Source organism: Miscanthus floridulus, chromosome 12 (genome assembly GCF_019320115.1).
Source record: "Miscanthus floridulus cultivar M001 chromosome 12, ASM1932011v1, whole genome shotgun sequence".
NCBI lineage: Eukaryota > Viridiplantae > Streptophyta > Magnoliopsida > Poales > Poaceae > Miscanthus > Miscanthus floridulus.
The window spans coordinates 42,596,147-42,667,451 of record NC_089591.1 but is presented as its reverse complement, the minus strand read 5'-3'; the positions used below and the strand labels follow the sequence as shown (position 1 = coordinate 42,667,451).

Below are 71,305 nucleotides of genomic sequence, written 5' to 3'. Positions count from 1 at the left end.
CTCAGGCAGAACAAGTACCTACAGGACAAGTGTGAGAGGACTTGGCAGGCCTGGCAGAAGTCTAATAGGAAGCGCCTCTAGGAGATGAAGAGTATGTGGGATCAGCTACCCAAGGAGATTCATAGCAAGACGAAGCCTAGGATAGAGGAGTTTGAGTTAACCCCGACTCGCCTCAACCTAGATGCCTACCCTACCCTACCTAGAGCCAAGCCTACCGAGGAGCTCGCTGAGGCCTTGAAGTACATGTCCCGACTTCACAAGTCTGACGAGGAGATCGAGATCAAGAATAGTCGTATCCCAGCTGCGGTGTACGAGTTAGAGTAGATGACCCTGTGTGGTCATGAGTCATGTCAGTGGCTTCCATAAGTTGTACCCAATGATGTACCCCTTATGAGATGTAATATGAGACACTATGCATAGTACGATTCTCGCGAGTCTTCAAGTGTAGCTACTGGAGATGATGCTATGTAATAAAACCCGTGTAATGAATGTTTTGGATATTATTGCATCTTATGGATCTTATTGCTTCTTTGTAATGAGTGTTGGGTAGTATAAATGTTTTTCTTTAAATCGTCAAAATCATGTAATCATACTAAATTATAAGCGCTTATGGCACAAACGCTAAAATTCCTATGATCCATGTTGTAGATGCCGAACCGCCGATCTAATCGCCTAATGAACCATGGACGTGCGCCCACCCCTAAACTAGTTGAACCAAATGGGGGGCAGGGTGGCAACAACCGTGCTCGTGGCCATGGTCGTGGACGTGGAGGGATACCCTTCAACCTAGAGAATACCCCGCCGCCTGAAGAGAACCTTCCGCCACCACCGAACCTGGCAGAAGTGATGGCACAACAGACTCAACTTCTTGCAGCTCTTGTTAACGAAGCAAACTATCGCCAAGGAGGTCAGCAGAATGACTTCCAAAGAAAGCTGGAAGGATTTCTGAAGCTAAGGCCACCTACCTATGATGGCACCGACCCTGACCTGCTTGTAGCCGATGACTAGCTTAAGGAGATGGAGAAGAAGCTTGACCTCACTACTTTCACCGACGATGAGTGTGTTGGAGCTACCACACACCAGCTCACAGGTGCAGCACGTGCCTGGTGGGATAGTTTTAGTGATTCCCATGAGGACCCTGCCAACATCTCGTGGGATGAGTTCGCCGAAGCATTCACTGAGTATCACATTCCCAAGGGTATCATGGAGGCCAAAGCTGAGGATTTCTGCAACATCAAGATGGGAAAGGACAGGGTGACTGAGTACACTACTCGTTTCACCAATCTTCTTTGCTATGCACCTTCCTATGTTGTGAACTCTGAGAAGGAAAAGTTGTACTATTACTGCAAGGGACTTAACCCGCACATCAAGCTGAAGTTTGGCGGTATTGAGAGTAACATGTTGCATGCTCTGGTGGATCGCTGCATCCAGATTGAGAAGAACCGTGCTAAAGCTAGAGAAGAGTACAGGGAGAGGAAGCGTAAGCTTGAGGAGTCCCTCTATGGTTGTGATCGCAAGAGGTTCTGCAGAGATGCTCCATCTAGGGAACGCTCTCGCCACAACAGGGATGACAACCCTGGATCGAGTAGGGGTAGTGGGGGCTATACCGCCAAATACTCCCGCCCTACTCAGGATCGTTACACCCGGGACCGTTATGCTCAATACCACAACACTCAGGACCGTTTCAACCATTCCCGCTCTATGAATGAACGCCCAGTATAGAACCGCCCTGCACCAAGCACTGGAAACTGGAAGGCACCCGCGCCAACCCCTACAGGTGGTACGCCTTTCACCTACTTCGCTTGTGGCCAACCGGGTCACAAAGCCACTGAGTGCCCTCAGAACTCAACTGCTCAGAAGTCTTAGTTCAAGGGATCTGCTACTCATGGACGTCTCAACCATCTGGACGCTGAGGAAGCACAGGCTATCCCGGACGTTGTGTACGGTATGTTTTTAGTTAATGGCAATACTGCATCAGTTCTATTTGACTCTGGAGCAACTTGTTCTTACATATCATCCAAATTTGCACGAGAGCATGACCTGCCTATAACCCCACGTGTAAAGCCTATCATCACCAGTTCACCTTTAGGAGACCTAAAGTGCACACACATCTGTAAGGGAGTGAGTCTTGCCATTGAGGGTCTTACCTTTAAAGCCGACCTAACCATGTTACCTTCCACAAACCTAGATGTCATCTTAGGCATGGATTGGCTAAACAACAGGCCAAGTTATTAGATGTGAACCCTAGTCCAGAAAGTCCACCTCTATCATATGTGCCCTTAAAGCGAGTTTAGAATCACAAAAGGAGGAGAAGACAGTTCATGATGTGCCTGTGGTCAGAGACTACCTCGATGTATTCCCTGAAGAATTACCGGGTATGCCACTAGACCGTGATGTAGAGTTCATCATTGATCTTTTGCTGGGAACAGGACCCATTGCTAAGAGACCCTATCGCATGTCAGTTGATGAACTGGCTGAGCTCAAGAAATAGCTTAATGAGCTCATCTCGAAGGGATATATCAGACCCAGTGCTTCACCCTGGGGATCCCCTGTTCTGTTTGTTAAGAAGAAGGATGGCTCAATGAGAATGTGCATTGATTACCAGAATTTGAACACAGTCACCATCAAGAATAAGTACCCTCTGCCAAGAATCAATGATCTGCATGATCAGCTTTGAGGTGCTAAGTATTTCTCTAAGATTAATCTCAGATCTGGCTATCATCAGATGAAGATTCGAGAGAGTGACATCCCGAAGATAGCTTTTGTGACTAGGTATGGGCAGTTTGAGTTCACTGTGGTGTCCTTTGGACTCACGAATGCTCCCGCATACTTCATGAACATGATGAATAAGGTTTTCATGAATGAACTGGATAAGTTCATGGTAGTATTCATTGATGACATCCTTGTCTATTCACCCACCACTGAAGAACACGAACATCATGTGAGAACTGTGCTTGAGAAACTAGCCCAACATCAGCTCTACGCAAAGTTTAGTAAATGCGAATTCAGGCTACAGAAAGTTGCCTTCCTAGGACATGTACTATTAGCTAAAGGTGTCGTAGTTGACCCAGCCAAGATTGAAGTGGTGAAAGAGTGGGATCAACCCCATAATGTGACAGAAATTAGAAGTTTCTTGGGATTGGCCGGATATTATCGCTGATTCATTGAGAACTTCTCTAAGATAGCCTGTCCAATGACCAACCTTCTGAAGAAGACTAAGGAGTTTGAATGGATGCCCGAGTGCGAGCAAAGCTTCTAGGAATTGAAACAGAAGCTTACCACCACTCCTGTGCTAGCATTGCCTGATATCAGTAAAGATTTCGTGGTCTATTGTGATGCATCCTGCCAAGGACTTGGTTGTGTATTGATGCAAGAGGGAAGAATGATAGCATATGTGTCTCGACAGTTGAAAGAACACGAGAACCGTTACCCAACCCATGATCTTGAGTTAGTAGCAGTTGTGCATGCCTTAAAGATCTGGAGACACTACTTGATAGGCAACAAGTGTGATATCTACACCGATCACAAGAGCTTGAAGTACTTTTTCACTCAAGAAGATTTGAATATGAGGCAATGTCGATGGCTAGAGTTGATCAAGGACTATGACCTAGAAATTCACTATCATCCGGGAAAGACTAATGTAGTCGTAGATGCTCTCAGTTGCAAGAGTTACTATCACACTTTAATCACTGAATCCGTACCACCTGAGCTCAAGGAAGAGATTGATGATTTCCAACTTGAGATACTACCGCATGACTTGTTGAAAGAGCTCCGCATATAGTATGATCTCACAGATCACATCCGTCAAGCTCAGAAAAGTTGTGAAGAGATCGAATATCTCTGTGGTCTGATGAAACTAGGCTACAAGACCAACCACCGAGAAGATGAACAAGGAACCATCTAGTTCAAGGATAGAATCTATGTCCCTTCCGATCCAGCACTACGAAAGGAGATTCTGTCTGAAGCCCATGATTCTAAGTACTGTATTCACCCTAGAAATTCAAAGATGTATCAAGACTTGAAGAAACACTTTTGGTGGAAAGGCATGAAGATAGACATTGTGGGACATGTGGCACGATGTGACACCTGTAATCGAGTCAAGGCTGAACTTCAAAGGCATGTAGGTTTGCTAAAGCCTCTGGATGTTCCCAAGTGGAAATGGGAGAGCATATCCATGGATTTCATAGTTGGATTGCCCCGATCACAGAAAGGCAATGATTCCATCTGGGTGATTGTTGATCGCTTGACCAAGATTGCTCACTTTGTACCAGTTAAGACCAAAACCGATGCTGAAAATTGGTAGATCTATATGTTGAGCATATTCTCAGACTGCATGGAGCTCCCTCTAGAATTGTGTCTGATCTTGGTCCTCAGTTTGTGTCCTGATTCTAGGAAGCCCTACACAAGTCCATTGGAACCAAACTTGATTTCAGTACCGCTTACCACCCACAGACAGATGGACAAACTGAATGAGTAAATCAGATTTTAGAAGACATGCTTCGCGCTAGTGTACTAAATTATGGCTCTGATTGGAAGAAATGCCTACCCTATGCAGAGTTCTCTTACAACAACAACTACCAAGCCAGTATCAAGATGTCGCCATTTGAAGCTCTGTATGGTAGACCTTGTAAGACACCTTTGATGTGGTCCCAACCGGGAGAAAGATCATTCTTTGACTCCGCTAAGATTCAAGATGTCGAAGGAGTTGCTCAAGTGAAGGAGAACTTGAGGATTGCTCAAAGTCGATACAAGAGCTATGCTGACAAAAGAAGAAGAGAACTTGAGTTCAATGTGGGAGACTTCGTCTATCTCAAAGTATCCCCACTACGTGGAACTATCAGATTCCATATGAAAGGAAAGCTTGCCCCTAGATTTGTTGGCCCATACAAGATATGCAAGAGGATTGGAAAGCTCGCCTACAAACTTGAGCTACCTGAGGAATTGGCGGGTGTACATCCCGTATTCCATGTCTCTCAGCTACGCAAGTGTTTGAGAGTGCCCGATGAAGTAGTTCCAACTGATACACTTGACATTCAAGACACTCTCGAGTATAAAGAACATCCTATTAGAATTCTGGAAAGAGAAACCAAAGAGACCCGAAGCAAAACCATTCCTATGTGCAAGATCCAATGGAGCAATCACACTGAGAGAGAAGCAACATGGGAGAAAGAGTCTGACCTCCGGCTACGATATCCTTACCTCTTTGAAGAGTACGTTACGCTTTAATCTCGGGGACGAGATTCTGTTAAGGGGGTAGGACTGTAACAACCCAAAAATCCACACACCAAAAATCACAACTACAAAATTTTTGTTGTAACCCCATGTAATGTTGAGTGACATCTGTAGGAGTCAACCCTAGGTGTTGCATTAGAAGTAACCCAACTAGACAATTTCATGAGCATGGCATGTCATTTGTTATCATGTTTATTTAAATACTGACAAATGAAACATACCATACATTGTTAACTCAAATGGTGATTTGGATTTCCATTTGTTTTATATAATGCCTAACAACTCCTTTAAAGAAATAAACCATAAAGTAATTATTACTCAAACCAAGAATAAATGTATAAAGAGAAAACTATTTCCATTTTTGTATAACAAAACTACACTTATTTTTGTTATACAAAATAGCTAAATAAATTCCTAATATATATATATAAAAGAATGTTGTGGGCCTCATATCTAAAACTCCAATAAATAAGGTACACTAATTTTGAATTCAAATTTCAAACCAAATTTGAATTCAAACAAAGGAGAAGAAAAATAAAACAGAAAAAGGAAAAGAAGGGAAGAAGGCCCGCAGCTAGCTCGGCTTGCTCGGCCAGCTAGCGCGCTGCTCACGCCCACGCGCCTCCCCGCTTCCCATGCTGCCGCTGCCACTTGACCCCACGTGTCAACCACACCCCCGCCACAGTGTCGTCTTCCTCCCCACGCTGGCACCGCCTCCAATCGTGACTCGACCAAAATGATAGGCGTGGGCCCAGGGTCACGCGAATCACCTGGCCCTATCCCCTTGGCACCGCGCCCACGCAACCTCCGCACCAACCACCCACACCCACGATGCCGTTCGATGCCAACGGCGCATCACCAGCCGTCCGCCTCGTCCGCCATAGATGGAGCTCGGGCACTGAGGGCTATAAAGCCACGCCCAGAGCCCTAGGGATCCCTCAGCCACCGCCGCCGCTTGGTGGCCCAGTAGCCCACACCGCACCAAGAGTAGAGGGCCGAGAAGGAGTTCGGGAGACGAGGATCGGAGCCACCCGCGTGCTGCCGAAGTCGTCGGAGCCAAAGACGACGCCGTCGTCCTCATCACTGCCGCATGTGGCCACTGCACTGCTTCCGTCTACACGGCCATGGCCCGCCACTGCACCACCATCCTTTCGCCTTCGACACCAACGGTGAGTCCCTCGCTGCTGAGACTCCTCCTAGCCCCTAGACACCATAGCAGAGCACGTGCACGCAGCGCTCCCGACGCCGTCGTCATGGCGTGGCCACCACTTGCGCACCCGGTCGCCTCACCGGACTAGGACGCAGCTGTAGCACCACCAGGACGCCCGGAGAGTAGCCGCGTAGACCGAGACCCCGTTAGCCGGCCACAGCGCCCTGGCCACGAGCACCGGACCTTGACTGGAGCTCCGCCGTGCACCATCACCGCGCGCGGACTCAGCCACGTCTTTTGGTCGCCATCGTCACTTGTTCCGGTCGCCCACTAGTAGTCTGAACGGGAACGGGGCACTAGGACCCATGGAACAGCCCCTAGCTGCCTCGCCGGCGAGCACCACCACGACCAAGCCGTTGACCGCTGTGGCCAATGTCCTAGAAAGCCCCGGCCACCACCTAGACCCCACCGTCGTGTTCGCCATGGCCTGGGGAAGCTTTTCCCCACCTTAATTGGACGCTAGCGCCGCCGTAGGATCGCGTCGGTGAGCACACCATCGGTGGGAGCACGCCGAGGATGGAAGCAAAGGGCTCCCCTCATCGGCCGAACGCGCTTGCACTCGGTGCACGTAGGCTAAGCCAAAAGGGAAGGAGGGTGGACTCGGTTCACCGAAGACCAGCCAGCGGTCCATGGACCGTGAACATGAGTCCACTATGGACCACGCAGTGTGGGCTGAGCTGTGAATGAAGCCCAGTAGGGGCCCATGGCTACGACGTGGCAGCGTCACAGCATGCCACGTGTCCGAGCCGGCCCGGCCCAAATCCAGCCCTGTCCAGGCCCACCAAAGCCCAGTCGAGGCCCAACCTGGTTGACCATTGACCGATCAACATTGATGGTTGACCTGGCCCCACATGTTAGTGACACAGGGACTCTAGACCCACTCGTTAGTGAGTGATGTCATGACAACGTCACGCGGGTCCCACCTGTCAGTAACAACACAGCCGAGGTGACGTCATGCTGACGTCACGATGACATCAGCTGCTGACATCAGCAGCCCTGGCCCCACACGTCAGTGACCCTGACCTGTTGACTCGCCTGTTGACTTGACGTTGACTTTGACCGGACCCATAGGTCAGTGACCTAATAGCCTCTGGCCCCACCTGTCGGAACCGATGACGTTGATGACGTCATGCTGACGTCAAGATGACGTTAGTAGGACCCCACTTATCAGCTCAGAGCCGAGCTGATGACATCATGCTGACATCAGCATGCCACGTGGACCAATCATAGTGTGACACGTGTCAGCCCAGGATTAATTCGGCCTTTTCCATTTTCAGAGATGAATTAAACTTTGGAAATTCATAACTAATTCATACGACCTCAGAAAAATACGAAACCAGGACCAAAATTCATCTAAAATTGAGCTTTATGCAATGAACCCCTGTTTGAGTATATTTGGCTCTTTTGAATTTTCATTGCTTCTTTGTGCTATTCTATAAACGTCGCTAATACGACTATAATGCGATCGTTGCAGACTCGAAGGAGAACTAGACGAACGAGGATCGTGAGTACCGTGAGGAGAACGGAGACGAATACACTGAAGGTGCCACATCCCACCCAACCTCATAGCACCTATTACGCATGGCTAATATAGAACTGTTATGGCTTTACTTACTGTTATAATCATACAACGATAGAACTTGCATGGTAGTATGCTTACTTGATGGCCTTTATCTTGACGCAACCTTACCCCTGCATACCCTGCTATTAGGCTAGACACACGCTTACTGCTATATTTCATTGCTTACACTTCTATTACGCTTATACTACATTAATGTGTGGTGAAAACTGGTGTTATCTGGACTATGGGGAGAGTGCTGCGTGTGTGACTTGGGTGTGTGGAGGGTGAGGGTTGTGTCGACCAAGTTGGAGTATACGACGAGCCTAGGGCAAGTCTTGCCATGGGGTGCTACCTAGGCACCCCTGGAATGGATACCTATGGTGGGTAAATGGTATATGAGGTGGTCCTGGGTGTGAACCTGTGATGGGAGGAGCCTAGGATGGAGGTGCTGTGGTGGCACGGTAAATGGGAACCCTGATGAAGATATTCTGGCTTGGTCATCCCTAAGGACTTACTAGTACTCAGATTCACTGGGAAGCCTTACGTACCACTCGCCCTATATGGTGCGGGACGGTCGGACTACTTGGTAGGATATTGCCACTACTGCTAGGCTGATAGCGGACAGTGTAAGGAGGTACGGGGCGCGGAGGATTTTCCCCACACCCTTTCGAGACTTCATGGAGACCTTGTGGACCCGGCTCATGACTCACAGTTTCAGCCACCCCAGACTAGACTTGGGGTGTACCATGGCTGAATGGTAGATTGGTAGTATCCTAGGCTAGCAAGCGGCCGGAATCAGCCCAGTTGACGATGGTCGGCGAAGAAGGCAGATCTTGTGGTTATGTAAAACCTCTGCAGAGTGTATGGTTGATCGATCGATACATGAGCCGATTTGTCGGCTATGGACCTTTCCTGGGTTTCGCTTAAACTAGATAATGAGACGAGTCCTTCTCTTCTTCCCCCGTGAGAGAGTGTCGGTAGTAGCCAGGGGCTACGGGCCTTGAGACAGTGCCGAGAGGGAGTTGGCCTGTCGACTGAGCAATGGTATGGTGATGGTGTAGAGATGGTGGTATATCGATCCTAGGATCGAAACCTGGCTCTGAAAAGGGAATAGGGTGGAATGTGTGTGGGAATGGTGTTATAACTTGACCAACTATTATTATATACTTGATATGCTAAAACATAGGAAACCCCAGCCTTATAGGTTCCTTTTGATTATATCCAACTTGCATCCAATTTCCACAAAGCGGTGCTCATAGGGTGGGAGTGGCCAGTACAAATCGTACTGATAAATTTTGGCACACAGGTTCTGCTGAGGAGTATAGCTCCGAGGAGTTTGACGGTTGAGGGGTTCGTGCCTACGCTCGAGTTTGGCGATCTTATCTTCAAGCTGTTCTGAATGAATGCTACTTTTGATTTCGCCAATGCGGCGATGTAATAGTTTATGTAATTCCGCACTTTATGTACTCTGGTATTATCGTTGTATGGATGTGGTATTCGACTGGAATTTGGATAATATGATCTACAACGGTCATAATATACTTCGACTCTGTGGATTTTTCTTCGCGGAAATCAGGTAGCTTCAACACTTTGGAGAAGTCTTGAACGAGATGGAAAAGTGAAGAATTGAATGGTGAACACGCAATGTGGTTATAATGATCTTGCCTTTAGATCGACATATATAGGGACATAGCCCAGTAGTTAGTGAGATTTCTAGGACCATCGATCAATTTGATTTGCATACTTCTTTTTTCCAGAAAAGCTATATGGCACGCGAGTATTTCAGAGTTTGTCCGTGCGCGATTTTGTGGCCGCCCGATCTACTTTGGTTGAATCCTTGTACCGTGGGATCTGTTTGCGGCCCTTCTTACTTTATTATTTCCATGACAGACGGGCCTCACCAGCTAGTCCACTGGTTTGACTTTTTAAAATTTAGATCTACGCTCGCTGCCCGTTTCCACGCCTGTCCGTTTCTGCTCCTCCTTCATTTGTCTCCTCACTGCTAGTGGTGGTGTGTCGAGCCGCAGCACCTAGCTAGGGTTTCGTCAGTCCATTGCCTCTTTGACTTCTTGGTATTTTAGTCCCTCAGTTCCTCTATCCTTCATTCCTTGTTTAGTAGTTCTATATGACATCGTATCCTTCATTCCTTGCTTAGTAGTTCTATATGACATCGTATTATAGCATATTTTACTATTCATGTTTGTGTGTTAGTTATGACATCGAATCCTGGCGCGCGTATACTACTGTGGTTTGGGATTTCTGAATTCTGATCTGCGGCCACCGGATGTTATGTAAAATATATATGCAACCCTGAGAGCATTTATTTTAGCAGCAGCACATATTCCAGGATTCTGCTGCCATGTTAATGTTATGCCGTGTGCTGGATAATGGAACACACGGTTACTCTCTGATCGATATATGCTTCCCGTCTCTTGTTCTCGGATCGATGCTGCTACGATCGATCGAGCTCCAACGTCTCCCAAGATGATATTCCGTGGATATATGTGAGAGTGAGACCGATCGAAACGACAGTTTTATCCACGTATCCACCAGGGTAAGGAGAATATTACTGAGGCGACAGGAGAGGCGAGAAGTAGACGACAGGTTGAAGCAAATGGTGGTGGAGCTCATGCATGTACCTTTTTTGTTTTTGTTTTTTGGGAACATGTACCTTTGCTGTTCCCTGAACCGCTCGGCGGCAGGCAGGCTCCAGACGGCTCTCGCTCTGTGCGCTTGTCTGAGGTCTTGTTTAGTTTTACCCTAAATTCTTAAAAAGTATTATAGTACATGTCACATTGAATGTTTACGGCTCATGCATGGAGCATTAAATGTAGACGAAAAAAAACTAATTGCACAATTTGATGGGAAATTACGAGACGAACGTTTTAAGTCTAATTAGTCCATAATTGAATACTAATTACCAAATAAAAACAAAAATACTACAGTACCCTTAAATTCCAACTTCCTACGCCTAAACGAGGCCTGAGTCAGCTGCTCCCCATGAGTGCACATGTGGACTCGGAAATTCTGCCCTCAGGGGCACATGCCCCTACGCATGCGTCAGTTAAATCTCGTTTTGGCATCTGTGTCTGTCTTTACACGGTACATTTGGTATACAACACGTATTTTTTTAAAAAGATTTTCTAGCGCACCGTATTTCAATCTAACACCGATCTGAAGCTCACCTTTCCTATCCCATTGCCGCAGCGGTCGCTCCTCTCTCTCCTCCTCCGTCTCTCTCCCCACCGCCTCCTCTCTCTCGTCTCTCTCCCTGACGCTGCTCATCTCTCTCTCCATGTTTTTTTACCTGGGATTTCATATCTACATCTTCGGATCCGGTATTTGTTCTTCACAGATTTAATTTTTATGTTGGATTGTTTTGCTCTTACTCTCAGAAAAAAGTTAGTTCCTTTATGTTTCTTGATTGAAATCCTAGGATCTGCTTCTTTGGCTTAGGTTAATATTGATTTTTTTTCTACAAGATGAACTTTACAATTTTTTTTAAAAAAATAATATTTTGATTGCCTAGTATTTTACTGCATCATTACAATTTGTAAATGTTTGATTTGCTTTTTTGAACACATGTTTTAGGTATTACATTTGGCCGAATGTTATGCTCGATGACTTAATTACATGTCTACAGTGCAAATGTTAATGAGGCCTCTGTTTTCAATCGCTGCTAGGAGCTTTTGTTCTTATCTGCTGTTAGGTTTGTTTTTTTTATCATATTATCCTGTATATCTTTATTTTTATTTTTCTATACAGATTAACCTGCCTCATTACAATTTGTAAAAGTTTGATTTCACAGATTAGTGTTAAGGATGATTTTTTTAGATGGTGAGCAGGCCTTCTCCTAATTGGGTTGAACGCAGGCAAAAAATTAGTCATCAATAATAGCACCATTGTCATTCAATTTTCTGGGCGGATCTGAGCGAGAGCAGTAGGGAAAAGGATTCAGGCCAGGAGATTCAGCCCGTGTTTAGTTGGGGAACGAAATTTCGAAATTGGGCCAGATTTTGGATTTTGGAACTAAACGGGGGGTGAAAAGCGGCCCGCGTACGTTTTCCGGCCTGAGGCCCAACAGCAGCCGCAAAACCGCGTCCCACACTGCGTCGGCAGGTAGCACCCCCCCATTCGCGCATTCGTCAACCCTAGCCCCGCTCTCCCCCGCACGCCTCTCCCCTCGGTGGCCCCGCCGCTCGCCGCCTCAGCTAGCGCACGCGCCCGCCTAGATCCACCAGCCCGGCCAGTAGATCTACGCGTGGCGTGCCCGGATCTAGTCGCTGCACGGCCACGGCTTCGTAGATGGACGGCTTCGATGATGACGGCTTCAACGGAGGCGGCAACGTGAACTTCGACGGCGGCTCCGGCAGCAACGACGGCACGCGGGACTTCCTGGCGGGGGCGAACCCGCTTTTGGGATCGTCGTTGTACGAGGGCTTCACCGACCTGCCGCCACCGTACACGGGGTCCAGCGGCGTCAACCCTCCCCGCTGGGGCCTGGATTCCCTAGACCTCAACGACGGCGCGGGATGGGCTGGCATGGACGGCTACGACGCCGACCTTCGGTCCGACCCTGGTGGTAGCCAGATGGGACCGCCTCCCGTCTGTGTTCCTCGGCGGCGGAACCTCACCTACGAGCAGCCTCGCAGCGCCCGCTTTGGAGAAGGCGGTGACGGCACGGGAGGGCGCGCCACATCAGAAGCTGTAGGAGGCGACCACGTGTCGTGCGTCCATCGTGGCCACGCCTCTGCCTTAGCCGTCGAGGGTGGAGGAAGGGGCCACCGTCACCGGCGTCGCGGGGCTTTCCCACACGTGGACGACGACATCGTGAACCCAATGCATGCTACCCCCATGGGTCACATCCCGATAGTTTTCCTCACCCATCTTCTATCTTGCATTGCTCATGTATACTGTTGTGTTAGAATCATTTTCTGTTCGCCCCATCATTGCCTGTTCGTCGGTGTGAAATCATGTCTTATCAAATCGTTTAGGCTAGGAACGATAGGGGAAACTGGTCTGAGCCCAATATAAGCAAGTTTTGCCAAATCTGGTGCCACCAAATTGATAGTGGCAACTGTGTCTGCGGCTGCATGAACAAGTCAGGGTGGAGAGATCTGATTGCAAGGTATTATGCAGCGACAACCTTGGTTCATGACAAGGACCAGTTCAAAAGTAAGTTACGCCAGCTCAGGCATTTATGGCATTTTATAAATGACCTCCGGAAAGGCACTGGCTTAGGCAGGAGAGACGATGGCTCCATCCTTGCTACTGATGCTTGGTGGAAATCTCGTACGGTGGTATGTAAGCAATCTTATGTTGAATCATTTACTGTTAAAATGTTAATATTCCATGATTCACCTATACCAGTTTTTCAGGGACACCCTGAGTGGAAGAAGCTTAAGGACGGGTGGCCTCCGTACTTGGACGATTTGGACCGGATGTTCGCCGGCAACGCTGTTGATGGCTCAACTTCGTTCTGTCCTACACAAAGCAATACAGTTGACGTGGAAAGTTCGGATGACAACTCCAATGATGAGCACGACGACCAACTTACGCCACTTAGTGTCGGCACTAAGAGGGCAAGCAGCACCAGCACAACTGCCTCCAGCCCGAGCAAGAGGTCCAAGAGCCCCGCTGTCAGGACCATGGATGGTCACATGAAGGAACATAATGATATTTCAAGGCAGAGGCTTGAGAGGATGACAGCCATGTGGCAAGAGAGGAACCAAAAAATTGAGGACCACAGCAAGACGCTAGAGAGGAAGGTTGAACTAGTGCTACAATTGGCAAGACAGTGTGGTGCAACTGAAGAGACCCCAGCTGAGTGGATGGCCGTGCTCAAGATCGTGCAGAGTGAGCCTGTGATGAACTTCTTCATAAGCTCCTCGCCCCAAGGAAGGATGCTGGTGATTAAGCAATATATCAGGGTCCTCCCCTAGACTTTATTTTCTTAAGCTGTCTACGTAGTTAATAAGTTATGTCATTTGAACTATGTGAGGTGTGGTGGGTGTCATTTGTCATTGACCTAAGTATGTCATGTCGAACACTTGAACTGCTTAATTGTAGTATGACTGGATATGGCTATTATCTGTTGATGTTTGTAGTGCATGAGTTTGAGTAACTGGCATCAGTCAGTTCGAATAGGGATGCATGCTAATGTTGCCTAGTTGATGTTGAAAACTGATTGAAACTGTTTTTCATTTTGACAGGAGGATGTCCAATCAATAGTGATGGGACTAATGTCATCGAGGCAAGCTTGTTATGAGAATGATTTCGACGAGTTCATCAGTGACTGGATGGAGGCGGAGGATGATGACGATGCTTTCCTGTACGGTATGTACCAGTATGCCTACCACATTGACAAGCACTTGTCAAGGTCAGAGTATAGACAGCCAGTCATTACTGGTTTGGAATGGGTACATAGTAAACTAGGAAATAGGAAAGCCTGTTATAACATGTTCAGAATAAGTCCTGATATGTTCCACAGTCTGCATGATCTTTTGGTAGAATCATATGGGCTGAAATCTAATAGCAAATCAGCATCTATTGAGGCTCTTGGGATGTTTCTGTGGATGGTGGGGACTCCACAATCTGTTAGGCAAGCGGAGGACGGGTTTGAGAGGTCACTAGGGACTGTGCATAGCATGTTTCACAGGGTGTTGAAGTCTGTTGTCAAGCTTGCTGCTGACATCATTAGGCCTAATGACCCAAATTTCAGCACTATACATGATAGGCTAAGAAATCCTAGGTTCTATCCCTACTTCAAGGACTGTATAGGGGCGATAGACGGGACTCATGTCCCTTGTGTGGTGCCTAGTGATAAGTTTGTGCAGCACATGTGCCGCAAGAGGACGATAACACAGAATGTCTTGGCTGTGTGACTTCGATATGCGATTTACATTCGTCCTAGCTGGTTGGCCGGGTTCAGTGCATGACATGAGGGTCTTCAATGATGCGACAACAACATACACCAACGTGTTTCCACATCCACCAACAGGTATACAATTAGTTGGTTCTACTTTTGTGCATACTAGTTCAAGTTCATGATACTAACTATTGTTTGGATGGTATAGACAAATATTACCTTGTGGACTCGGGGTACTCTAACCAACCAGGTTATCTTGCACCGTACAAGGGAACAAAGTACCACCTGCAGGAGTACCGAGAGGCACCAGAACCCCAAGGTAAAACTGAGATCTTCAATTATGCACATTCGTCACTTAGGAATGTCATAGAAAGGTCATTTGGAGTGTTGAAAATGAAGTGGTGGATGATGAAAGAAGTCCCTAGTTATGCCCCCCATATACAAAGTCAAATCATTATTGCATGTTGTGCCCTGCATAACTTCATAAGGGTGAGTGGCATAGGGGATCGACATTTTGCTCGGTGTGACCGGGATGACAACTATGTGCCGGTAGAAGCCTATGCCGATCAGCCGGAAACTATTCCTTCAAGCAGTAGTTCTGATTCCGAGCTTATGAATGCATTTCGGGAATCCGTCGCAATCGGTTTGGCTAATCGAACATGATTTGGTCATCTTTTTGAGGCGACTGTGTAACTGTAAATTTTTTTGACTGTGTAATTGTATTTTTTTTTGTCCGAGAAACATTGCTGCAAGAACATTGGCCATTTGATTTGTTTAACAACAATTGTTGGTTTACTGAACATACGTGTTGATTGTTGTGCTGTTGTGGAGGCATCAGGACATATGCAATGACTCCTGGCTTGTTGAGAATGCCTGGTTGGATGTAAAAGCATACTTTACTTGCATGCAATGTCATGCATGCATGCTATTAATAAGCTGCATGCAGTTCATTAAATGCAGTTCATTAAATGTTGTACAATACTTTTTTAGATTTTGGGAACTAAACGTCCCATGAAAAATTACAGTGTACACTTTTTAAGCAACTTCATGGCTACCGTCATTTTTGGGAAATCTTGGGAACTAAACACGCGGGCTCAATCAAAACCAGGAGATTCAGGCCAGGCGCCGGTGCGTTCGGAGCGAATGTCGGCGATGCGGCGCCTTGTTGGCTCCATGGCGCTTGCCAGTCCAGGCGCCGTGCGACGGAGCGACTCCTCTAGGTCACCGTGGGAGACGCCGCCGTGTGCTGATGCTGCGGCGCAGAGTGATGAATGCGGCTTGGCTGCGAGCTGGAGGTGGCTGCTGCGGCGTGCCGACAAGCTGGAGGCGGCGTTGTCAGAACCGGCGACGGAGCCCCTGTTGGCTGCCGCCCCGTTGGGGACCGAAGGCAGAGGAAACAAAAAGCAAATGGGAGCCAGGCAGGGCATATCACGTTTGTGTGGACCCACAGTATATACGTCTACCACCTTCATTGCAGCTGGAGGTAAAATTAGCACATATCTCGAGGTAGCTGATCCAACGGATGCATGCTTGGGAGCACATGCCCTGCGGGGCCGAATTAACTTTCTAAACAAGATCTAACGGACGCATGTGCCCCTGAGGGCAGAATTTCCACGTCCCCCACGCGCAAAGGTTTTTACTTCACTGCAACAGGGTGCCGCATCGGCTCACCTGGAGCGATTCTTGCTGCACCAGGAAGCTATAGCGACAGCTGAATGGGCTTGCACCTGAGACTGTGACAGGTTGCCCATGTTGTGCAATGCAGGGGCGATTACGTGCACGAAGAGAGGGACTGTAGTGGTAGACAGTGGACGACTGGACGTGGACTGCACAGACTGATGGAGAGGTTTTGGCCGGGAGCAGAAGCACAACCCGGAGAAAGAGTTTGACGGATTGAAGTACAATGACCAGCAGACGATGGATTCGTTTGTCAAAATTAGAGATGTCAACAGGTATATACACGAAACCCATTTTACCCTATTAGAGCAAGGATATGGACTAATGTCTCTACCCATAGGTTTTTAATAGACAAAAAGCCAAACCAAGTCGATTTGTGGGTGTGGATCTGAGGGTATAGTACGCAAACCTGTAAACCTATAGTTTTTTTAAACCTGGTCTATCATAGAAGAGTAGCTCATTTTGGTCCACGATACTCTAATTTTTTCAACTAGATTGATCCATTTAGAGATGTATATAAGACGGTCTTTCCATTCCAAACCTTAGCTTAGCTCACTTCTTCCCTCCTCATGCATCCAGCCATACTACGGTGGCAGTGGCACGTATTTAGATCACGCGTTGACTAAGGTCCTGACTATATATATATATATATATATATATATATATATATATATATATATATATATATATATATATATATATATATATATATATATATATATATATATATATATGAACTATGGTGGTCGGATGTTGTATGATTGGTGAAATGTGATTTCTCATTTATGTTTTTTTTTCATTGTACTATGTAATATGTATATATGGTTATGATAATTATGAATATGTATTATACAAGTATCTGCTTATTGGTGGTGACGTGACGTGCTTGCGTTGTGGACACGGACGATTCATTGGGTACCCATGACCCGAGTGGGCATGGATCGATGCACAAAACTAAACCCGGAGCGTGTCATAGGTTTTTTAACAGACACATTTTTTGTGTTCTTGGGCATGCATGGGTTTGGGTTGGCAAAACCCATCGAGTCGGTGTCCACTACCATGTCTAGTCTAAATGCATTTAGCAGTGTTCATAAATTTTGGCGTGTCAGGAGAATAGAAGTGCGTGCTTGGACTAAAGTTTTAATGCGACAGCTATAAAAGAAAAGGAATTTTAATAAATTCAATGCGATAAGCTATAGTTGAGGTCTACCTAAAATCCAGAAAGAGAGGTTGATTGATAAGTCAGGCGACGTCTCGATAGCTAGTAGCAGTATAGAGGCATGCGTACAACAAAGCCATTACCTCACCCTTTTTCTTTCGGCGTGTTTTTTTAATTAAAAAATGTCGCACCGAAATGCTTCTACATGTCACAAGTGCTAAAAGAGATGTTTTTTTAATCAAAGAAAAACTTTGGGCGCCGCTCATCACCTTTAGTCTGTCGGTTCATGAGAAGTCAGAGGGTGGACGATGTCGCATGCATCATCTATACAGAGACGTACCACTACTCCGTACAGATCATACAATTGAGTCATCGTATCGTATATAGGTGCAGTCATGCGTGTGCGTGCGGCGCCGCTGAAAGGCAAGACCAAGATGCATTCTACCTCGTCCGACCAGTATCCCGAGTGCAGACATGTGTACACAGGTCAAAAGGCAGAGATCGATTGTGTTGCTAAACTATTTCTTCACCTGCACAATCTCGCCGTGTTTCAGGCCTGCCACTGCACAAGGACAATCGGTGAATCATGCGTCTTCGTCGACAGGGAGAGACACGCACCACAGACCTGAACCAGAGACAGGCCGCCTTCGAGTTTGCATTTGCACTTACAGGGTAAGAGCAACCACGCACGCTCAAGGCCGGTGTTGGCGAGAAACAAGCAAGGCAACAGCGAGAGGGGATTGAGACACGAAAGAGAACGCGCGAGGACGCAAGTCAAGATTCCCCAGAGAAAAGGCGGCCACGGCAGGCACGCTTTTGGCTGCCGTATTGCGGTTGCGGTGCCCCGTTATCCCCAAGCTAGCCGCTGCCGGCTGGCGCGTTGATCTCCTCCGATCCTCCCTTCCGCTTATATAAGCCCTCCCGGCGCCTCGAGACATAGCACCGCATGCTCGGACATACCACGCGGGGCACCACAGCTAGTAGCCTACCCACTGTGTGCTCTCTGCAGATTCACCAAGCTAGCTATACCGCCGCCGTTCCGCGAGAGAGTAGAGTCGTCTTAGCTTGGTCGATCGAGAGCCGGCCGATCGAGCGTCATGGAGATTGATCAGATGGAGAGCGGTGCCAATGGAGCTGGCGGCGGCGGTTTCCGGCTGGCGCGGTGCTGGGAGCTGCTCTGCTCGGCGGCGGGCATGCTCCGGGGCAAGGTCGTTGGGTTCGCCCGCAAGCTGGGCAGGATCGCGAGGGACGACCCCCGGCGGGTGGCGCACTCGTTCAAGGTCGGCCTGGCCCTCACGCTGGTGTCCGTGCTCTACTACGTCAGGCCGCTGTTCAACAACTGGGGGGTCTCCACCATGTGGGCCGTGCTCACCACCGTCGTCGTCATGGAGTACACCGTCGGTACGTATATACACGCACGCCTTGGTACGTACGGTGTTTCATAGCAGCAGCTAGCTAATAAACCGCGTAAGCCGTTTCCCGTACAAGCGAGCTATCAACAATTAATTCACACCACAAACATATATATATGCATGCTATGTGATGAGTTGGTGCGGGTGGTGTTTATGTGACAGGTGGCACGCTGTGCAAAGGCCTGAACAGAGCGTTCGGGACGCTGGTCGCCGGCTTCATCGCCGTCGGGGCTCACAAGGTGGCCTACCTGTGTGGCGACAAGGCAGAGCCCGTGCTGCTCGCCATCTTCGTCTTCTTACTATGTACGTACGTTACGTTTTGTGTCCATGCACGTTTGTTACCCTGCCGTGTCTGTATATGACCATTTTTACCACACCGCGTGCATGCACGTTTGCCGTGCGAAGCAAAAACGCCTGGCGTGCACTTCCTTAATTTCTTGACAAGACAATAATCACGACAGCATCAAACAAGGGCTTTATTATTTGCTTACCTGCCAGCCGGCCATGGTGTTGCATGCATGCACTTGCAGCGTCGGCGGCGACCTTCTCGCGGTTCATCCCGGAGGTGAAGGCGAGGTACGACTACGGCGTGACCATCTTCATCCTCACCTTCAGCCTGGTGGCCGTGTCGAGCTACCGCGTGGACGAGCTCATCCGGCTCGCGCACCAGCGCTTCTCCACCATCGTCGTCGGCGTCGCCACCTGCCTCTGCACCACCATCTTCGTCTTCCCGGTCTGGGCCGGGGAGGACCTCCACAAGCTCGCCATCGGAAACCTCAACAAGCTGGCCGAGTTCTTTGAAGGTACATAGCTACCGCTCCATGTCTCCATCCAAAAGGTTACAGCCTCACGCACGTGTATATAACCATCTACTACGCCACATGTATAGTAAAGTAAAACGAATCGAATTCTCATGCGTTCCATGACAAACAGTAGCATAGACCTAGGATTTCAAAGATGGGTATGTCTTAGTCAGAGAAAAGCACTTATATTATATATGAAATCTACTGTCAACGAAGCAAGGAAAAGATTCGGAACATACCAGAGTTTGGGACTAAAAGCTGTACACGTACGTATGCAGGAATCGAATCTGAATGCTTCAGAGAGAACGCTACATTCGAGAATTTGGAAGCTAAACCCTTTCTCCAAGTGTACAAGACCGTCCTCAATTCCAAGGCCACCGAGGACTCTTTGGTAAGCTCACCTCACTTTGTAAACCATGCGTGCACTTTATGCAGAGCACCAAATTAAGCTCCTGAATTAATCCAAAAATTATAGAAGTAACAATCCGATCCAATGGCATGTGTTCCCAAAACTGCAGTGCAATTTTGCCAAGTGGGAGCCTTGCCATGGCAAATTCAAATTCCGGCACCCATGGAGCCACTACCAGAAGCTCGGTGCTCTTTCTCGCCAGTGCGCTTCTTCAATGGAGGCTCTTGCTTCCTACGTCATCACCCTCACAAGAACTGAGGTAACTGCAGATACATCTATTTCGTGATCAATGGGTTACAGGACCATGTTACTCACCTACAGCCTTTTCCCTGCTCACAGTATCCTGAAGCACATCCGGAGTTATGCTTAGAGGTTCGAACAGCATGCCGTCAGATGAGCTTGCACTCGGCCAAGGCGCTCCGAGAACTCTCAGCAGCGATGCGGATGGTGACTCTACCATCCCAAGCCAACGTTCACATGTCTGCAGCAATCAAAGCAGCAAAAGGCCTCAGAGACGAATTGGCAGAGGATGCAGATCTGGTGCAAGCGATGCATGTTGCTGTTATTGCATCTCTTCTCTCAGACTTGGTTACGAAGACGAAGCAAATCACAGAATCTGTTGATATCCTTGCGCGACTTGCCCGCTTCAAAAACCCTGAAAACACTCAGAAGGATGTGGGTATCAATGTAGTGAGTTGAGAAGCAGACAATCTTCGGTGGGACTTGACTATTGATGTCCTATATTTGACATGGAGAATATCTGTATCAGAAGCCTTTGCTAAATGGGATAAAAGTAAGCTAGTATGAAGTACAATACTAAATGTGCATACAGCAAGTGACTAATTCTTCGTTTTATAGAAGTAATTATGATGCTGAATTGTGATGATAAATGTCACTGTCTTCCACAGTTGGACACCAATTAGCTTTTCTCAGCAGATGAAAAAAAAAAATCTTCTTCTAAATATAACGGAAGAACAATAAATTACCTCTCAATGTGTAGCAGTACTAAAGTAACAGTAAGCCAAGAATCATTATTCCAAGGTGTGATGTTAAAGTAACAGATATACGTGAAATTCTCAAAGTATAATATTAATCTCATGCATGGCAGTACGTATCTAGTCAAAAACAGATATCATAACAACTCACGTAGAGTTCGCCAACATCAACCCTTTCCTTATGCTAACTTTCCAACTATAAATTCTTCGTAAGATTAGATAATTCTTCAAGGAGCTGGAAATAATAAGAAGACGGCCTGCTGATAAGCAATAAGCGGATGTGCCGTTACAACTTACAAGTGCCAGTGCATTTCACTATCAATGGTCAGGTCAGTTATGGATACAACAGTGATAAGCATGGAAAATTTGCACAAAAGAAGAAATTAGTTAGTGGAACTTTGCACTGTCAACCACTAAATACCAAGTTATACAGGAAACATACAAACTTGCCTTTTGAGGATAGAACTTTTCAAAAGGATACAATAGGTCATAACTCATAACCATATCAACCATCAGTTATGGGGTACAGTGCATAGCGTGCAAAATTGGCTATAATAAAGCGATTACTTAATTCAACTATGCACTGTCAACCACTAACACCAAGTTGCTCAGGAAACAAATAGACTGACTTTTCGAGGATAGACTTTTGAAAAGGATACAGTAGATCAAAGCAATAGAAATTTTCTTCAGCAGTGTATTAGTCAATTTGAAGGGCGGGCCTGGTGCAAGCGGTAGAGTCTTACCGCCTGTGACTAGAAGGTCCCGGGTTCGAGTCGCAGTCTCCTCGCATTGTAGAGACGAGGGTAAGGCTTGCCACTGACACCCTTCCCCAGACCCCGCACAGAGTGGGAGCTCTCTGCACTGGGTACGCGCCCTTTAGTGTATTAGTCAATTTCTATGAACTAATATGTCTCAAATTATGTGCTGGGGTTTTGGCTTTCTAACTCAAAGATCAAAGAGGTAAATCATGGGCAAAGTTTGTTCTCTATGCACCATTTACTGCCATGATTTGAAATGTTCGCTACTAGGCTTTATTCAAAGATCAAAGAGGTGAGCATCATACTTTAAAGAGTCCTAAAAACTGCGGTCAGGAGCAGCCTAAACATTTTTGCCTTTCATGTACAATTCCCTAGATTATCGTAAATTAATTGTTAACACTTTAAAACAACAAAGAATCAAGATAAAAATCATCACTGCTAGGGAGGAACCTATTTTGGTAGTGTTTGATGGCATATTGTTTATCCTATATCAGTTCCACTTTTAAGTTGCCAATATACAGTTATACACCCGTCTTGGGCCACATCAGCAACTCAGCATAATGCTTTTGCTTCCTTTAGTACTTTCATACCCTTGGCTCCAGTGTACAAGCTGACATAGATAATGGGTCTTATGTATACTGGACTGTTTTCATCTATAGCACCAGAAAAGAATTGCAGAACAAAAAAAGAAGAAACAAAAACTAAATGTAGCAAAGATAAATATGCCAGGGTCCATTCAACCACACAGACAATTTTGTAACATGAGGCACAGGAAATTTGAAGATTAAGGACTGTCGTTAGGTTACATACCAAGTAATGGAAAGAATACCCAACTTCCTTGATCGAGAGAATTCCAATTTTTCATTGCATCATAGGTTAGTAAGGAAATGGAAGTATTTTTCGAATCAACGTCTTAATTTCTCTCATTACTGAATCTTCAGTTTGAGTATTGTTGCTTCAGCTAGTCACACCTACAGACAGCCTTTTGAACAAACTATGGCAGAGGAAACTGAAACAAGTGACAATCCTTACTGCCCTAAAAGACTCCATCAGAGTACAGGCACTCGTAATCATGTGAACTACATAGTGGTTGTATACGCATACCTCTGATGAAAGATCATTCAACTACATAACTAACCTATTTGGAGAGTGAAAAGGAATATAATTACAGTCAAAGAGTGCAACAAGACATGTTCCTCATGGACCCTAGGAATTACCAAGACTCTACAAAAGTTCATGCTCCTGTCAGTACACGGGAACTGGATCACTTAATATGTACATACCTATGGAGAAACATCCTTCAACTATACATAGTTCAATGTGAACTGGTTCAAATCACCAGCCATATACAGGGTGTTGAACTTGAGGAGGCAGGAGGTTCAGATCCATGCACTGCTGTTTATCATAGTCGCGTGTACCAGGAATTGCTCCTGTCGCTAATCTGAGGATTTCGTTACCAGTCAGGCAGTGATGAGCAAATGCCAGTCCCCCATCCACCACATCTGACAATTTAGGAAGTAACGGTATCTTTCTTGCTTTGTTAATCTTCCCATTGCGTCCAGGGTGGCCATTTCTGTTCAGAACTTTGTCAAGCTCTGAGTACTCCATAAACCTCTCAGTCGCTGCTTCCCATGACAAACTGTATCGTTGCTCTGGGGTCAGAGGTTGAGGTTCAGTAGTCATGGCTTCTTTGACACGAGCAACAAATTCCTCTGAAGTTCTATATGTTAAGCAGTTAGGGAATGACTTAAAAAAATCGTTTGATGGATGATCTGCACAGACTACAAATTTCCCCATTGCAAGGGCCTCAGCTGTTGCTGTGCATAGCACATCACTAACACTTGGATTGACGAAAACCTTATACCTGAAAATTCAACAGAAGAAAACAGATACCTGTATCAACAATCTGCATAGGACAAGACAAAGATGAAAGTGAACTCCTTTTAGTAGCTTCAATGCTTCATAGAACCTCACCCATGGAGTGAATCATCTGCATGGTCCTTTCCCTTGAAAAAGTTGATGCTCAAATCAAATTTCCTAGCAGCATTCTGGACAGCTTCAGAGTCCTCACCATTTCCATATACATCTATCATGAATCCTTCCAGGTCGTTCTTGTGTTTGGATAATAAATCGATCAGCTCTCTATAACCTTTAGCCCACACCATCTTACCAAGGAAATATGCTCCCTTAGAAAAGACCTTCTGTCCACACTCCCTATCAGCTGCTATTTTCTCACCAACATTAAGAAACTTTGGATTTACACCATGTACGTTACAAACAACAGACCTCGGTAGATCTTGAGTTGCAGCAGAAAGACGTAAAACCTGCATGCACCCATTATTAGCTGAGTTCTCACAAACAGGACTTTAACACAAAAACTGACCTAAACAAATACCTTATGGCAGTATGCTCTAGTCACCCAGTTATTGATATGTTTAACAAGAAAAGATTGAATAGCACCATTTTTCTCTCTCTTGATATATTCCAGGTAATTTGTATGAACTACACCAATGACGTGATTGAACTTGTCAGTCCAACGCTTTCCATGATGATACCAGTTGAGATGCTCCGGTTCTTCTAAAATCGCTATATCAGCTTCTTTTGAGGAGATAAACTGTGAAGTATCCCCAGCAGAAATAATGCTGCGGCGCTCTTTTGAGAACTGCAGAAATAACATCTCATGAGTAATGAAATCCCAGGGGAAGAAAACAAAATACTATACTAGGAATCAGAACATAAACAGTGGGATCACAAAGATTGCGTGTTTACCTTGCCAGGATAAAAGGATATCTTAAAATTTGCTTCAAAACCAATTCTTTCCTGCAGCCAGTTCCTTATATAAGTTTCTTGCTCTTCTGGCGAATTGAAGGTGATGTTATTTGGGTAAACCAATTCTTGATCTGACTTAGAGAGCCATGGAACCACCAATGTCACCTTTTGCTTTGCACTTCTTGCCAGATATGCAGCACGAAACAATGGATTGATTGCTGTTCCTGTCATCCATGGAAGGCTTGCTGTGGTGACAATAGCAACATGCCGTCTGTTGTCTGAGATCTTGTACTTTGCAGGGTCATTCCAAAAACCTTCATCTGTGTGATAACCAGTACTTTCTAATACCCTAGCTATTCTTAGATCAAGCTCATCAGTTATGTTCTCAGCTAAGGGTCTATCCTGTGAAAGAGAACGATACATGAGCCGACCATTTCGTTTACTGTATAACATCTCCACTAGTTTGTCACAAACGTCTGCACCATAACATTAGTAAGAATAAGATGGTCAGCAACAAGTACCAAGACTGGAGAGTCCAAACAAACAATGATGATCCATACCTCTCCGTATGCCAAGTTGATCTAAAAATGGCCCAGACTGCCGAACCAGATATGCCAGAATTTCAGTTAGATGCAGTGGTGGAACTTCCTGCATAATATTCCAGCACCAGTTTAGAACAGCACACTCTAAACAATAAGCAATCAGATCAACTAGCACAAGAAACTGCATTATCAGTTAATAATCAAAACCCTGAGAAAAGGTCTGCTTATGTAAAGGCTTGAAAGCTACTTGTACTAAAAATAAAGAACTCACTGTCTATATATTTGAAGGCATCTTATCTCTAAAAATATTTTGGCTCCATTGACATCTTATGCAAACAATATTTGAAAGTTAATTATGTCAACCCTGCTTAGTAAGAATCAATATTTTCTATGGCATCATTATTCTCTGGAACAGGTTACATTACAAAACGAAATTATGTTCTCAAAGTACTGCAGGTATATCTAGTATAAGCTTGCAGTTTGCAAAAATGATATACAACTATGCATATGGAATCTAGCTACATCAGAATATGTAATAACAGGGAAAATGTATCCAAATTCAATCATTAGCTGTTCTATATCTGCAGCACACAGAATGTTTCAAGCAGTTATACATTGTTTCTTATGGAATTACCTTGGATTCCTGATAGTCCTTGTTCAGTGATTTCTGCAAAAGAGGAAAAGAATTCATATTAATCTGTAATACTTTTATCAACACCAGACATCAACTCTAGCATAGTGTACTCAATAACTCGATAGCATCCTTTTTTGTTAAAGACCCAATTGCTGACAAAATTCACCAAATACTTGTCTGCTAACAAAATAGTTGGCCTATAAGATTTTTGAACTCTGCTAATAAAGTGATCACTAAGCTAAGTGTACTCCAGGATGATTTTTCAATAATATTTTTTAAATATACTATCTGGATGGATGCTTATAGAAACACCTTACAATATCGAAATAAATGCCCACATAAACAGTGTGCTAGCCTGCTAATGCTAATATATTATGAATAAATTGACGTCAAAAGATTAGCGAAGAAATCCCTAAGATTTTGTTGCTGTGGATGCCAAAGTTTTGCTGCTGAAGTGCTGAAGCAGTGTTTGTCGGTCACACCTCAGTTTTGAGTTAGGACAACAACTAGCTAAAACTACTTTCATTTAAGTTTTCAATGTAAGTGGTAGAACAAGCACGAGTGCACCATCCTATTAAATAAATGCTATTGTTCAAACTTACCATGCTCAACTTAAATTTTTCCACAAACTCGCCACGGCCTCGGAATCCAGCAAACATGTCGCTGGACAGGCTCCGGCGCTCGAACTCCTTGAGCCCGCGCTGTATCATCCGGACCACCTCCCACGCCTTCCTCCCCTCCGCCTCCTCGTCCTGGTCCCCCTTCCGCCGCGCGATCCTCCTCCACCTATCTCCGCCTTCCCCTTCTGCCACAATAGCGTTGCGAACGGCCGTAATCCCCGAGAGGTCGATGCGGAGGCTGCTGGCGCTGGCGCCGGCGCCGGCGGCCGGCCACCGGGCGTCGAGCGCCCGCGACGAGTAGTGCCTCCGGAGCTCCTGAATCTTGGGCTGGACCCGCTTGCGCACGAACTCGACCTCCCGCGATGGGCGCTCCCGTGGCCACGGACGGCAGCAGCGGGGGCGCGGGCCCCGCCGCGAGCGCCGACGCGGACGCGAGGAGGTGCTCGAGCTCGCGGTCGGCGCGGGCGCGCACGGAGTCCGCTCGCGCGCGCATGAGGCGCAGGTCGGCGGACGCCGAGTCCCGCACCTCGCGCCACCCCTTGGAGATGAAGGCGAAGGCGCCGCCGCCGCCTCCATCGGCCGGCGGCGTCTCTTCCTTATTACTACCCATTATTCTCCGGCGGCGGCGGGCTTGACGGACGCGCGAGCGCGAGGGCTGAGCTGGGTTAAGGGCCTTTGTTGGTTCTAGAAGCGCGTAGAAGGAGCGAGTCGCGCGTGAGTTGGGGCGCGAAATGGTTCGGCGGGGAAGAAAGACGAGGAAGGCGACGGCGGTGGCCGGTGGGGGCCCGGACGGGGAGGCGCGCAGGTAGCGGCTCGTGCTGATTCCGGTGGGCGGGGCCCGGTGTCAGGGAGGGAGGGTGGTGACACTAGGCATGGTGGGTCCGGGGGAGATCTTGATGTGTGGTGGAGCCGTGACTTGCACGGTGTTTGGTCGACATGCACCCCCGGATTCGGAGCGAATATGCGCGTGGGTGCCGAATTTTTTAGTTTTTCATAAGTGTTGGCCGAAAGATTTCAGAATTTGGACCCTTAGCTCGGTGTCATCGATGCTGGCGCTGAGCTAATATATCTCGGCACCAGCGTCTCTGACGCTGAGCTCTTAGACTCGACGCTGACGTGGCGTTGATTTGGCAGGCATCTCGACGTCGTCTACTCAGGCGCCGAGCTTGGCGCCAGGACGTATGGCGGCGAGCGTGGGGTGAGCGCTGGCAGTGACAGGACGTTAAGAGTGCTCGGGGCAGGCACGACGACGATCGCTCAGAGAGCTAGCAGTAGCAGTGATAGAGACATGGCAGCGAGTCCCGACAGCCTCTTAGTTTGATAGCGCTAGCTTCTTGCTCTGCCACCGTCCCGTCCCATCATCTATCCATCATCCGGTCGTCGTCCACTCGTCCTAGTCCCACACAGCATATAGGCGCGCACACACACAAGGCCGCACGTTGCACGCTCATCCAAGCAGCAGCAGCTCAGCTCATCACTTCATCAGCACATCACGGCCGCATGCAGCAGAAGAGATGAAGAGTATATATACACGCATGCCTACAAATTAAAAGGCCGCATGCAAGAATAGGAATAAAGCAGCCGGGGCGTTCACTACGCACCAAGTAAAAACCCTAGACAGCGCCCCAGCTGCCATAGTGCATGTCACATGTCAGGGTGGTGGCTACACCTAACCCTGCTGCCTACCTACACGCCAGCCGGTCGGCCAGCTTTATTTCTGTCCCTGGCAACTGGGATTTTTTTTATTTTAACACTTTTTTAAACTAATTTTAAATCTAACACTGTTTGTTTTTTATTTTCAAATCTAATACTTTTTGACGCGCCTATTTTCATAGCGTGGCGAAATGCCTATGTCGCGCTATGCATGGTGGCGCGGCGAGAGGGATGACGTGGCGACGACCGGAGCACTGATCGGTGACGTGGCAGGGTCTGTCGCGTCACCGATCTTGGCGCGGCAGTCGCTGTCGGGTTGATTCACCACCGATGACTATGCCTCGGTACATAGGAATAGTAGGAGGGTTAGGATTTTCAATGGCACAATCATGGCCTGCCTCTCCTTGCTGCTACGTGTGCGACGTGATTGACCTATGACTTGTGATCGACTATACAGTGTCAGCGATCTAAGATTTGAACAAGAATACGAAGGCTTGATGGATCAGATGAGACTGATTAAAAGCGTTTCATTTTTTTTGGAAGCATGTGGCTTGTGCGCTCTTTGTTTTGCCCGACGCGCTTCCCTGCCCGCGAAAGGGTGTAAGGGCAAGGAAAAGCTCAAAGCTCCCCCTGCCGCAGCCAGTGTCAGACGCCCAGACCCGGCCTCGCGAGTCGAGACCAGCGGGCAGAAGGCAGAAGCTGCCTACGCAGCACAGTACTGGCACCGAAATTGTTAAAATTTTAAAAGCAAGACGTGGACGACTACTTGCATTCACATGTCTAGTAGACTATATAGTAGAGTATTATTTTTATATTAGCCGCTATAATACATGAAAATAGTACTATGCTCCTCTGTTTCAAATTATTTGTCGCTTTTTGGTTTCTGTGCTGCGAGTTGAACTCGATTTATACAAAATACGTGCAACATTTGTATCTCTAAATATATTTATTAAAAAACTAGATTCAAGGATCTTTTCAAATGATAATAATTATGTATCATAGATATTAATATTTTTTAATATATATTTTTGTCAAAGTTGTTTCTCGAGAAAGCGAAAACGACAAGATATTTTAGAATGGAGTACCTCTTCCTCTCTACTCCAACTCTGGTGAGCCAGCCATAGCGCCACCACGACAGTTTTTTCCGATCGGCAGGCGTCATCTTTCCCCGCCTGATCGGTTTTGGCTCGTTAGATCGGGATCCAACGGCCGGTATTCAATGATACCGATTCGGCTGGCCATTTTGCAAAAAGGTCCCTCGGGTTTTTAATTATAGAACCCGCGGTCCCTAGCGTCTTTTCAGATTTTGTTTTCTTCTTTTGAAAGCGTACTTTGGTTCGGTTGGATCTAAAATAAGTTTTCAGTTATTTATAGTTTTGCCACTAGATTTGTTTTAGCCATAAAATCTATGTTTTAACTCTGATTTGCTCCGTTCAACTTGCGTTAGGTTCGTAATTTCATAATATACATGTTCATACTACTGTTAAGTAGGTTTTCAACTTTTAAAATTTGAGGTTTGATTTAATCTATTATTTTATCATAGGAAATATTGTTTAATTCATAACTTCTTTGTTTTAGCTCCGATTTTTGTGATCTTCGCGTCTGTGTGTTCGTAGTGAGACGTAGATTCGTTTTATAAACTTTTCATCTTGATTTTATGCTGTTGGTATATTGTTCTAATCTATAGCTTTTGTTTGCTATGCATGATTGCCTCTAGATGCTTGATGCTGTGATTATCGAGTATAGACGGTGAGTAATTCATGAGAGCTCAAGGGTACTACTTTGATGTGCAGGATCAACATGAGTACTTTGCTCAAGGCAAGTATAGCATGGGATCATCCTTGTTTTTTATTTACTTTAATACATTAAATTCATGTTGCATGTGTCGTCTTGATAGAAATTCCCTAGAATTGAACTTATACCTTGTCACCTACGGGATGTGCAATGGGTAGCTTTGCTAGTGCTCAATTAAATCATGATCTTATAACTTGACTAATGGTATATGCAATAAACATTAAAATATGACTTTTTAGCAACATGAAAATAGGGGGCTGGAGTGTTTAGCTACTTTCTAAATGCTTCAGATTCTTCTCCCTAAAGACTTATCTGTAAGTGATCATCCAGGATGAAAGGATCAAGATGCCCAAGAGGGGGGGGTGAATTAGGCTAATTCTAAATTTTCTTGCAATAATCAAATCCTACGGATAGCCCAATTAACCCCTTGTGCCTAGAAAAGTGTTTCTATCAAACTAACGCACAAAGGACTTGCAACCTATATTCCAAACTTACTCTAGCATAGCAATTCTAAGAATGTAAAGACAAGTATTGAATTGCTCAAAGTAAATACTCAAAGTAAATGCTCAAAGTAAAGAGAGAGAGGAACGCGGCGATGTTTTGCCGAGGTATCGGAGAGTCGCCACTCCCCACTAGTCCTCGTTGGAGCACCCACATAAGGGTGTAGCTCCCCCTTGATCCGCGCAAGGATCAAGTGCTCTCTACGGGTTGATTCTTCGACACTCCGTCACGGCGAATCACCCAAAGCCGCTCACAACTTGAGTTGGGTCACCCACAAGCTCCGCCGGGTGATCACCAAGCTCTCAACCACCACCAAGCCATCTAGGTGATGGTGATCACCAAGAGTAACAAGCACGAACTCTCACTTGACCACGCGAAGCCTAATGAAAAGATGGATGCACACTTTGCTACTCTTGATTCACTAATGAGGCTACTCACTTGGATTCTCAAATCTCAATCACCTCACTAGGACCTTGCTCTTCTTGGCACTCACAAACGTGTTTCTCAGCTGTTGGAATGAGCAAAAGTAGCTCCACACACGAGTGGAGCTTCTATTTATAAGGCAGCCTGAAAAACGAACCGTTATGAGCTTCTGCGGGGTGACCGGACGCTCCGGTCATGTTGACCGGATGCTCCAGTCGGTTCAACCCATGAACCAGTGGAAATGTGTTAACCGGACGCTGGCAGGGTCCGGTCACCACGGACCAGACGTGTCCGGTCGCATGAAACCCTCACTGGATGCTTACTGGACTCGATCGGACGCTGAACCCTCAGGGTCCGGTCAGTACTGACCGGACACGTCCGGTCATAGATTCCCTTCTCTGGAACCTTACTGGAGTCGACCGAACGCTGCCTCTCAGCGTCCGGTCACTTGACCTCTCCAGTGTCTGGTCGCACTGAACACAGTCTGCTGATCAAATGTACTGATCGGACCCTGCGACCAGCGTCCGGTCACACCGGAGCCAGCGTCCAGTCAGCATTTGACCCTCCATTCACTTCCAACTCTCGAACATATGTGAATGAAGTTTGCTCCAAAAGATTTTAGGCATTCATAGGAGCTACCTAGAGCTAGTTTTAACAAGTGTGCAACACACCTAACTCACTAGACTCAACTAGGTCAAGCTACCCATTCATACCCTTCTTAATAGTACGGCCAAAGGAAAAACAAAGTCCTAAACTACTCTAAGTGTCACTCCAACTCCAATCAACACTTAGAACTAGTCATCCTTAACCTTGTCGTCTATCCTTTGAAAACCGAAATGATTTCCATTGTAGGGGCATGACCAACTCGATTGCCCAATCGATCTCCATTACCATGACCTAACTTAATTGCCTCTGCAAAATACACGTTAGTCATAGTAATATTGCATTGACATTAATCACCGAAATTCAACTAGGGGCCTAGATGCTTTCAATCTCCCTCTTTTTGGTGATTGATGACAATACCACCTCGAGTATGTGAAAGAGTGAGGTTTTTGATAGGCTTGGTTCATATAAGTTTTTGTTAATAAGAACAAAAGAGTTAGGCAAGCTTATATGACCCAAGCCAACACAATGTACTCAAAGGATATGAATTAAGCAAGAGTACAAGTAACAAAGCTCATTTGCTTCGAAGTATAAACATGGAAGCAAGGGCAAATGAGCATAACACAAGTGATATGACATTTAAATAATACAAAGTAGAAAGCACACATGTCATATATCACAATCACGTAGATAACACTATCACATATATATAATAGTATGCATGAAAGTAAACACACAAATGCATAAGTAATAGTGTATCACACAAATAAAACTCCAAATGTATATAATAAACTAATACTAGATAACTAGCTCCCCCTAAAACTCGCTCCCCCTGAGTCTACATACTCGAACCCTCTCCCCCTTTGATGTCAAACACCAAAACCAAAGGGTCGATCGGCGGGGCTGCAGCGGACGAGCCGGGCGCTGAAGTACGTGGAGCAAGATGAAACTAAGCGCCATCATCATCTGACCCTGAGCTCTGAACTGACTGACCCTCTGAAGTAGGAAGTGTCGCTGAAGCGATCTGGGTCTGAGCTAGGGCAGGTGTTGCCTGTGATGCTGCAAGGACGTCTGTTGTAGGATCTGATGAGGCGACAGACGAGGGGAGCCTCTGAGTAGTCATAATAGCTAGAGCTGCTGTAGAGGGACCGTCGATGTGCATGTGTGGCAGAGTAGGCATGCCGGTCAACTCGCTGAAGGATGCTCCAAGACTCCTGGAGACTGACATGTCAGGCACGAATAGCGAGGATGACTGCTCTGGTGTGAAGCCCGTCTGAAAAGGCATGAACTGTGGGGCTACCACTGGTGAGGACAACCACTAGGACACCTGAACTATGGGTGAAGCAAATGGAGCTGGAGGCTGTCCCTAACTCTAAAGCTCACTGGGCTGTATAGCTGGAGTCGTCGAAGTGGTGACAGACTGAGCAAGCTAGGGCGAAGGTTGTGGTTGTGGGGCCCCAAGTGCTGTCACTACATGCTACATAAATCCCATAAGCTGCTACTGCATGAGTAACTACTGCTGATGCATCTGCTGCTGCTGTTGCTGAAGGAGATTCTGCTGTCTCTAAAACTCGTCCTGACGAGCCTAGAACTGTGCGAAGTTGGCCGCAGTCTCCTGTGCCTATCGAGCCTGATCCTGCTGCATCCGCTCAAGTATGGCAATCAATGCGGGGTCCGTCTGTGGTGCTGGTGGAGCTGAGCTAGAACTGCTGGCCTCTGCATCATGTCTGCGTGGAGGCATCTGAGGAATCGGCAGATAGTCATCATCCGAGCTATCACTGGACTCGGTCATCCCCTATTGGGCCTCGAGCTGCTCCTCCTCTATAGCGGCTATGCCTCTAATGATCTCGTCCTGCTGAGCTGCTGACTCTGGAATATCTGGACGACGACTGGGCTGAGTGGGTGCCTGTAAAGTATTGTGCCTGATCCTCTATGCCATGTTATATGCGGGAAACTCTATGGTGGTAACCTTGTACTCTGCAACCATCTCAAGGGTCCTGACCTACACAGACTTGAGCATCAAGAATGTGACCCAATGTGCATAAGGAAGCTGTCTGTGACCCTTGAAGCCCTCAGCAATAGTATCCTCCATCTCTGATAGAAAGAGGTCCCAAATGTCAAACACGGTCTGCTGCATCAGGGCATTCAGGAGCCAGAGCTATAGGCAAGTCAAACCCTCTCTGTATCCCAACCTGGGAAGTAGTGTCCTCCTGATAATGGCCTCTAGCACACGAGTTGTAGGTGTTAGGTCACTGGGGTTCCTGCTCGACCCCTCACCAAAGGGCTCCTTGAAGCAATGTCGCACCAGATCTATAGGAGGCACCAACCCTCCATGAGGACACCTGGGAGGCTCCTGCTGTCCATAGCATACCTCATGCAGCTTGATAGGTTGATCCTGTAGCCTCAGTATCTCCTGGGCCCTGAAGCTCATCACCCTATAATCTCTGCCGTTGAATGCAAAGTGAATGAAGTTATGATGCGGATCAACGTAGAGTGAAGCATAAAACTGCTGGACCCAAGATGGTACATATACTCCTGTCTGGCCAATCAGATCTGCGAGCCCCAGCAAATATGACAAGTAAGGGCGGATGTGCTCTCTGGCTGCTGCCACAATAGACTCTAAACTGTAGACTCTCTGAGATCTAAACACTGCCCCACTGTTCAGATATGCGTTGTAGAAGTCCTCCTGGAGCGGTGTGTAGAACCCCTTTGCTGCTCTCTCATCCCTCCTCAGAGGGAACCACACGTCGAACTCAACAAACCTCAGCTGGTGAACCTGTCTGGCTATGGCGGCCCTCAAGTCGAGGTGTACCACTGGAGGCGGACCCTGTGGTCTGGGTGAGGGATGTGAACCCCTGCGCTGTGTAGCTGGCCTCGCTGGACTGTAGCACTGGTATGACCAGAGCAGCGAAGTTGGGGTGCCAGCTCAGTCTCCTTGGCCTGCTGGCTCTCCTGAGTGTCCTGAGCTAGCTGAGGCTCTGCTGGTGGGGGCTGCTGCTGTGCCTCCTGCTGGGACTCCCCCTGATGCTGAGGCTCCTCAAAAGCTAGACGACGACCTGCCATCATGATAGTCCTAGGTGGTCTACCATGAAGTCGCTCAATCTCCCTCAGTCTGCCCTGCGCATCTGGTGCCAGCTGATCTGCTATGACGACTCCACTGTGGGCACCGCCTCTCTCGGCACGCTCTACGGCCTCAGCTACTGCAGCTGCTCTCGCTGTCTCTACGTTGGGGTACTTGCGCTTCTTGGATGTCACTTGCTTTGTTGCCTTCCTTTTAGTCCTGCAGGCTGGCGAGGCGGGGGCCTCCGATCATCATCACCCGAACCACCACCAACGTTCTTGGTGCGAGCCATCTGATCTGACAAGAGGATGAACTGTCGCTAATGAAGATCAACTGTCAAACTGACACTCCCGAGGCTTGGCCTCGATCCTTACTCGCGAGCTTGGCTCCGAGTTGACTGCCAACTGCCACAAGAACCTCAATAGCACCGACTCTCTGCACGATAGAATAGATGGATATATGAATAAATACAATATATCTAATAGATGCGAAAACCTAGGAAGCAAGCAATGTAGGTACGAAATTGAGATGATGGGCAAGCTACCTAACGATCAGTGATCTGGAGAAAAGAAAAAACGTCACGCGGGGAACCTCAGAACCGACTAGGGTTAGGGTTTTCGAAGCTCTACGAAGAATTGGCCGTGGATCAGTGACAACAACAAAGTTAGGGTTGCTGCGCAAATGATGGGTAATCTGATGAATCGACAGAAAAGGCCTTACCAATCGAGGAGGTAGGGTTAGGGCTTGAACGGCGCTTGCTTGAGTAGCAGGATGACTAGAGGCGCCGAACCCACGGGCTTGACTCTAGCGTCGCTGACTTGCGAGAGGCGCGCGGTGGCTTGGGCGCGCGGTGAGGCTCGGCAGCAGACTCCTCAGCGGTGGCGCGGTGGCAAGCAAGGCAGGGGCGAGCGCAGGCAGGGGAGGCGCGGTGGCGTGCATGGCTGGCGCAAGGTGCTCGGCTGTGGGCTCGGCTATGGCGGCGTGGTGAGCTACAGCGGCGTCGGCGGTTAGGGCACGGGATGGGCTGGAGGCGGAATAGGCCAAGAGGGGTACGGTCGATTGAATAAATAGGTCCCCCAAACGCAACAGATAAGGAAACAGAGAAAGAGTCCCGAAGTCACGCGAAAACCACTGACCCGACGCTCTGGTGGTAGCGACCGGACGCTACCACCCAGCGTCTACTCGATTCCAGAGAGGTCCAATTCCTCTAGAATCGGGACCGGACACGTCCGGTGGTCCATGACCGGACGCAGGCAGGGTCCGGTCAGTACAGCATGTTCCTTCTCCAAACGACCGGACGCTGGATCCCTTCCTAACCAGACACACAAACGCAGCGTCCGATCACTCCTTCAGCAGCAGTTCACCTCCTGTGAACTGACCGGACGCTGGACAACAGCGTCCGGTGCAGCGTCCGGTGCACCTTTTGCAGCAAATCTTCAAAGTTCCTTCGCGCTGTCTGTTCCCAATCAAGTCCCAACTTGAATAAGATCCAAATAAACACCAATTGGAACTGATGTGAGTGACCTCTCTCAAACCCTCATATTTTTCAAAATATTTTGCCTTAGGCTATAATTCTTTTTAAGAAAATAGGCAACAAGAGGGCAAATGGAACAAAACGACAAAAACAACATTTATGCATATGCAATACTTGTAAGTAAATCTAGTTGCTTGTCAAGTTTGATCCAAGGTTAAGCTTCTTCACATGCTTTTCGGCGGTTATCTTAACCATGTTAGACAAGCCCTATATGCATTGTGAAAAATTAAACATGTTGTATATTACAATGAATGCAAGGGACAACACAAGCTCAATTTTTAGTGAAGTTGCTAAAATCAAGTACATTGAGCTCATTCCGCAATCTACAAAATGTAGCCTCATCTAGCGGTTTAGTGAAGATATCCGCTAATTGATCTTTGGTTCTTACACCTTCTAGTGATATATCATTTTTAGCAACATGATCTCTTAGAAAGTGATGGCGGATATCTATGTGCTTGGTGCGAGAGTGTTGAACCGGATTATTTGCAAGTTTTACCACACTTTCATTGTCGCACAAAAGAGGTACATTTTCTAGAGCTACACCATAGTCTAGCAAAGTTTGTTTCATGTATAATATTTGTGCACAACAAGCACCCGTGGCAATGTATTCTGCTTCGGTGGTGGATAAAGCCACACTATTTTGTTTCTTGGAGGACCAAGACACAAGTGATCTAGCAAGCAAATGGTACCCTACGGATGTGCTTTTTCTATCAACTTTACATCCGGCGTAATCCGAATCGGAATAGCCAATTAATTCAAATAAAGCTCCTTTGGGATACCAAAGGCCAATGCTTGGTGTGTGCTTAAGATACCTAAGGATTCTTTTTACAGCAATTAAATATGTTTCCTTAGGACTAGCTTGAAATCTAGCACACATACACACACTAAACATGATGGCGGGCCTAGATGTGGTCAAATATAACAAACTATCAACCATTGAACAGTAGAGAGTTTGATCAATTCGGTTACCTCCCTCATCTAGGTCGAGATGTCCATTGGTAGGCATTGGTGTCTTGATTGGCTTACATTCATCCATCTTGAATCTCTTGAGAAGATCTTTTGTGTATTTCTCTTGAGAGATGAAGATGCCTTCTTTCATTTGCTTGACTTGACAACCAAGAAAGAATGTAAGCTCACCAATCATTGACATCTCGAACTCCTTCGACATCAATTCACCAAATTCTTTGCATGAGTCTTTATTTGATGATCCAAAGATGATATCATCAACATATACTTGACAAATGAAGATATGCCCATCAAGCTTCTTGGTGAATAGTGTGGTGTTGACCTTCCCAATGGTGAAGCCCTTCTCAATGAGGAAATCCCAAATGCATAACATGTGGTGTTGATTGCTTCCGCCCATAGAGCTTCGGGGGTGTTGTATTCATCTAGCATTGTCCTTGCAAGAGTGATCAAAGTCCGGTTCTTCCTCTCAACTACACTATTTTGTTGAGGAGTATAAGTTACGGAGACTTCATATTTGATTCTAACTTCATCACAATAGGCTTCAATGTTTATGTTGTCAAATTCTTTGCCATTGTCACTTCTAATCTTCTTGAGCTTCACTTTAAATTCATTTTGAGCTCTCTTGGCAAACTTTTTGAAGCAAGATGCAACTTTGGATTTGTCATGAAGGAAAAACACCCATGTATACCTTGAATAGTCATCCACAATCACAAGACAATAGAGATTTCCTCCCAAACTCTTGTATGTTATTTGTCCAAATAAATCCATGTGTAGGAGTTCTATCACTCTTGTGGTTGACATGAAAGCTTTGGTTGGATGAGTGTTTGCAACTTGCTTGCTGGCTTGACATGCACTACAAAGCTTGTCCTTCTCAAACTTCACATCCTTCAACCCTCTTACCAAATCATTCTTCATAAGCTTCTTGAGTGAGCTCATCCCAACATGAGCAAGTCTTCTATGCCATAGCCACCCAAGTGTTGTTTTGGTGAATAGGCAAGTCTTTAAATTTGCATCTTCGGAGGTGAAGCCAACTAGATATAAGTTGTTGTATCTAAATCCATTGAATATCACTTGATTGTCATCTACCTTGGATACAACAACCTCCTTCTCGATGAACAAGCATTGGAAGCCAAGATCACACAATTGCCCAACGAATAGCAAGTTGAAGCTCAATGAAGCAACATAGAGCACATTGGAGATAGAATGATTATTTGATATTGCCACTTTGCCCAATCCTTTAACCTTGCCCTTTGAATTATCTCCAAATGTTATTTTCTCTTGTCCATCTACCTCTTCATCTAGTGAGGTGAACATACGAGGATCCCCGGTCATATGTTGAGTGCAACCACTATCAATAACCCAATGACTTCCACCGGTCTTGTAGTTCACCTACACACAAGAGATTCAAGCTTTAGGAATCCGCACTTGTTGAGGGTCCTTCACCTTCTCAACAAGTGACTTAGCCACCCAAATCTTCTTAGGCCTACTCTTGTTGGGGGTCCTAAGAACATGACTTTTATCTTTCCACTAGAATCTTTTCTAAGCATATAGTGAGCATTGAAAGCAAAGGGTCTAGCATGCTTGGGCAAGGGTTGTGGCGGTGGAGTTTGACACTCATGAGCAAAGTGGCCTTCTTGTCCACACTCAAAGCATCTCTTTAGCTTTGGCTTTGGCTTTGATTGTTGTTGTTGAACTTGAGCCTTCTTCTTCTCTATACTTGCCACATATCCAATGCCACTTCTATCTATCTTCATGACGGTGTTCATGAGTAGCTCACTTTGGAGATGCTTGCCTCTAGCAAACTTGCTCAACCCAATCTTGAGATGTTCTTTCTCCATCTTGAGCTTCTTGTTCTCTTCCTTGAGAACCTCATTGTTCTTCTCTTCCTTGAGCTTCTTGTTCTCTTCCTTGAGCTTCTCATTCTCAAGGATCAACTCTTTGTCATGATCAAGAGTTTCTAGCACAATGATGTTGTTGCTCTTCATCTCTTCAAGATCTTTCATTAGCTTCTCATTATCACTCTTGAGCTTGACATACTCATCATAGTCATTGCACTCAACCACTTGCTTGCCTTTGCTACTAGATCCATGCTCAATGCTCTCATCAATTAAATCATCATATGAGGTAGCTATATCAATCTTAACAACATGGTTAGTAGCATCATGTGGCTCATTTGGTAAGAATTCTTGAGCAATAACAAGAGTATCATAATTGATCTTTAGAGTTGTATATTCATCTTTTAGCTTGTTGTGACTAGTGATAAGCTCATTGTGCACCCACTCAAGTTTATCATGTTTATCTTTAAGCTCTTTCTTAGAAGATTTGAGCTCCTTGAGTTTGGATGATATAGAATCATTTGTTTCTTTGAGCTCATCATTAGCCTTTTCCAATGTATCACACTTAGCTAAGAGTGAATTATTTTTAGCATCAAGTTTTTCATTTGTAGCTCTACTCTTTCTAATGATCTTGGTGTATTTTCTTAGTATTTTGACAAGATCATCATATGTAGGTGAATCATCATCGCTATCGCTATCATCATCACTAGCTTGCTCATCATCACTACTATCATCACTCTTAGTTACCTTGCGTTCACCCTTGGCCATAAGGCATAGGTGTGTAGAGGATGATGGCGATGGTGGCGGCGAAGATGCAAGATCAATAGCAATGGCGGCCACCTTCTTATTGTCACTATCATCATCGGATGATCCACTTGATGAATCAATGTCCGTGAGCCAATCACCGACAATATAGGCCTTGCCACTCTTCTTCTTCTTGTAGAAGTCCCTCTTTTTGCCATCTCTCTTCTTGTATGGCTTGTTCTTTTTCTTCTCATCTTCATCTTCATTGCTTAAGTCATCTTTCTTGCCCTTGTTCTTGAACTTGTCTTTCTTGGGCTTTGTGCATTGATGAGCTAGATGACCAAGTTCGCCACAATTGTAGCAATCCATCTTGGAGATTGGCTTTCTTCTTGAGCTAGTGAAGAATTTCTTCTTCTTGCCGTCAAACTTGATGCCACTCTTGTTTAGCCATTTTAGCATCTTGACGGTCTTCTTCACCATGAGAGCAAGACTTTCTTCATCATCTTCATCACTTGAGCTCTTATACTCAAGTCTTGCTTTGCCCTTATCTTGGCTAGCTTTGAATGCTAAGTCCTTCTCTTTCTTCTTTGTAGAGGATGAGCCATCTTGTGGTATGATGTGCATGTACATCTCATGAGCATTGATCTTTCCCAAGATTTATGTCGGTGTAGCGGCAGAAAGATCACCTTGATGTAGCATGGTCACAATGTGCCCATATTTGTCAATGGGGAGGACACTCAAGATCTTTCTCACAACGTCGGATGGCGATATTTGAGTAAGTCCAAGCCCATTGACTTCCTCTACAAGAATATTTAAACGAGAATACATCTCATTAGCACTTTCTTTGGGAAGCATCTCAAAAGAATTTAGCTTTTTAATCACAAGATGATAGCGTTCCTCACGCTCACTTTTAGTTCCCTCATGGAGCGCACAAATGTCTGACCATAGTGCATGGGCGTCTTTGTGGTTCTTTACACGGTTAAACATATCTTTGCAAAGGCTTCTAAAGATGGTATTTCGAGCCTTTGCATTCCATTTTTCATAGTTAACCTCATCGCCTTATAGGTTAGTAGCATCCCGAGGTTTTGGGAAGCCTTGAGAGGCGGCTCTAAGAATACCAACGTCTAGAGCTTCTAAGTACGTCTCCATGCGGATTTTCTAATATGGAAAGTCATCTCCCTCAAAGATAGGAGGAGGTCCATCCACGTGAGACATCTTGCTCAAAGCGATTAAGCTTAAAACATGAGCATGAGGCTCTGATACCAATTGAAAGGATCAAGATGTCCAAGAGGGGGGGGGGGTGAATTGGGCTAATTCTAAATTTTTTTGTAATAATCAAATCCTACGGATAGCCCAATTAACCCCTTGTGCCTAGAAAAGTATTTCTATCAAACTAACGTACAAAGGACTTGCAACCTATGTTCCAAACTTACTCTAGCATAGCAATTCTAAGAATGTAAAGACAAGTATTGAATTGCTCAAAGTAAATACTCAAAGTAAATGCTCAAAGTAAAGAGAGAGAAGAACGTGGCAATGTTTTGCCGAGGTATCGGAGAGTCGCCACTCCCCACTAGTCCTCGTTGGAGCACCCGTGCAAGGGTGTAGCTCCCCCTTGATCCGTGCAAGGATCAAGTGCTCTCTACGGGTTGATTCTTCGACACTCCGTCGTGGCGAATCACCCAAAGCCGCTCACAACTTGAGTTGGGTCACCCACAAGCTCTGTCGGGTGATCGCCAAGCTCTCAACCACCACCAAGCCGTCTAGGTGATGGCGATCACCAAGAGTAACAAGCACGAACTCTCACTTGACCACGCGAAGCCTAATGAGAAGATGGATGCACACTTTGCTACTCTTGATCACTAATGAGGCTACTCACTTGGATTCTCAAATCTCAATCACCTCACTAGGACCTTGCTCTTCTTGGCACTCATAAACATGTTTCTCAGCTGTTGGAATGAGCAAAAGTAGCTTCACACACGAGTGGAGCTTCTATTTATAAGGCAGCCTGAAAAACGAACCATTATGAGCTTCTACGGGGTGACCGGACGCTCCGGTCATGTTGACCGGACGCTCTGGTCAGTTCAACCCACGAACTAGTGGAAATGTGTTGACCAGACGCTGGCAGGGTCCAGTCACCACTGACCGGACGCGTCCGGTCGCATGAAACCCTCACTAGATGCTTACTGGACTCGACCGGATGCTGAACCCTCAGGGTCTGGTCAGTACTGACCGGACGCGTCCGGTCACAGATTCCCTTCTCTGGAACCTTACTGGAGTCGACCAGACGCTGCCTCTCAGTGTCCGGTCACTTGACCTCTCCAGCGTCCGATCGCACCAAACGCAGTCTGCTGATCAAAGGTACTGACCAGACCCTGCGGCCAGCGTCTGGTCACACCGGAGCCAGCATCCGGTCAGCATTTGACCCTCCATTCACTTTCAACTCTCGAACATATGTGAATGAAGTTTGCTCCAAAAGATTTTAGGCATTCATAGGAGCTACCTAGAGCTAGTTTTAATAAGTGTGCACCACACCTAACTCACTAGACTCAACTAGGTTAAGCTACCCATTCATACCCCCCTTAATAGTACGGCCAAAGGAAAAACAAAGTCCTAAACTACTCTAAGTGTCACTCCAACTCCAATCGACACTTAGAACTAGTCATCCTTAACCTTGTCGTCTATCCTTTGAAAACTGAAATGATTTTCATTGTAGGGGCATGACCAACTCGATTGCCCAATCGATCTCCATTATCATGACCTAACTTAATTGCCTCTGTAAAACACACATTAGTCATAGTAATATTGTATTGACATTAATCACCGAAATCCAACTAGGGGCCTAGATGCTTTCATAGGACTTACAGTACAACTATGAGAGCTACATGGCTCTGGCTTTAGCTCAGTAGGAGAACCTTTTCTAGCTTGTTAGAGGTTACCTTTATAGCGCAAGAGGGGTGTGTTCCGGGTTGGATATAGTGCAGCCTTTGTCTGTCAGTATATAGGCTGCACGTCATTGTGTCTGTTGGAAGAGGAGCCCTACATTCGTAGGCCACAGAAACCTAGTGGCCCTAACTTATTAGACGAACCTTTGAAAGGCTTCATAGTGACCCCTGCCTGTTCACCTTGAAAGTGTTTTGGGAGTTGCAAACCCGGGCATATGGGTATCACGACTCACAGTGAAAGTGTACAACCTCTGCAGAGTGTAAAACTGGTATATCAGTCGTGCTCACGATCACGAGCGACCTTGGAACCCTTATGGAATAGATGAATATTAAGAATTATCTGTTTATGCTATTCATTAATCATGTTTACATTGATCATGTGTTTTGCATTGGGAATTAAAACAACTTGTTGCTACTCTTAAGCTAAAATTGTGACAACTAAAAACTAAATGTTGTTAAACCTGTGTCAAGCCTTTTGAGCCTCATGGACCCCATGTTACACTTGTTGAGTACGACATGTACTTACGCTTGTTTATTTTTATTATTTGGATAAAAATCCTAGATGGGTAACAGATGGCTATGGTAACGACAATTTTCCTGAGGATTACTAGTCTTGTGATCAACCAGTTGACGTTCCTGTGATATGGAGCTTCTGCGAGAGATCTTTTCTTATACTTCTGCTATATTTATGTGAAAACTCTGTCTTATTTGTGATGTAATAAACACTTGTGATGATACTATTCATAATTTATCGGCTTATGTGTGTGATCTGATCTCTGGGCGCACATAAGATTTTGCATCATATTTTATCCTTAAAATTGGGTGTGACAGTAAGTATCTTGCAGCTCCATATAATTCTAGCCTATATATTTCAGGTTGCATTTGCAATGTAGAGCAACATCTGTTTTTTTTTTGTTTTTTTTTTGTGCAGATTCCGGCTTTCAAAGAGTGTTGGTATGAACACGCTGAAGTAAAGTTAGACCTGGATGTTTTTTCAGTTGTGTACCCTCCTGTCCCTAAACATAACAACATGTAAGTTTAATCTATTCAATTTTTTCTGTCTTCTTATTAAGCTGCACCGATTGATATTTGTGTTTTTCTATCAGACCTGATTGTGGCATATTTGGTATTAAGTTCATGGAGTTATGGGATAACAGTATCGACCTTAGGCATGTTTTTGATCAGTCTGACATCCCTAGTCTAAGAGTCAAGGTTGGGAATGCACTTTTTTCAGCAAGAAGAATGTTGTTGACAAAACACTAGTACAGAATTTATTTGAGCAGGTTAGCTTGACATCCTTTTTCTCATTTGGTCTTATGTTCATTTTTCCATTTTTATTTGATACATTTCTTTTTAACTTTCTATACTACAGGGCATTGATCCTCGGGGTATGTGAATAGAGAGAACCTCAAAATGGTCATAGTTAGAAAATTGATGCAGAAATATAGCTATGTAGATATGCATGAGCTGTAGCCTCAACATGATGGAAGCTCTTTTTTCTTGGTGTATTTCCCTGTCCCTTTTTTCTTGGTGTACTACGTATAGATGTTTTCCCTGTCCCTTTTTTCTAGGAGATGAGTGTGCAGTGACGTGCATGATTGCACATTGTGCTATGAAGTTTTATTATCATATATGTTTTTTCCTGTAATCAGTAGGTTTTTGTGTTTGAATGCTTGGTACCTTACTATATTGAATATGAATGATATATTTTTTTAGCACTGTATAGTTCTCTACATTGCATATAACCCACAAGTGCATCATTGATGTTTCTAAAAAAGCTTTTCCATACAGTAAGTTCAATATCTCCATAATTTAACCAAACACCTTTACATATATTTTTTTTAACCAAGTACAAATGTCTAAATCCTGCACAGAGCGGGAGCTCTGTGTACTGGGTACGCCCTTTTTTTAAGTACAAATATCTAAATAGATACACCATTTTCCTTTTTTTGCTTCAACTATTACTTTTGCTATCCAATCCTCCTTTTCACAATCAAGGCTTTCTCCCTACTTCTTGCTTTTCGCCCTCTTGAGTTGTTTTATGCTGCATCAGTGTTCTTCTTTGTAGCTTCCTTCATCCTCTTGGACTTTGGCTTGACTGGTGAGCCTGCAAGTTTAAAAAATGTTTTTGATCAATGCTGTTTTTTATCTGATTGTGTATGAAAAAAATTTAATAGCTACTAAACTGAACAAAGAAAAGTTGTTTTTATATGTTTTTTACCTGTGCTTTCATTTGATGTTGCTTTCTTTTTCTTCTTGCTTTCTTTTTGCTTCATTTTCTGTTTAACTTCTTCTATTAATGGCTTTATTCTTTTCGGCAATGCGGCCTGCCCCTTTTTGTTGTTGTTTCTGGATCTTCAATATTACTTTCTGAACTATTCAGTGCTGCATTTGTTGGTTCTATTGTCTGTCCCTGACTCCCTGTTCATGTGAACTTAGTTCATTCTGAGCTTATCAGTTCTTTGAGGTGCCAGCAACTTTTCCAGGTGCAAGTCAATCCTGTCCATTTCTGCCATAAGGTATTCTGTTGCTTCTTCTTTTTTAGCTGCTTTTGAATTCAAAATTGTAGATTTCCTTGACAGTACATTGAACCTGAGCAATGAACTTGTTGCCACTGTGTTCTCTTCTATTTTTCGCTTGACCAATCTCACATCCCTTTTTCTCCATCTATCTATTATGTATTTATTTGGTATCCTGCTGACTTCCTTTTCTATCATCATTTTCAGGATGTGTGAGTAGAGGATGCCCCGTCTTTGTTAATTTTGGTGCAGATGCAATTGAATTCTTCTCCCCCTTTGCTGAGGTCACTAAACACTATGTATTTTCTTATCCTTTGTAGCTTCTGAACCTGGTTACTTCTTTGCCACACTTCAAACACTTTGCCTTCTTGAATTTCCTTGTAAGTCATTGTTGATGTAGCTTTGAGCTGTACCTGGAACTTTTTGTATATGTTCCTGTTGTACAACTCTTGTGCTTGTATCTCAAATGTGTAGCCAAACAATAGTTCCTTCGGCCTTTTCTGGGCGCTGTAGTGGTCCTCTAGATTCTCTGCTCTATCTATTGTATCTATTATGCGTTGGTACTCTACCAAGAAGCTGATAACACTGTAGGTTGGCCCCACATTCTCCTTGAATCTTGCATTCACAGCCTCACTCCTTGATGTGGTTTGGATGCAAGGGAAGAAATCATTTTGTAATAAACTGGGATGAATCTTTCCCTTGTCTCCCACATCCTCGTGAAGTACTTATTGTTCTGTAGCTGTCTTTCCTCAATCATCTTCCCCCACAAGTACTCAAATTCCTCTTCTGTCAAACTGTTGTTCACCGTGTCTTCAAATTCTTCATAGAGGCCATCTTTTGCTACAAATATTTTGATATTCTTCTAGTAGCATTTTGTTTTGATGTGAAACAAGCAGTTTCTATGCCTTGTATCTGTGAACACCTCCTGAATAGCTGCTTTCATTGCTTTATCCTGGTCTGTTATGATTCTAGGGTGTTTGCCTCCCATTGATTCTAGGAATGTTTCAAACACCCATTTGAAAGTTTCTGTAGTTTCATCATGTAGGAAAGCACATCCAAAGATACATGATTGTGCATGTCCAGTGATACTCACAAAGGGTACAAATGGCAACCTATATTTGTTTGTCATGTATGTTGTGTCAAAGTTGACACAGTCTCTATATTCTGCGTAATATTTCAGCGAAGATCCATCTCTCCAAAAAATATTTTTTACTTTGTTCTCCTCATCTAATTCAAACTTGTAGAAGAAGCTAGGATCATTAGCTTTCCTGATTTGATGTTGTCCAAGACCTTAGTCATATCTGATCATCTGACCTTTCTGTTTATTTTTGTTCTGAAGTTGCTAACATCCTTCTTCTTCACCGGAAGTGTTGTGACTCCTCTGAGATAGGACAGTATAGAAATCATCTTTCTTGTTGGAATATTGTTTTCATTCAAGGTCCTTATGAGTGCCTTCTCCATATCCGTCATATACTTGTGTCCACTAAACTGCTGATCTCTGTGCGCTGGTTGCAGCTCATGGTTGTGATCCAAATCAAGTCTAATAATCCTCCAAACTCCATTTTCTTCTTTGACAACCATAACACACTTGCAGTCTGTTTTCACTACTACATTTGTTTGTCTTTTTGGTCCCTTCTTTTTTCCAATATCCTTGTCCACTGCTACCTCCTGCTGATCTACTGTCTTTGGTTCTTGTTTTCCATACTTGTTACACTTGATTGTGACTTTGGTGACTTCATTATTCCTTTTCTTGCTTGCAGTTCTGAAGACATGCACTACGGCTGTTTCAAAACCAGCAAGGTATGCATAGAAGTTGAAAAAGTGTTGAGCATCATCTTTGGTTTTAAATTCCATCCCTAACTGTGGTGTATACAAGCTATTGATATCTGCGTTGTTTCCTTCAGAAGCTGCCATCTGTTCTCTACTGATAAAATCATCAATCTCTTGTTCAGTGAGTTCTTGGCTTCCATTTCTATCTGCTCTGTCTATTTCTTCAGCTGGCACGCTCTGTTCTGATGTTGTCATTGTTGAATCTTTTACGGCACTTGTTCGTTCTCATATCTCTTGAATTTCCATGTTTCTGAAGATGCCATTCTGCCATTGTTCTTCTTCAGGCTCTGATAAGTATTCTTCATCCCAGTCCCTGAGTTGGTAGTCCTGAAAATTATTAATGTAATAAGTACTTATTCATATTTTTTTGTATCATATTGAAATTGTTAATACATATATATAATACGACTTCATGTGTTTTAGAGTCTTACCTCAAATTCTGTAGTTGAGTTATTGAAATCTTTGTTTCTCTCAGGGCTGTTGTTCATGTTGCCGAGAGCCATCTGCAAAAATATATTGTTAGGAATAAAGGCAAGTTTTTGTGATGGTTTGTTGTGCTTAGTCAACTTTTTTTTATGGCATTCTTTTTACCTGTTTCCCTGTTTGCTTTCTAGATAAGACATAGTCATCCCCTGTGCAACAGTCTGAAATTTGTGTCTGTCCTTGTAGATTTTCCTGTGTATTAAATAACAATAGCATTTTTTGTTAAATAGAAATAAGTACATTGTCTTTTGAGTAGTATTATTCAACGTTTTGCATCTATATAATTTGTTTTTGTTTTTTTACCTGAAAAAGCTGTGTACCAAGCAGCATACTTGTATACGACCCCTGCATTTCTTGAGATAACTGAAAACATGTTCAAATGTTATTAGAAAAAGAATACACTGATTTTTCTCAGGTGCCTAGCACATGCAAGTTAATAAATTTTTTTGGAAGTGTAAATATGTTTTACCAAGTACATTTCTTCTTGGGAGTTTCTGATTTGCTCCATTAGCAGCCCTGTCAAGCTCTCCTGTGATTTTTTTTGTATCAGGTTTTATAGTTTTGTGTTTTCAGGTTTTGTAAAGAATGAATCAACATTTTTTTCCACGCACCTGGCTGCTGCTATGCCATTGAAACAGGTTTGCACTGCATTGTCCCATTTCTGTTCTTTCATTGTTTGAACTTCCCCTAGCAGTAGAAGTATTTCCTTTTGTATTTGTTGTTTGTGTTGATGTCCCTTCATCAATCTGTAAACAGTACATGATCAAGGTTTACAAAACTTGCTGTTATCTTATGTCTTTTTTTATTATTTATTTTTTCATACCTGGAAGTTGTACATCAGCCCGAACTCGTCCTGCCATTGGTTCATCAGAGGCCTTGAAGTTGTTGCTGCAATTGGATTGCTTGCAAGGTATGGCAATTGTACCTGTTTTTTCAAATTTTGTCTTGGATATATGAATTTCATACAGTATTTAAGTTATAGTATGAAGTATTGTTTTTTCTTTTTTGCAAATTTTTATGTTTCAGAAGTTACCTGCAGTTGGTTTTCTTGCAGTGATGTCGCTGTAAACTTGTCCTTACATGTATCCCCCACTCCATCGTACATGCAAAATGTAGTAATAAGTTAGTCAGTATAGAATTTTTTTGTCCTGTTTTACACACTGTTTATTAGGGTTGTAGCCAAATGGATGCTTCAACCCACCTGAGTATTCATATTTGTGTTATTTTGCTGTCAGGTTTGTTACTTTGTAGCAGAAGGTTACAAAATAACAGATCTTACCTCAGAAAAGGGCTGCAATGTATATACTGGCACTGAATGGAATATGCATTTGTGCACCTGCTGATTGCACTGCTGCTATTGGCTTCAAGTGGATGCTTAATCAGGTGAGGACTAAAACATGCAGTATTCATAATTTATTTGGATGACCATTTTCATTTATTTTTCATTTAGTTCCTGGCCCTGTTCGTTTGTCTTATAATCCGTACTTTTCAGCTTGTTTTTTCAACCGGAACAATATTTTTCTCTCACAACAAATCAACCGGAATAGTGTTTCGGCTTTTTCAGCGAAGCCAACGGGGCCTTCAGTTCTTGAACCTGTAGTCTCCTAAAGGGCACACACATTCACAACTATTAGATGCTAGATGTAATTGCATATTGCACCAAACTTTCCCCCACTCTGTGGAACATGTTTTTTTTTTCTGGGAATCCCCTCGTATGAAACTGTTGGATAGTTTGTTTAGTTTTCTGACTCGCTACCAGAAACACCTTATGCATGGTTACTGATTCCACACCCAGGGCTCGGTGGGCTAAATGCTCTGATGCCTTGTTTTAGGCAGCATTGCCTAGATATGTGCTGATTTTTTTTTTCATGCATTTTTGTAAATCTAAGTAGGCTGACTGTTTGTGGTTCTAGTGTAGAGCTAGAAAAATGCAGGCTCTTACTTCAGCTGAACTGCTGGATGCTTGAATGATTTGTTATATACCTTTTTTATGAACCTCATGTGTGATTATAAAATGGATCATTTCTGATTAGATCTTGAATATGGCATGATTGCCCTGTACTCCTGTGTATACTGTTTTTTTTATTTTGTGTTAAATTCATAGATCTGAAAGATTTAAATATTTTGGCCTCCAGATCCTGCATTTTAGACAACTTTTTTTTTTCTTGAACATGCAAGAGAACTGCATGACATTGCATTAAGAAGAGAGTTTGTTACATCTAGTTTTGTTAGATGCATTTTGGACAATGAAAGAGAGTATACTGCAAATGAATACCGAGTATATTTGATAAATTTCGTAGTGTGTCCAGTAGACCAATTATAATCTACATGGCAAGCATATTTCTTTCAGGACTTAATCTAATTTGTCTGAAAACTTAATTTTCCCTGGTAGACAGATTGACTAATAAAACCATGAATATTTGCCAAGCATAGAGATTAGAAATTTGTATGTTAACTGAGCAGCTGACACAGAGAGATTTTTAGTGCTGGAAGGGGAAATAACAATGTAGGAAATCATGGTGAGTATTGTTTTGAGTAGTCATGATTTCCCTTTGTGCGCAAGCTGGCCACTCTACTAGAGAAGAAATACATGCTACTAACGTTTTTACTACTGCACGCCGATCACTTTGGGAAATGCAAATTAACTTACTACTGCATGCTATTGACTACTAGGGACACAAATTAATTTACATCATAAATGATATTTTTCACTGCAGTGATGGAGAATCAGTATGGCAATCGGATTGGGAAGTGCTGTGCCGTGGGTGATGTGCAAGGAGTAGGATGCACCTGACCGTAGATGTTGATCCTTTGTTGCTCTGTAGTTCCAGATCTGCTCCTTCATCCATCTGTAGATCTCGATCTTCCTTTTTCCCCTCTCTTTCTATGCTTGTTCGGCACGTAGGTAAGTTATCACCCGTCTCATTTTTTTTGTTCGATTCAGATCTGTTTTTTTTATTCTCTTTTTCCTTGGTGAATAAGTTGATGGCTTTTATATGGGCTTCTGTTTCCGTTGTTTTCTGAGTTTCATTTTTGGGCCAATTGCCTTTTTGTTGTTTGGATCTTTTCTTTCTCAATTTTTGGGCCTACAACAGCAAAGCACAGAAGTTGTTGGATGTTGATCCTGTGGTTTTATAAATCGGTTGTTTCATTGGTTTGGAACAACCGTTTTTCTTTTTTTTTTTTGTTTTTCCGGTTGTTTTGGGGCTTCGAAACAACCGATTGCTAGGGAGCCCAAAATCAACCGAATGTTCAGTAGACAGATTCCCAACCTCACCCTCCCCGCGCAAGATAATGAAGCGAGCAAAGGTCCATCAAAATAATTCTCTAGGCCTTTGCGCCACCAACCGTAAAATGGCGCAAATAATTCCCTGCGCTTTCCGCTACCAACCGCAAAATGCATGCCACACTCCATCAGCCAGAGGGAGATTATTTTTTGAGGGAACAGAGGGAGATTCCTGGCCGGCTAACGCTATTTGCTATGCTAGCTCTGCTCACCAAACAGAACAGAAGAGATGGGACGGTAGGTGACATACCCCATCACACACAGCCCGCCCGCAGAAGAGTGGCAGGAATCGTCTGGCTACTTTGCTCTGTACTTACAAGCTTCTAATGGTCCTGAATCTAATGTATCTTCTTTCTATGGTGCTGGATGCAGTACAGGGTAGGTGGCATGTATATATGATGATGCATCCTGCTCCAGCCGTGTTGTATGTATTTATTTAATCATTTTGTTCTAAATTATTTTGTGCCTGCGAGCTGGTGTTCCTGAAATCAATCATCACTAGTCGACAAATCAGATAAAATTCCGCGGAAATAGTGGTGCGGTGTGGTTTCAACTCACCCCGGATCATTTTGTCTTCCTGGCTAAGTCAGTGTAGTTTACTGTGGGGTTTTCCGGCGCTGATTTACCCAACAGATCGATCCTCTTTTTTTTGTATGGCAAAAGAGACGGCCTTTGTCAAGTCATGCTGACTCACGGAGACACTACCTAGGAATGGACGGAAATGAAACGATCCAAAAGGCCGCGTCTGATCTGATGCTTTTGATCCCAAGCTTCTGGTAAAAGAATTCATAAAGAAGAGCACTGTACGTACGAGTTTACGTGCCATGCACAACGTTATCCACCAACAGCATGCAGTGATTCAACCTCCCTTGATTTACTATTTTGTTCACCACAGCCGTGGCCAGTGTGATTTCCCATTCCTTTACTGGATTCTGATTAGAGCTAGCGATAGCTCAGTGGAGGCAAATCGAGTGATTAGGCATACATGCGTGCTGGTGCGCTGCCGTAGGGCACATGGCAGTCGGTGGGAGTGGGGGGGATAAGGAACGGAGGGCACCATGATTCATGCGCCTCCCTTGTTTGGTTGCGCACCTGATCGATGCGGCTCATCAGCCGAGCGGCGCGCGTGGCACCACCGCATGACACGACGTAGCAACCGTCGACGACGCAAGCAAGCTTGCGTGCTCACGACGCGACGGCACGAGGGGGCGCGTGCACCGACGCCCCTCCGGGCTCCGGCGTCCGTCCCTCGCTCGGGATCGCTGTGCGCCGCGCAGCTCTAGGCCCTCCGGCGCTGGAGATGGGAGAAATCCAAAGGGGGTGAGGACATAGCTAAGGTATCTCCATGCAGGCTTGATGTAGCCAGTCTGGACTACCACACATTGGAGTTGTTCATCGCGTGAAATGGGGATCGGACAGCCGTACAAAAATCTAGTCTTATATGTATGCGTTTGCATGTGTGAATTATGTGAAGCAGGAGTATTTCGGCAACATTGGTCAATGGCACAGGAATATACGGCCGAGAGTCGACCTGTAACCTCGATGCGCATATGCAAGAACGTCCCCAGTTGACCAACCGGCGTGGAGTGAAGCTCAAGCAGCATCAGAGTACCCGGACTAACCAGTAGCCACTGGCCCAGCACGGATCTCAGGGCAGATGCACTAGGCTATAGGCAACCTCCATGCTCAAAGGGGCCCCGGGAAGAAGCAGAGGAATCTTCGATGGTTGAGCTGTAGCTTTCGTCCATCCCCTGCCCTGTAAGCCAAAAACAAAAGCCCCTTTTTAAAACACGCACCTCACCATATACCTCTTCTAGTTTATTAGTCTACCGGCTGGAGTAAATAAAAGGCCACCCCCACTCGCGCCACACTTTAGCTTCCCACTGCCCACATGCGCGCACAGTCCTAAGCTTAGCCAGCAGCAAGGCAGCCCAGCTGAGCTCCCAGTCCCAGTCCAGTCCAGTCCAGCACCGCGGCAGGGCAGCAGGTCGTCGGTCTCGCCGACATGAGCAAGGAGAAGCACCACCGCGACTGGATCCTCCGCCGCTGCTGCGGCTCCATCGCCGCCTGCATCCTCACGCTCTTCGCCGTGGTCGGCTTCATCGTGCTCGTCATCTACCTGGCGCTGCACCCCTCCAAGCCGTCCTTCTACCTCCAGGACGTGCAGCTCCGGTCCATCGACCTCAGCGACCCGGAGCTCTCCCTCGACCTCCAGGTACGCACGACGTGTTAGCTAGCTAGTCTGATGCATGCATTTGGCCACCCCCGGCCGATTTCGTGACGGAGGCGGACGAACTAACGCACGGTGGTACCTGCCGGCACGACCCACACGCAGGTGACGATCGCGTCGCGGAACCCGAACGACCGTGTGGGCGTGTACTACAAGACGCTGGACGCGTTCACGACGTACCGCGACGAGCCCGTGACGGTCCCGGTGTCGATGCCGTCGATCTACCAGGGCCACAAGGACGTGTCGGTGTGGTCACCCGTGATGTCGGGCGACGCCGTCCCCGTGGCGCAGTACGTGGCGGACGCCATGAAGCAGGACATCGCGGCGGGCTACGTGCTGCTCCACGTCAAGGTGGAGGGCCGCGTAAAGTGGAAGGTCGGCAGCTGGGTCTCCGGCGGCTACCACCTCTTCGTCACCTGCCCCGCGCTGCTCGCCACCAGCGGCAGCGCCTTCGCCGGCAGCGCGTTCACGTCCAGTGCGGCGTCGGGGGTTGGGGTCCCCGCCGGCGTCAACACCACCGTCTCGCTCAAGTTCACGCACCCGGCCGACTGCACTGTCGACGTGTGAGTTGTGACGACGACGGGCGCGGCGTGTTCGTTCGTACTACTAGCTAGTACGATGAGGATCAACGTCGCTCGCGATTACGCGTAGTCGGTATCGAGCAATTAAATCTTGGTGTAGCAAATGATGTCCTTATATATATTTCCCCTTTAATTTCCGAACCTGTGCAGAATAAGTTAATATAAGCTCTACTCTATCTATAGCTAGCTATACATGTGTCATAGGTTTTCTATATTACCATGTTTAATTTATTATTATGCGCGCACACAAAATCTCACAATTTTAAGTATGTACCGTATATACAGAGTAAATTTCCACTCATGTGTACAATTGATCGTCTCCCCTTTATTATTTTGTGCGTTCCATTGAGCTGTGCGTAACATGGCCATGTCCCCTTACGGACGAGACGGCAGTTTCGAGCACGAGATAGAAGCAGCAGGTACGTGTGCCGGCCGGCCGTTTTCTAAGGCCCCTACGTACAAACGACTCGTTGAAAGGGAAGAAACAGCAGGATTTGAGAGCGCGGAGAGCGACCCAGCACCGACTATCAACTACACACTCCTGCATCTGCGTGCGCGAAGGTCGGGCATGATGGCATATAGTTTGGCCGCGCGTCACGTCGGGATCCATCGCGCTGTGTATGTGTAGCAAAAAGGGGCAAATTAAAATCCAGAGGCTAGGTATTATCAACAGACGGATGGAGTGAGACTGATCGGCAATCATCGCCCCAGAGGACGAGGGCGTCCAGCGCCATTCGTATTATGAGCCTGAAAAACCAGCTCGCGCCGACACACGGGCGCTCTGGCCGCGTTTCACGTGGCTCGCAGTCGCAGCGACCGACCGCGCAGGATGTGGAGATGGAGTGAGGACGCGCGCACGTACGTCCCGCCCGCGGCCGCGGACAGACCATTCACAAGTGACAGGTCGAGCGGTGGATTAGAATGACGCCCGGAAATGGAAGGCGATCGTGAAGGCGACTCAGCCCCCGACCTTGATCTAGGTCATCTTCTCTGGTGATCTGGATCAGCAACGCCGATGACCACCAGGTCTCGGCGCCCACGCCACGCCTGCCGACCCTCAGTCGGCGGCGGACACCGCATACCGCCAGTTAGCCGTTCGCTGGTCTGAAACTTGGCTGAAACTGGCTGAAAACACTGTTCTGGCTGAATTGTTGTGAGAGAAAAACACTGTTTCGGCTGAAAAAATAAGCCGAACAAGCCGAATATGGGGTAAGTCGAATAGGGCCTCAGGCGCCGTTGCCCACAAATTTCCGTAGGGACTAGCGCCGCTTAGGTTTCCTAGGTTGGGACAACGTTTGTGTCTGCGCCGTTCTGTAGCGCAGTTCACCATTGTTTTGCTTACTAGTCTGATCACATGGCGTCGGAAAGGAATGGCAGCGCGGGGGACGCGGGTGTTAGCCCTAACCCTAACGTGACTGATCTCCTGCGGCGGCTGAATCTAACGGAGGAAGAAGAAGCCGTGGTGGATTTCAGTGATGGGGAGGATGAGGAGAATCTACCGAGTTGGGAATGGACGGTGGTGGGGAAGGTGCTCTCACCGACGCCCATCCACGTGAATACCATCCGCTCCGCGATGAAGCCGGCCTAGGGCAATCCTGCTGGTCTCAAGTTCCGGGTGATCGGAGGGAAAGGAGACAACATGTTTGTGGCGGAGTTTAGCTGCCGGCCAGACATGGAACGTGCCTTGGCTGGGACGCCATATGGATGGTGGGACGTTATGCAATCATTCTACAGAATTATGATGAGAAGCTGGTTGCGTCGGAAATTATTTTTGATCGGCTGGAGATGTGGGTACGCATCTTGGATTTACCGCTGGGATGGATGAACCAGACGAGAGGCTCTCGTGCCAAGGGTTTGCTTGGACGAGTGGTAAAGATGGATGTGGATACGGATGGCAAGGCTAGCGGGGCTTTCCTGCCCGGGCTCATGTTGCCATTGAGGAGCAGCGATGGTTTCAAGTTCAGTACGAAAAACTTCCGTACTACTGCTTTGCGTGTGGTGTGATCGGGCACTCGGAGTTGGAATGTCTTCATCAGGTGCATAGAGATGATCAGGGGAAATTACCCTATGATGTTCAGATTAGGGCACCGGAGGATAGAAAGAAGCGTTGGGCGTCCTTTGAAGGAGCTGCAGCCGAATCCTTCGGTAGTGGCTCCTCCTCGGCATCAAAGCCACCGAGAACGCGCTTCAGCCGCTCTGGAGACGCCCGTTCCTCAATGGGTGGCGATGGTTTGCATCATTCATCGGAATATGTGGGAGACACTGAAGATCAGGAGGTTCAATCTCCGCTCAAGCAGCGGACTGAGGACGCACCCGGAACAAAAGAGAAGCCTGTGACGGGCAAGTAGGCAGCTAGTCATGCAGGAGGGCAGCAGGCCACCCCCAAGGAAGAGGAAGTCGAAGAAGGTGACGAATCCTGTAACCCAAACCCCAGATTTGAATATCTCGGCAACGGTTTCTAGTGCTATCGTATCGGCTGGTCTGGTCACTTCTCGGGTCAGCCAATTGAACACGAGTGGTGAGTGGTGACAGCAGCAGAGGCAACATGATTGAGACTTTGAAGAAACAAAAGAGAGGTAACACTCAGACTGCAAAATCGGCGGCGGCTGCAAGTGGCAGCCCCGTCGGGCGCCATGAAAATCTTATGTATGAACTGCCGGGGTCTAGGGCGATCCGAGACAGTTCAAGAACTCCGTAGCTTGATACAGCTACACCGCCCCTGATTGGTCTTTTTGTCAGTAACGCGTCTTTTCTTTGATTGAGTGGATGGTCTTAAGCAATCACTTGGCTTTCCTAATGGCCTAGGGGTCGGGAGTTTTGGCAGAGGTGGTGGTTTGGCACTCCTCTGGTCACATGATGTTGATGTGAAGCTCCAGAGCTACGACAAGCTCCATATTGACGTCGAAGTTTTTGACCCGGGAACACAAACTGCTCAATGGAGGTTCACTGGTTTCTATGGAGAATCCAGACGGGAATTGAGGTATAGAAGTTGGGAATGTCTAAAATACCTTAATACTCAAAGTGCTATCCCATGGCTTTGTGCAGGGGATTTCAATGAAGTACTTGAGGCACAGGAACAATTTGGTGGCCAAACCAGACCGGAACGACAGATGGAAGGCTTTCGCGATGCGGTGCAAACCTGTGGCTTCTTGGATCTGGGATTTATTGGCCTACCTTACACTTGGGATAATAGAAAGCATGGGAGTGATAACATCAAGGTACGACTGGACAGAGGTCTGGTGTCTTTGGCTTTCCTTGATTTATTTAAAGACGTCAAGGTTTGGCATGTGCAAACAACCGAGTCAGACCATTGCTGCCTTGTTCTTGAGTGCACCAAGGGTCGACCGAGGAGGAGACGGGGGAGACGACGTTTCATGTACGAGAATATGTGGCGCCGGGATCCCACGTACATGCAAGCGGTGGAATTGGCCTGGCAGGATCCGGGTGCTCATGTGTCGCTTGGACAGCTTGCAGGCCACCTTGGTGAACTCAGTCGTTCTCTGTCTGGTTGGGATTGCACCACGTTTGGGTCGGTTCGAAAGACCCTAGCACAGCTTCGGAAGGACCTTGAGCAGATCAGGGGACAATCTATTGGTGCTGGGCCTCCCAACGAGGAACGACGTCTGATGAAGTAGATTTCAGAACTGCTATCTAGAGAAGAAGTGATGGAGAAGCAGAGAACTTGTATTGATTGGCTTAGGGAGGGTGATCGCAACACAACATTTTTCCAAGCCAAGTCAAGGGAAAGAGCAAAGGGCAATCATATCAATTCTCTATATCGAGATGATGGAACAATGGTGACTGAACAAGCTGATATTGAGGGCGTGGCAAGACAGTTTTATGCCGAGCTTTTTACTGCCAAGGAAGTCTTGCAACCTGAGGCAATCCTAGACCACCTAGACCATGTTCCGATCAAAGGCATGGAACAAATGAATGACAAATTGTCAAAACCGTTTATTGCAGAAGAGGTCCAGCAGGCGCTGTTTATGATGGGTGCCAATAAGGCCCCCGGTCTCGACGGCTTCACAGCCGGTTTTTATCAACACCACTGGAAGCTTCTATGTCCGAGTATTACAAAAGGAGTGCTGGATTTTTTGAATGGGGTGAGATGCCAGATGAGGTAAATAGTACTACACTCGTTCTCATTCCGAAAGTAAAGAATCCGCAGATTATGAAAAACTTCAGACCAATCTCTCTCTGCAATGTCATCTATAAGTTGTGTTCCAAAGTTCTTGCCAACAAATTGAGGGGCTTCCTAGATGAGATTGTGTCTGAAGAGCAGAGTGCCTTCGTTCCTGGAAGGCTAATAACGGATAATGTCTTAATAGCTTATGAATGCACTCATTATCTGAAGAGAAAAAAGGGCAAGATGGGTGCATGCGCGGTCAAGCTTGATATGGCCAAAGCTTATGACCGGGTCGAATGGGAGTATTTGAAGAGAATTATGTTGGCATTGAGCTTTTGTGACACATTTGTGTCGCTGATCATGAGATGTGTTACTTCAGTCTCTCTGTCAGTACAAGTTAATGGTGTTTTGACTGACTCTTTCAGGCCAAGTAGGGGGATCGGCCAAGGTGATCCTATATCCCCCTATCTTTTTCTTCTTTGTGCTGAAGGTTTGTCATGCTTACTGAAATCGATGGGGACGGTGTATCTCTCCAGAGGTGTGCACGTGGGTATCCATGCCCCCTAGATCTCGCACTTACTTTTTGCAGATGATTGCATAGTCTTTTCAGAAACATCGCAAAGAGGGGCCTCACGGTTGCAGGAGCTACTTGATATCTGTAGTCGTGGATCAGGTCAATTGGTAAACCGGGACAAGTCAGCGGTGATCTTCAGTAAAAACTGCATGGATGATATGAAGTTGGAGGTCCAGCAGTCACTGAACATTGAGCAAGAAGCCCTGGCTGAAAGGTACCTGGGCCTGCCCACGAATGTGGGGCGTTCCTCCTCGGAAGTCTTTGAGTTTATACCGACGAGGATAAAGAATTTGATTGGTACATGGAGTGCAAGGGAGGCTAGCTGTGCTGGGAGGGAAGTTCTCGTGAAATCAGTTGCCCAGGCAGTCCCAACCTATTCCATAAGTTGTTTCCTACTATAAAAAACGACGTGCAAGAAGATGCGTTCTCCCATTGCAAACTATTGGTGGGGAAGCTCAGCGGACAGCAAGCACATTCACTGGCTAAGCTGGGATCGACTCACATATCCAAGGGCTCTGGGAGGAATGGGCTTTCGAGACATGAGAAATTTCAACTTAGCGATGCCGGGGAAACAGGGATGGAGATTGATGACTAATCCAGACAGTTTGTGTGCTAGAGTGCTTATAGGACGGTACTATCATGATGGCAATTTTCTGACAAGCACTAGGAGAAAGCATGCAAGCCATACATGGCGAGCCATCCTTGCAGGTCGGGAGGTCTTGAAACAAGGACTCCTCAAAAGGATTGGCAATGGAACCTCGACACACATTTGGCGAGATCGTTGGCTCCCAGATCATTTTGGGGCCCCACCATTCACGCCAGAGGAGGGGCAACCGGTGTCAATGGTGTCTGAACTGTTGTCGGAAAAAGGACAGTGGAATGAAGAGGTTATCAAGCAGTCCTTCATCCCGGTCGATGCTGTAGCTATCCTGCGAACACCGGCGTGAATCCATCATGATGATGTGTGGGCATGGGAACCGGCGAGGCATGGTTTCTATTCTGTCCGGTCTGCTTATAAACTGTTAGACATGGCTCGCATCAGGGATAATGAGGGGCCTGAGGCAAGTACTTCAGAGAACACAGTATGGCGAAAAATCTGGAAACTCAAGGTGCCACCAAAAATCAAGGTATTTTGGTGGCGTGTTGTCCATGAGTTTCTCCCGACTCGTCAAATACTACACCACAAGCATGTGGAACCGATTGCAAACTGCGAAGTGTGTGGTGCAGATAAAGAGTCTATCAGACATGTCTTGGTGGAGTGCTCGATCGGCAGGTCGTTCTGGGAGCAATCGAAAGCAATTACTGGCGTCAAGCTCCTGCCCCTACATGAGGAGACTTGGGCGTTGGATCTGTTAGAAGGAAGAGCTGGCTCGGAGCGAGATCAAGCAACGATTATCTTTGGCATGTACGCGCTCTGGATGCAGCAAAACAGACGAAGACATGGGGAGGCGTCTCTGCCGATCCGAGTGGCTGTGCAATGGTCAGCGGACCTGGCTTACGACCTGGGTCAGGTGATGCATCTTCAGTCGCCACCGACTGAACAGAGAGCTGAACCAAGGTGGGAGCGGCCACCTCAGGGTTGGATCAAGTGTAACACGGATGGAGCCTTCTATGAACAAACATGGCAAGGGGCTACAGGTGCGGTGCTGCGAGATGATGCTGGAGTGTTTGTCAGAGGCAGTGCCAAGTGGTATGATCATTGCCTTGATGCTCTCACTATGGAAGCTATTGCTTGCCGGGACGGCCTGGCCCTAGCGGCTCAGTCAGGAGTTCGAAAGATTTGGCTTGAAACTGATTGCCAACAGGTGGTGCAGTTTTGGCAAGCAGGAACTAATCAGAGATCGACCATTGTAACGATCCTCCAGTGAATTCGGGAGCTGAGTCTACTTTTCCTTGATTTTAAGTTTTCCTTTGTTTCTAGGAATTGTAATAAGACAGCACATGTCCTAGTAAAACGGGTCACAGGTGACACACGAGCTGGGTGGTGGTCTTAGGGCAGTCCCAATGCTAGAAACTATGTATAGTTTCTATACCTATTAATTTTCATAGACACTATGTATAGAAACCATGGTTCTAATGGATAGTTTCTACAGAACAACTTTTTATCCAATCACATACACTCTCTCTCCATTCGCTACCAATCACATCCCTTCGTGTCTTGGTTCTCGTGTAGACATGGTTTCTAACTTAGACCCGGTTTCTATGATTTTTGTTCTCTCTCTTCAATAACTACCTTGCCACATCAGCAAAATGCTTAGGTGACAGTACAATTAATGCACATAGAAACTATAGTGATTTCTGTATTGGGAGTGCCCTTATGCTCCGGGTTATGTGTTGGACTGCTGTCCTCATATTGTACTCATGCTGTCGAGAGGCGCACCTGGGAAGTGCGAGTCGTACGACGGCGACACGGCGACGCTCCAGCGGCAGCGCGCGTGCGCCAGAGGACCAGATGCGACGAGGGAGGGAAAGCCCATCCGTTGGCGATCCGCGAGCGCCACGCGTATGGACACCGGCCTGCCAACCATCGACGGAGTACGTAGGCAGGCAGGCAGGCGGATTGGGCCGCAACTGCCACGTAATCGATGGGCTGCACAAAGGCTTCAAGCCCGGATCAGCCGAGCCTCTGCCGAGTTTTTCTGCCCAAAAGAAAAAATCACTGCGGAGTTTTGATTTTTTTTTTTACTTTCATATATTTTTATGAAGTTCGTGTTTTGCAAAAATAGTTGTCAGAATAAAAAAATTAGAAAACTATACTAGTACTGCCGATAGAAGTGGCGGTAAGTACGTTCTGCCGATTGAGTTTGGCGGAGTATTTGTTACCGCCATTTGAATTAGCGGTTTTTTTCCTGTAGCTCATCTTATCAAAACCATAACTTATATATATATATATATATATATATATATATATATATATATATATATATATATATATATATATATATAGAGAGAGAGAGAGAGAGAGAGAGAGAGAGAGAGAGACTCAGATGATGATAAAATTTATTTGAAAATTATATTGAAAAAGAGATATAGAACTCTATTGTTTAAAGCTTTTCTCATTTGAGGCCTTTTTTATATGTAAATAATGGATACAATGTTTAGATCTGTATCTAAACATTATATTGATTATTTTAGTGACAAGATGGTTTCAAAAAAATGTTGTGAACCAAAAGGTAGTAGATTTTTCTTCGGTAAATTTTATTTTCATATGTGACTATATGAAAATGTTGCAATCTATGTAGTGGTGTGAAGAAATTGTCTCGATTTATCTACTAGCTAGTGCAGCCTATTTTTAGAAAAACCATATCTTTTCATATAACCTTGTACATGGATAATATTTATACGAATTCCTTAGATACTGAAGGGATCTACAATTGTGTAGTTTACAGTATTTTTATTTATGCGTAGGCTTCCGCTGGGCCTCCTATCTCGCTATGGAGGAACGCGGAGGAGGCCGAGGGTGCCCTACAGGATAATTAAAGCGGAGGTGGATCGGAAGGGAAGTGGTGGAGGTTGCAATAGATTTGTTAAGATTAAATAAATTGTGATCAATTAGTTAATCTTGTCATTAACAACTGCTAATTACAGTTCACTGTAGAGATACCTTTTGGCCAACAGGCAACTGCCCATTAGGCTTGTATAAATATATGTACACTGTTCATCAATCAATATAGACCGTCATTTTTCATCCATCGACACTTTTCTTCTAACACGTTATCACGCACGCACGCTCCACATCGCTGACACAAATAGGAGAGGGAAGGAGAGGGAGTTCACTAGGACTTCGCCGGTGTCGTTGCATCTCAACCCAAGGTAGAAGATGGCAAACCCCATAACTTCCATGAATGCGATGGTGGATTCGATCACCGACGCCGTGGAGACTGCCATCGCCCGCGGCAACCACGCCAGAGGCCTTCGCCGCTTCATGCTCCAGGGCGCCGTCCACCGTACCCTCCAGGACATCTCCGACCACCGCATCCCTCCTCGCTGCTTCCACGGAGTCCGCACTGGAGGGAGTAGTGGCCGCCGTTCGTCGCCGTTCATCGCCACGCCCGTCGTCCCCGCTGTAGTTCGCCTCTGGCGACTGCCCGACGCATGGCCCAAACATGTTCATCAGGTGCGTGGGGGTGCCACCGAGGATGCTATGTGGCAGAACCTCCTAAATTATAGGACCCACATGCACCTGTCACTGTCCAACGACCTCTGACGACTATGCATATGTTCCTGGTAACTTAATAAGACTGTTGGGTGTCCTCGGGGAACCCCGAATCATCCATGATTTCCGAGCAGGATCCCATTACAGAGTCATTGCAGTATTACAACATTTATTTAAATATCTACATCAGAGTAAATTAGTGGAAGTCTTACAATAACTTAGTTTACAAACCAGTTGTTTCAAACCTTTCAAACTAAGTTCGATACATATTACAAACCATAGTAGTAGTGGAGTGGCATTAGTAACATAATACAAACACACAATATAAGTATCCTGCCCAAGGATCACACATTCACTTATCGTCATCGAACTGAACAACAGTCATGCAGCACGGTCCAAAACAGACCTGCTCATGAGGCTCACCTGCAACAAGGGTCAACGAACCCTGAGTACAAAAGTACTCAACAAGACTTAACTGAAATTAAAACTGAGAAGACTCAGGAATGCAGGCTTAGGGATTCAATGTATGGCTTTAGCAATAGTCAAAGTTCTTTTGCGTAAAAGCTCTCTAACAAGATTCTTTATATCAACATTTTTATCTTCAAAAAGATCATATACAAAGCTGACATGATCCGTAATGAGATCATGAAACTTCATATCCAACACTTTCTCAATCCTTACTCAAGTTCCAGTTATTAAACTATGATGATGAACAGAGAGTTGAGTCTCCATAACCGAGGAGCAACGATGATTCGAACCGATTAAACCTAGCTGGGAATTCTAGACCACACGACATATGCAGGTCCCCGACCTACATATACCAACCTACCCTCAGGTCCCCTAAAACAAGAACGGGTCCGCGCCACCCAAGAATACAGTACTCCACCAATCCAACCCATTGCCACGTGGATACACGCTATTCTCGCCATCTCTCCACTCCTAGTGCGCGAGTAGCCATTCTTGTAATAGAATCGCCAAGTTAAGGCTTACCGGAGTATATGGTTAGTACTACAAAGTCTCATCTCACACAGTTCAACAACGGACGGTTCTTAATCGACACAGGTAGAAAGAACCCGCTCACAAGACATCCATGTCTTGTGGCTCTCACACACCGAGTCCGCCCGGTCTAGATTTATTACTCCACATGCTCATATCTCATGACAACATGAATAACCGACCGTAACCAAAAACCTCTTTATATCACACCGGTGATAGATAATCACCTGACCTTTATCTATATATGCATGGCTAAGCATAACTAGGTATTACGAATTAAAACTGGTAACAAGGTAGATATGGAAAAAGAAGGTTGGTAATGCACCAATTAGGTTTTCACTTGACTCCTAATCACTTAATGCAGTATATAAAAACAAAAGCGATAAAAATTTGTAAAACACAAGGTAGGTTTAAATGCATCCGGGGCTTGCCTTGATTCGCGGAAAAGTCAGGTTCCGGAGATGTTCCACAATTATCAAATCCGACCTCAACAGACGAATTAACTTCCTTCGCAACTTGATTAACTACCACGTGCTCACCTTCGTTCACCAGACGTAGTAACAATGCCATGTTTAACATGATGCGGGATTCAAAACATGATGCTTGATGATGGATGCGAAAGTTAAAAACTTGAATACAACTTTCCTTCGCGGTACAGTTACAAGTCAAACTAACTAAACCTTTTTCGTAACACTTACTTCAATTGCCAAGGATCATTACCAACTAATGACCCAAGGTCATCACTCAATCCAAAAATTCAAACAAAACCTAAATCATTAAAGGTTACTATTTGCTTTTATGAATTAATTATTTAATTCAAAATTATGAAATAAATCAACTTCTTCCAATTGAGCTCAAAATTTTTGTAAAGGTTCATCATATGATAACTAAGTGGCAAAACAATTTTCATGATTTTTGGATAATTAATTAAGCCTAGAAAAATCATGGAAACTCATTTATTAATTAATTGAGCAATTTTTATCACATTAAAAAAATACTGAAAAACAACATTTCATATTTTTCCTAAATAATATACATCACATAGAGGTCACACAAAAATTTTCATAATTTTTGGAGCTCTAATTAATTCTGCACAAAAATAACAAAAGTATACACTATTCATTCATTTCTGAAAAAAGAAAATTTCCATTTTCAAATCAAACCGCCACTGACAAGGTGACCCCACCTGTCATCCCCGACCTCCCGCGCTGACCACGGCGACAACAGCTTTGACCGGTGATTTCTCGCCGCCGATGAGATCAACAGCGACGGCGAAGACACCAACATGACCCCTACATCCCTACGCGTCGATTGGTGGCACAAACAAGACCAACCATGGCCAGGACCGAGCACGACACCGGCCATGGCGGCCATGATGGTGCGGCTGCACTACGCCGGCGATGTGAGACTGGTAGAGCTTAAACAAATGGCCTAGGAAGCACTAGGAGCTCACCCCGAACGCGTTGGAGTCAAAGGCCAAGCCGGATGATCAATGGAGGCGCTGGTCGACGTTCACAGCAACCACGGCGGAGCAAGCAACGATGACGGTGATGTCCCGATGACTGCGGTGGACAAAATGGTCAATCAAATGAGCATGAAGCACCACAGCATCGTGGCGAAGCTAAAACAAGGCTTCACAAGGTCAGAGGCTCACCGTAGAGCGCTGGCCACGACGACGCTCGCTCGATGGAGATTCTGTCGGCCACGAGGAAGAAAGGCGGCTAGCGACGTTTCTTGGTGAAATCAAGCGACCAAGGCTGGTTGGCTGGGTGCGCAAGGAATAGGCAAAGCTGGGACAGGCTTTGTCGAGACAGCAATGGCGCTAGGTCGTTGGTGAAAGCTCGACGGAGCGATGGCGGTGCTATCGGGAAAAATAGAGGAAGAAAACGAAGAAGAACGGCGACAGTGGCTGGGCTATATAACACGACCAAGGACATGAAGACGACGTGCAGAAGCTTCTCCATGCCAGCGTGGAGTCGAACGTGGCCACGGGTGTGCCTGGAACGCCGAAGAAAGGCCGCCGGCGGTGACAGCTGCCCAATGGCCCTGTTTGCCATAATTACAGAATTGCCACTTGATTTGAATTCCAAATTACTCCCAAATTTATGTAATAACTCAAAAATCTCCAAAAATAAAAGTTGTTCAAAATTCAAAGTTCTACAACTTTGCTTTCATAACCACCCCCTAATTAGGTCTACATTTTGAAATGCAAATTTGAATTCAAAAAGGGGACATTTAAAGAATTACGCCTTTTCAAATTACTTCAAATTTTATAAAACAACTTTGAAAACTCCAAAAACCAACTTTGTACAACTCGAAAAGCTCTACACTTTTTCTTTTAGGCTCAACCCCAAAATGTGCTTAGATTTTGAAATGGGTTTTCCAGGGCAAACTTAAATGCTGAAATTAGGGTTTTTGAAAATTAAAATCCAAACAAAACTTTGAACTTGATTCAAACAATACAATTCAACACATACAACATAAAGGTAAGCTACATCAAAATTTTCACTAATATGAAATGATGTCCAATGCATATGATGACATGGCAGGTTTTAGTATTTAAAACACCCGAGGTGTTACATGCTACCGATGTCATCGACGTTGCCGAGGCCACCAGTGACGCTGCTGTTACCACCACCACCGTCGCCGCTGGCCCCACTTGTGCTGCCATAGAATAGAGGTGGTGGCGACCATGGCCACATGCGGTGGCACCCCTCCACTCCCCAACTACAGCGCCGACGTGGAGATGTGGCCGACTGGCTTTGCCTACGACCTCGACGTCACGCTCCCGCCACCACCTCCACTAACCGGACCGCGCTCCTATGCCGACGTGGTGGCCAACCACCACCATGGCCTATGTCGGAATGCCCTCCCGCTCGAAAATGCCCTCGGAGCCGGTTTTGTCTCCTCCTCGGATGAGGAGGGGGCGGTTCCCTCCCTCTGAGTGGCCTCGGAAGGGCTGGTGGGGGTGGATCCTTCCTGGCTCGCAGCGACGTCCCTTGTGGTCGGAGCTCACAAGGGATGAGCAGGGTCTACCCTGTCGGCCAACCTCCATGGCCGGAGTTAGGGCTTCGGTCTGAGCCCGCCATGTGAGGAGGAAGAGGAGGCACACGATGGCAACAATGTGCATCTAGGCGACACGAGCAACAGCAGTGGAAGCAGCGGCGAGTGGTGGTGGTGACAAGCGAGCGATAGCGGCAAGAGGCGTTACGGCGGTGGTGGTTTGGCCTGGGTGGTTAGGGTTTACAAAACCCTAACCGCCGACATTTTTGTAGCTTGCGGCAGGGGCTGGCCAGCTAGGCTGAAATGGTGGCCCAGGGCCAGGTTGCGGCCTGGCACCCATGCCCCCTAGCTGTGGGGTTGGCCTGCCCACACATCCGCCCTCTCCCGCCCTGGCTGGTTGCTGGACTGCACACCTGGCTGGCTGGTTGGCCTACTGCCTGGCTGGCTGGCTGGCTTGGCCACGTGCCCCCTGGGCGGGCTGCTAGGCCTATTGTTGCTTGCCTAAGCTTAATTTGCTCCATTTTGTGTCCTAAAATTAGATTTTCTTTGTTAATTTCATATGAACAACAGTATTGTTAATTTAGCTTTGAGTTTAGCTAAATTTTAATTCCCTACAGAACATCAGTTATCTGTATTGTTTGATGCTGCTCTATACCAGCTGTATATTGTCATTGTATATATATGTGGTTTGGTTTTATTATATTACAATACAATATGTGATTCTATTATATTACACTTGTGACTTTGATTATTAAATTGGAATATGTTGGTGCTCCCAAACCCCCTATTTTTGCACCAACATATATGTTGCATTTGTAATTTTATAATAGAATTGGGTATGTTGGTGCCCCCAAACCTCTTTTGCACCACATACATGTTAAATTAGCTAGTGACTTAGATGCAATTTAACAAAGTTATCCACAGAATTAGAAAACTTTAATTTCTGTAGGTTTAAAATTGCAATAAATATCTTGATTATTTTGGTTAATTAACACAAAGTAATGGAGTCTATGGCATTGGCTGCGTTTAATTTCTTGTGAATTATCCTACCTAGAGACCGTGTCATAGCAGTGATTAAGTCACAGTTACTGAGAGGTCTACATCATGTTTCCTTTGAGTCTTGATGATTACCTACATTGTGTTTTTTCCTAAAATAATGGCTTTGGATAGTTATAAATGGTCTACATCCCTGCGATGATTACCATTTTCATCATATTATTTTGCTATTACACGAGATGGTAGAGACCTAAGTAATGGTTGCGTATAATTCACTTGTGAATTATCCTGCCTAGAGACCGTGCTTAGGCAGCAATATATTTGCCTACCATAAAGATCTACTCTTTGTATTTGACTTAGAGATTATCTGTCTTGTGTATATTAAAATTTATGATGAATTATTTTATGGTCTACACAATTTTGTGATTACCTACAACAACCCAAAACTATGACAAGATATAAACTTTAAAATATTGTACCTAGTATTACAACATTGCCATGTTGATTTTAATTTACCATAAGGTAAATTAATTAATCCATGGTTGTCCATGTAGAATTATGGCCACTAAGGAGTTCGAGGAACTTGCGTTAAATGGCAGCAATTACCCTACATGGACTTCTGATATCAAGATAGCGCTTGCATCTCGTAGTCTTTTGGCTACAATTCAGGAACCCTAAACTAGGGTTGTCCTGCAAGATAAGCATACCTATACTACTTTGGCTTTGCTATGGTTTTATATTCATAAGGACCTTAAATCTGAATACCTTATGATTGAAAATCCTCATGAATTATAGGTCGCTCTTAAAGAGCGATATGAGCAGAAAAAGAACTTATTTGGCCTGAGGCCAATCGTGAATGGAATCATTTACGTCTCCAAGATTTCAAATCTGTGGCAGACTATAATCACGTTGTTCATAGGATTTGTTCTAAGTTGATGTTTTGTGAGAAAGAGCCAATGGATACAGATAAGATAGAGAAAACACTCTCCACTATGCTTCCGTCTGACAGAGTATTGCAACAGCAATACATGGCTCATAATTACCAACTTTATTCCCAACTTATTCATACATTGACTCAGGCAGAAAAATATGATGAACTTCTTCTGAAGAATCATCATAATCGCCCTGTTGGTTCGGCGCCTCTGCCTGAGGTTCACAACATACATAAAATACTAGGAATAAGTTCAATAGATCTTTTCCAAACAACAAAACTGGTAAACACAAACATAATAGGAGACAAAGGCCTAATTCAAACAAGAGGAAGAGGGACAATGCAAAATTCAAAAATGACAATAAGTGTCATAGATGTGGAGATTTTTCGCATTTTGCCAAGAATTGCCGTGCACCTAAGCATCTGGTTGCTTTGTACCAAAAGTCCTTAAAAGAGGTCAAGCCAGCAGGAGACACAAGATATGAGGCATACTTCAATCTTGCATCTGAGGCTGTCCCGAAAGAGGGTTGTTCCAATCAGGCCCCTAAAGAACATGTGAACAACAATTCTCTTAACATTGAAGAGAACCTTCCATTGACAGACAACATGCTCCTAGACTTTGGTTCTAGAGACATGTTTGGAGATTTGGAGTAATCTTGGTCCAGCACTGATATCTCATTAGATACATAATAGTTTAAGTCATACAAACATATAGTTGTTTCGGGTTGTATTATTTAGTGTGCTTGAGAGTTGTACAAACTTCTTTATATTGTTGTTAAGTTGTACCAACTCATAGATATTGTAATATCATACTACTGTACTTGACATTCAATATATTGTATGTATAATTATATATGTTACATTTGAGTATTTTAATTACATTTGTTTTACATATAGATGTCTGTTGATCTCAATCCAAAGGAGGAAGAATTATGCCTTGTGGACTCATGTACCACAAACTCTATACTTAGAGAGATGAAATATTTCTAGACTCTTAAGAAAAGAGAAGGAAATATTATGACCATCGCTGGTCACGATGCGTTAATAGTTGGTTTAGGAAGAGCCACTATTACTCTCCCTATGGATACACAAATTACGATGGAGGATGCATTGTTGTATCCTGACTCGACTCGTACCCTTCTAAGTTTTAGAGACGTCCGTAAGAATGGTTTCCATGTGGAAACACATATGGATAATAATGAGGAATTCCTTCTCTTTACCAAACTTACTGGATATGGCAAACAAATCTGTGAAAAGATTTCTTCACTCCAAATGGGATTATACTTTACATACATAAAGCCCATAGAACATGTTGCTTATAAGATAATTTTCCAAGATGTCGATACATTTCGAAACTGACATGATCGACTTGGGCACGCTGGAATAGGGATGATGAAGAAAATTATCAGCAATTCTATTGTTCATGATATGGAAAATGCAAAATTTCTCCAAAATAAAGATTTTTGTTGTACTGCTTGTGCAACTGGAAAATTAATTTTAAGACCATCATATCTTAAAATTTGAGCCGAACCACTCAAATTCCTTGAAAGAATTCAATGATATATTTGTGGTCCGATCCAACCATTGTTGGGGCGTTTAGGTACTTCATGGTATTGATAGACGCATCTACTAGATGGTCTCACGTGTCTCTTTTATCAACATGCAACCATGCTTTTGTCAAAATAATGGCCCAACTTATTAAGTTGAAGGCACATTATCCTAAACATCGGATTCAATCTATCCGAATGGACAACACTGCTGAATTCTAGTCCCATGCTTTTAATAATTATTGCTTGGCATTGGGAATTTAGGTTCAACATTCTATTCCATATGTACATACTCAAAATGGTTTGGCTGAATCGTTGATTAAAAGAATCAAACTCATTGCAAGACCTTTGTTGATGAATTGCAAATTGCCTATGTCGTGATGGGGTCATGCATTTCTGCACATTGCCGACCTGATCCAACTATGACCAACTGCATATCACAAAACATCCCCTTTGTAGTTATTACGTGGGAATCCTCCAAGTATTTCCCATTTGTGTAAGTTTGGGTGCATAGTATACGTACCCATCTCACCACCTCAGTGGATATCGATGGGTCCTCACAGGAAACTAGGGATCTATTTGGGATATTCATCTCCATTGATCATTAAGTACTTTGAACCTCTAACAGGGGATATATTTATAGCCCGATTCGCTGATTGTATTTTTAATGAGGATCATTTCTTGGCATTAGGGGGAGAATTGTACTAAAAGGAATTCCAAGAAATTGATTGGAATGCAGAAGGCATTCCATTTTCTGATCCACATACTACAGAAACTGAACTACAAGTTCAAAGAATTATTGATTAGCAAATTATTGCAAATAATTTGCTAGACGCTTTCCCTGATTATAAAGGTGTTATAAAGTCTCTCCATCCTGCAAGGAATGTGCCTGAAAGAGTGAAGGTACCTAATAAAACCACTTACCCCCAAATTGGCAAAAAGAGGGGCAGAAGCACTTCCAAGAGGTAAGATGTGATTGCTGGCAAGCAAAAGAAGACTAGAAATACAACTCAACCTTTGGTTGAAAGACACCTTGAGGACGTACAATATCCTGTGGATAGAAGTGATCCATAATCTAGCTCAGTTATGCGCATAAACACTGAGGCTAGAACATCGGAAGACCCTAGATCCATCATTTCGGGAAGTCATGATGAATCTTTAAGGGTACACAAAATCGCTATACATTTCGTAGAAACTGGAGAGTCTTATAATCGTAAGTCCATAATAGTCGACATTTATTTCTCTAAACAAATTGCAAATATCCTTCAAACTGATTCAGATCCTAAGTCTATGACGGAGTGCAAGAAGCGCTCGGACTGGGATAAGTGGAAGGTAGCAACTA

The 71,305-nt window shown here is 45.3% G+C and overlaps 5 protein-coding genes and 2 pseudogenes across 5 annotated transcripts; 4 read left to right on the top strand and 3 right to left on the bottom strand.

The window, feature by feature from the left end:
- Window positions 1-12,308: 12,308 nt before the first annotated feature.
- LOC136495776 (uncharacterized) lies at window positions 12,309-15,534 on the top strand (annotated as a pseudogene).
- Window positions 15,535-18,804: 3,270 nt separating this feature from the next.
- Window positions 18,805-21,229, top strand: LOC136497113 (aluminum-activated malate transporter 1-like). The gene is made up of 6 exons (XM_066492897.1): window positions 18,805-19,108; window positions 19,282-19,422; window positions 19,650-19,922; window positions 20,201-20,313; window positions 20,441-20,590; window positions 20,671-21,229. The coding sequence occupies exons 1-6, from the start codon at window positions 18,805-18,807 to the stop codon at window positions 21,028-21,030; spliced, it is 1,341 nt and encodes a 446-aa protein (XP_066348994.1). The 3' UTR covers window positions 21,031-21,229.
- A 1,754-nt stretch (window positions 21,230-22,983) lies between these two features.
- Window positions 22,984-27,514, bottom strand: LOC136497112 (digalactosyldiacylglycerol synthase 1, chloroplastic-like). Its single transcript, XM_066492896.1, is given in 8 exon segments — window positions 22,984-23,948; window positions 24,059-24,408; window positions 24,480-24,746; window positions 24,854-25,329; window positions 25,414-25,501; window positions 26,030-26,062; window positions 26,632-27,006; window positions 27,008-27,514. Coding segments are annotated over 8 exon segments (2,370 nt in total). The 5' UTR covers window positions 27,260-27,514; the 3' UTR covers window positions 22,984-23,419.
- A 17,002-nt stretch (window positions 27,515-44,516) lies between these two features.
- On the bottom strand, window positions 44,517-47,249 carry LOC136495775 (protein FAR1-RELATED SEQUENCE 1-like; annotated as a pseudogene).
- On the bottom strand, window positions 45,811-51,558 carry LOC136496899 (uncharacterized). Its single transcript, XM_066492676.1, has 8 exons — window positions 48,571-51,558; window positions 48,361-48,462; window positions 48,149-48,283; window positions 48,007-48,066; window positions 47,841-47,900; window positions 47,646-47,729; window positions 47,486-47,557; window positions 45,811-47,381 (listed from the first exon to the last, which is right to left on the bottom strand). Exons 1-8 carry the CDS (start codon window positions 48,640-48,642, stop codon window positions 47,280-47,282), a joined length of 687 nt encoding a protein of 228 aa, XP_066348773.1. The 5' UTR covers window positions 48,643-51,558; the 3' UTR covers window positions 45,811-47,279.
- Window positions 51,559-52,640: 1,082 nt separating this feature from the next.
- On the top strand, window positions 52,641-53,820 carry LOC136496900 (NDR1/HIN1-like protein 1). The gene is made up of 2 exons (XM_066492677.1): window positions 52,641-53,038; window positions 53,159-53,820. Exons 1-2 carry the CDS (start codon window positions 52,829-52,831, stop codon window positions 53,618-53,620), a joined length of 672 nt encoding a protein of 223 aa, XP_066348774.1. The 5' UTR covers window positions 52,641-52,828; the 3' UTR covers window positions 53,621-53,820.
- A 3,479-nt stretch (window positions 53,821-57,299) lies between these two features.
- On the top strand, window positions 57,300-59,281 carry LOC136495774 (uncharacterized). Its single transcript, XM_066491607.1, has 4 exons — window positions 57,300-57,754; window positions 58,186-58,250; window positions 58,371-58,696; window positions 59,210-59,281. Exons 1-4 carry the CDS (start codon window positions 57,300-57,302, stop codon window positions 59,279-59,281), a joined length of 918 nt encoding a protein of 305 aa, XP_066347704.1.
- The last annotated feature ends 12,024 nt before the right edge of the window (window positions 59,282-71,305 follow it).

Bases quoted from the DNA above. Each gene is read 5' to 3' on its own strand.
- LOC136495774 (XM_066491607.1), top strand. From the start codon at position 57,300: ATGGAGAAGCAGAGAACTTGTATTGATTGGCTTAGGGAGGGTGATCGC. The intron at 58,251-58,370 runs GTTTGTCATGCT...TAGTCTTTTCAG, and splicing joins TTTTCTTCTTTGTGCTGAAG to AAACATCGCAAAGAGGGGCC. The intron at 58,697-59,209 runs GCAGTCCCAACC...GAAAAAGGACAG, and splicing joins TCGTGAAATCAGTTGCCCAG to TGGAATGAAGAGGTTATCAA.
- LOC136496899 (XM_066492676.1), bottom strand. From the start codon at position 48,642: ATGTACGATGGAGTGGGGGATACATGTAAGGACAAGTTTACAGCGACA. The intron at 47,730-47,840 runs GTAAAAAAACAA...TTTAATACACAG, and splicing joins TTGGTACACAGCTTTTTCAG to GAAAATCTACAAGGACAGAC. The intron at 47,558-47,645 runs GTAAAAAGAATG...ATATTTTTGCAG, and splicing joins GAAAGCAAACAGGGAAACAG to ATGGCTCTCGGCAACATGAA.
- LOC136496900 (XM_066492677.1), top strand. From the start codon at position 52,829: ATGAGCAAGGAGAAGCACCACCGCGACTGGATCCTCCGCCGCTGCTGC. The intron at 53,039-53,158 runs GTACGCACGACG...ACCCACACGCAG, and splicing joins AGCTCTCCCTCGACCTCCAG to GTGACGATCGCGTCGCGGAA.
- LOC136497113 (XM_066492897.1), top strand. From the start codon at position 18,805: ATGGAGATTGATCAGATGGAGAGCGGTGCCAATGGAGCTGGCGGCGGC. The intron at 19,109-19,281 runs GTACGTATATAC...TTTATGTGACAG, and splicing joins CGTCATGGAGTACACCGTCG to GTGGCACGCTGTGCAAAGGC. The intron at 20,314-20,440 runs GTAAGCTCACCT...CCAAAACTGCAG, and splicing joins AGGCCACCGAGGACTCTTTG to TGCAATTTTGCCAAGTGGGA.